The following is a 72,089-nucleotide window of genomic DNA, read 5'->3' on the forward strand; positions in this document are numbered from 1 at the left end:
TATAATTTACAACAAACATTGTACATCTAAAACAATAGTATTACAGCAAAACAAACAACCTGGGCATTATATGATACAATTAATAGTAAATGTGTGGGTGATTTTCCGACCACACTGCCAAACAGGTACCCAGCTAGAGAGCACCGGCAGAACAGATTAAGCCCGAACGACCTGTAACAGAAAGAAGAGTTTTCGGCAGTAGCTTGTCCACCTGGGGGCACTCCGACGATCAAGTCAGTACTCAATATCTCTCAAAGATAACCAATAGTGTTTAACTCACTATTCAGAATATCAAAAGCATATCTTAGACCCATAGGGGTGCCTTTCTTTTATAGCAAACTTAATCATAGTCCCAATAGAAGTCTAACTCTATTGGACTTAGGATTACTGCTAATCTTTGACTCCCAGTAGGATTAGGATAAACTCTCTAAGAGTCTCATCTTTACCCAAACTGAAGTCTTCTCCCATTCTAGGACTCTTGTCCCTTATCCGTTTATCTCGGATTCCGGTATTCTCGCAGATAACCTCGGCCTAGCCGAGATTACCTCGGCGTCATGACCAGGACACGTGGCACCTCGGCTGGCACTTCGGTGACACCTCGGCCACGTGTTGTCATTCAAAAATTATGTCCCCACAGTAAATATCCTATCCTTAACACTGTCCATTCATTTCCACTGATTTTGAGCACAAATTGTCAATATTGTCCACTGATAGGATATTTATACATATCCACAATTCTCTTAATAACCACTTCTTTAGGGTATATATCATTATTAAGGACCTATTATTTCTAGCAAGCCACAACTGGTAGACAGCTCAAGTAAACACAAGTTTAGAAATAATAGTAGCAATAGATTTATCCTTAACATATTTTGAAATATGTTCCACCAACTCATTCCACTGAAGATAGGGTTAGGATGCATTAATCATATTCTTTAACTTACTCCAAACTTTATCAAAGAAAGGACAATGCAAAAACATATGATTATGATACTCATAATGGTTATGGCAAAGAACCCAATTAACATTCTGGGATAACCCAAACAGACACAACTTGCCCCCAGTGTTGAGTCTACACTGGATAGCCATCCATTGCAAATTGAATAAGAAGTCTAACAAGTCCAATATACAGTGTAATAACAAGTCCAAGATAGAGTGTAATAACCAGCCATTGCAAAATGAATAACAAGTCCAACAAGTCCAATACAGTGTAATAACAAGTCCAATATACAGTGTAATAACAAGTCCACATTTACTTTTTTTCACATTTGGATACAAATTAATCTAATATTTTTTTTCTATGAAGTCCCTTACAAAATCCATTGCAAATAACAAGAAAAAGAAACTAAACCTCTATGTAAGCTTCCTCTCTCTGTGTGCGTAGAACCCTCACACTCTGTGTGTTTAGAATTGGAACAAAAAAAAAAGGAAAAAGAAACAGATTAGACTCTAAAAGAGAGGTTTTGAATTATATCAACAAAAAAAAAAAAAACAGATTATAGATTTATGAGAAAAAGAGGAAAAAAGAAGATAAATTAGAGGTTTTCAAACTGGAACAAAAGAAAAAAAAATGATTAGAGATTGAGGAAAAGAAGTGAAGAAGAGGAAATAAGAAGAGAAAACAGAGGTTTTTATTTTCGAATTGAAACAAAACAAAAGACAAATAAATTTTTTTTTTTTTTAAAAAAAAGAACAGATTAGATCACCGATCGCCTTTCGTTTTCGAACTGGAACAAAATAGAACAGATTGAGGAGAAGAAGAGAAGAAAAAGAAAGCAGAGGAGAAAAGGAGAAAAGAAGAAGATGAAAGAAGAAGAAGAAGAGAAGAGAATATCTCACCTCGATCGCCGATCGCCTTTCAGTGTGTCATTCGTTGTTGGTCAGATGATGAAGAAGATCGCTGTCGCTGTCGTCGTCGTCGTCGGTAGATGGGTAGGGTTTTTTGGAGAGAGAGAGAGAGAGAGAGTTTGTTGAAGAAAAGGGCTGAGAAAGAGAGAGAGTGTGTCTCTATCGCTTTTGATGGGTGTAAACAATATATTAAAAAAAAAATTGAGAGTGGCGGACGGGTCAAGTCCACTAGGTGAAATGGCGGATCAACCACAACCCGACCTGAACCCGTGAAAAGGCAGAATCCTGGCCCGCATCCGCCCGCCACGTGTCACGCATCCACCCATATATGGTCGGGTCGGGTCTGGCGAATTTGACGGGCTAGTGGATCCGCTGCACAACTCTAACATATGATGCTCTTTTAAAAGTGGAACGTTATATCTCTTCCATTAGTGGAGCCTATTAATTTAAAAGAACCATTATGCTTGTACATATAAGTGGATTTATGAGTCGGCATTAGGTTAGGTCGACCCATGAATCAAAATTATAAGCCCAAGCCATATGCAATAGACTTAGTCTGGAGAGACTGAGTTGCGTGCTTAATCAATAAATTAAGACTAAGTTATATATTTTATGAGTTATTATTTTTTTAAAAAAAAAAATTTCTCCTATTGTTTCATTTTTTCATATAATTTAGTATAAATTTTTTAAAATTTTGAAAAAAAAAATTCTAACAGAAAATTGTTAAAAATATAATTATCAAATCCTCTCTTAATAAGCAAATGTTGTCACTAGAGTAAAAATAGTAATACTAATACAAAATGAGTTACAAAATGATTATAAAAAAAAATGTATTCAAAGGCTTAAGATTTAAACTTAATTATGAAGAAATTCAAGTTGAAAATAAATCTTATCTATTATATTTTTTATGATTGATTCTAGTTTTTTTTTTTTAAAAAAAATAAAAAATTATATTCTTAAAAAAATAAAAAATAAAAAATAAAAAAGTGTAGCGAAGAGCCTATGCGTGGTACACTAGTGGTAGTGTATATGTCATGGACGTATTCTTTTAGCCCGCGTGTACAATGGTAGCCCCACCAACATGTCACGCGCTCCACTTACTCTTATTATTAATTATTAACAATAATAATTTCTCGGTTATTAATAATTTCCACCCATTTGCAAACGCCAAATCCAACAGTTTCTGCGCATGCTATCCTTGAAGATGCTTTCATAACAACCATTATTACTCTCTCTCTCTCTCTCTCTCTCTCTCTCTCTCTCCTCCCTATTTCAAAAGCCAACATCTATCTATTCTATACTTGGCTCAACTAAATTATTCAAAAAAAAAAACTAAAATAAAATACTGTCTCTCATGCATGCAAGGACAGTACTAGTGTTGTGTTTGAAGTTAGGTCTGTTGTCAATTGAGCCAAAAGTTTCACATAAAACTGGTGACTATGTCGGTAACCCAAATTTATCATAATAAGTTTATAAGCACAAAATTAATTATAAAATTAATCATATAAAACAATTTGAATTATACATATTAGATGGTAAAACTTATTATAAAAGTTATAATTTCGTTTAAATTGTTTTACTTATATTTTATAGGATAAATTACACTGATCATTTTTAAAATAAAAAATTAGTCTAAAGTCCTTATTTCATTTTTAGTAATGAAAAAGATCGATAATATTATTTTGTGATATTTAAAGTCCCTCAATCTCAACACCCATATAATACAAAAAAGTGTTGATTTACATAATGCAAGTAACTAACTATGAACTGATCCTAGTGGACGGAACGTTCGAGTTATCGAGGAAAACAAGCATGAATATGTTGATTTAGTTGCTAAGCATCATTTGACTACTGCTATTCGTCCTCAAATAATTGCATTTTTGGAAGGATTTAATGAACTAATATTTGGTGATTTGATATCTATTTTTAATGATAAGAAACAAGAACTATTAATTAATGGGCTTTCAGTAATAGACTGTGAGTTTGATTTTAATAAATTGATTATTTTTACTTTTCGTTTCTCAATCCCAGGGAAGTTAAGGGATACTTTTTTTCTAATAATATCACTGTTTTTCAGTGGACGACATGAGGGTGAATACGGAGTCCCCTGGGAGTTGAGATCTCATATGGATTTTTGGTACTAAAGATATGCCTTAATTGAGGTTAAAGAAATTGGTAAATTTTGTTATATTGAAAGTCTTTGAAATTGACTATGGCGTATCGATAGTATTTGTACTCTCTCATATCTTAACCATCCTTCTACAGATGGCTCTGATATCCGTCCTCTCTTCTTTTATTAATTATTTGAACTTCATATTTCATATATAAATATATATATATATATATATATATATGCATAATCTGTGTGTTGTTGATTTGAGTGATTCATATATATATCATCATTATAAAGTTCATGGTGATGATGATATATATGTATGTATATATATTCATATTCATCTTTTGGATTTATAAATTGGGTGTTGTGGTTGCTGATTTGGGTGTCCTTTATGCTACAACATCGATCTCTGAAATCCAGAGAATTTTTCTAGATTTCCAAATAATTTCTCTGGAAAGCCAGAAGAGAGACGAAAATGAGGGTGGTGGTGGTGGGTTTTGAAGGAGTGAGTTCCAAAGAAATTCACTTCATCTTTTTCAATCTAAGCTCTATCTAATTTTGATAATTGAAGGCAAGTAATTAATTTTTGTGTGGGGTTTGCTTCTAATCGATCTCAATTTCATAATTTTCTCTAAAATCTAGAGAACTTCTCTGGAAAGCCAGAGGAGAGAGATGAAGATGAGGGTGGTGGTAGTGGTGGTGGTGGTGGGCTTTGAAAGAGTGATTCCACAGAAATTCACTTCATCTTTTTCAATCTAAGCTCTATCTAATTTCCAAATTTCTCTAGAGAGAAATTCTTTGAGAAGTTCAGAATTTCTTTGAAGAGTGAGAAGTCTAGAGAAATTTATGAAGAGAATTTTTCTAGGAAGTCGAGAGAAATTTTTTGAATTGAATTTTCTTTAGATTGATATTGAGGGACTTTAGACATTATGAAAATATTATATATCCTTTATATTATAAAATCTTAATATCAGAGGCCCTAAAAAAAAATTCCTATTTAAAATTTAGAGAAAATACAGTAAGTTTAACAATTTTAATATAAATACACTAACTTTTTTTTTTTTTTGGTAAGGCTAAATAAATCGAAACTAATGCAAATAGTGTAAAAACAAACGAAGAAAGTAAAATATATATTGTCATATAAAAAAGATGATAATATTTTTTTTTTTTCATTCATATAACTATCAAATTATTAATGAAAATAGAACTAAATATTATGTAAATTAAGACGGGAATTCAATATATTTGCATCAAAACCGTAGAATTTATTATATTTTTTAGGTGTAATTTATCCTATTTTATATAGTTTTTCTAGTTAATTTTGTATCTAGAGACTTAATAAACTCATTTGTCGTCCTCATACACCATTTCGGTCGAATGCCTGTCTTTGCGTTGGTGTTACTATATAAAGGGCTCTAGAGTTGGCACATTTCAAGTCCCACACCCGTCAAGACGCTGCGATTCTCTCACTGCTGCTCACTTTCGTTTGTCCTTTTAGTTCTCTCTCTTTTCTCTCTCGCTCTCTCGGTGTTAATAACAACAAACTGTCTTTCTTTTCTTGATCTATCTGTGTTTGGGTTTGAACATATATTTGATATAATAATGGGTGAAGCAGTTGAGATCTTCTATTCTAATGGTTTCTGCAAAATTCAAGAAGGATCCGATCATCAACCATTCAATGGGCATCATCATCATCATCATCATCATCATCATCATCAAAACGGTTCCTGGTTTGAAGAAGAGATCGATGTTGATCTTAAATGGTCCTTCGCTATAAACAGGTTTGTTTCCCCTCCATCATGCATGCTTTGCTTTGCTTGTGATATATATAGAGAGTATGTATGTCTGTGTTCATAACTTCCATATGTACTATATTTTATGTAGTTGAGGGTTTTACATATTCTTCCATGCTCTAATATATCATATATATCTTCTTTTTAATTTTGTGGTGTGTTCATTGCACTTTTTAATCTAATTTTTATAGTAGGCTTCTATTCTGTTGTGTTGTGTATATTTGTAATCTCTGATGTTTCTATGGATCTTTTTTTTCATTTTATTTATTTAATGTTATAATCAAATTGACATTTCTGTAGCTATTCTCAAGTGGAGGACATGAAAAAGATAAATTCTTTCATCTATTTATATAGTTTTTAAACCGCACCTAATTTCATATATTATGAGAAGTTTATTCCTTTCCTTTTATATTTACAGCCCAGTGATTCTTCAAGTATAATTTATTTTTCTTCATTACCTAACAAGGCTAACTTCTCTCTCTGACTTAGTGTGCTTCATAAAGGGACAAGCGAGTACCAGGACATAGTTCTTCTGGACACAAAGCGCTTCGGGAAGGTTAGTACTGATTGTTTTTCGTTCATGGTCAACTAACTCTAACTCTTTGTTCAGATAATTAAAAAAAAAAAAAAAAAAACTATCTGTTAAAAGACTTGGTAATTAATTTGATTTATTAAATTGGTTGAATGTAACTGAAGGGACGACTGATTGCATATATATATATATATATGTATGTATATATGGGTGTATTGTAGGTGCTGGTGATTGATGGGAAGATGCAGAGTGCAGAAGTGGACGAGTTTATATACCATGAATGCTTAATTCATCCTGCTCTCTTATGTCACCCTATGTGAGTCTTTTGATTTGCATTTTATATATATTATAATTCAATTAGTCCACTCTCCAAATTAACTGGTATGCATATATACGTATGATATCTTCCTTTGACTTGTGCCATTATCCTCCCTCTCCTGAGTGTCTTCATAATTATCTTGTGGTGTTGAATGTCCTCCTCTCTCTCCTCTCAATGGCGTTACCTCCAGTGGCACACATTCTTTGTTCCCCTTCTTCAATGTGTGATAAAATTTATTTAAAAACATAAGTTTTTTTACTCTCTTTCTATAATTGAGTAATAATGCAAATATAAAAAGTTCTGAACAAAATTTTTATATAAAAATATGTGATCATTTTATTGTAATTTATAATGTTAACATTATTAATGTCGCTGTTATATTATTTTAATTATTATTTTTTTTATATATATAAAAATCACGTTTTGTAAATCATTTTTTTCTTGTGTAACTATGTATGCTTATTGAGAATGGGTGATTAATTGCAGTCCAAAAAAAGTGTTCATAATGGGAGGGGGTGAAGGTTCTGCTGCAAGGGAGGCACTCAAGCATAGAGCGGTTGAGAAAGTAGTCATGTGTGATATCGATCAGGTAATTAATTAATTAATAAAGAATGATAATAATAAAAAGAAGAAGAAGGATGATTTTTTATTTATTTTATTTTATTTTATTTTATTTTTTTGATAAATTTCATTTCCAATAATAATATGATGGGAGTAGCACGTGGTGGATGCATTTTGAGTTCTGTGGGGTCCAGATGTCTGCTATATTATGTAACCAACTTCCATAATTACTGAGATTACGAAACGAGAAAGGTTAGGTATTATGAAATTTATTTTATAAAAATAATTATAAAAGATTTATGATATTTAAATTATTTTGATTAGTGTATGATATTTTATTCTAAGTATAATTTAATGATGATAAAATTTTCATAATTATTTTCATGAAAAAATTTTCACCATTACTCTTACAAAACTATTCTTTACCGTCTTTTGATAATAATCACGGAGTTGACGTTTGATTTGACAGTAATTGTTATCCTAATTCCTAACTACCACTCAAACACTCACACTAAACGACAAAAATGTCCCCCTCCTCCTAGTTGACTTTATCTTCAGCAGAGCAGCCAAGCTTTAAGGACATATTTGCTTTGCTATTCCAAGATAATTATATTTTACTGTTTATTATATAAATATTAAGTTACTTTCATAGTTTCATTATTCGTGGAGAAGTGTGTGTTATTTTAAAATGAAGATAAAAAATAATAAATAAATAAACCTTTAAAATAGGTGAAGAAATATTGATGTCATATTGAAATTCTTTTTGATTTATAGATTTTGATCAATTAGAATAGTCACAGTTAGTATATATTGTAATTTTTTTTTTTTGTATGTTTTGTTCTTATATGATTTGTTAGGGTATTTCTAATGGTGCACCAATTTTTTTTTATTAAATTTGAATAAAAATTTCATAATTGCTCGAACGGAAAGTTTTATAATTTCATCAAACCACCGATCGACTAGGCAGAAGACCTGGCGAACGACCGGCCAATGTAATTTTTTTACAAATTTTTGCTTTGAGATGATCATCCGGGAGATATTCAGTGGTGAAAATCTAACGGCAATAAACAGTGATTTCATGAAAGGTACATTGGCCTTCGGTTTGATGAAAAAAAAAAGTGAAATCCTGAATTTCATGATGGATTTGATGAACCATTAGAGTATGGTAATGTCGATAATGCTGTTTTTTTTTTTTTTTTTTTTTTTTTTTTTTGGTTTTCATCATGAATATGTGGAAATTTTTTTTTTTTGGCTAATTCTGTAGCACAAAAATATAATTGCAGGAGGTGGTGGATTTCTGCCGTAGATATCTGACGGCAAACAAGCAGGCGTTCGGAAACAAGAAGCTTAACTTAGTGATTAATGATGCCAAGTAAGTAAGCCCAATAATATGATTAATTACCTCTGTATTCTGAAACAATTTGTTTGTATTTAGGAAAGCTTAATTAAACTAGTACATATATATATATATATATCAATATGCTTGCATTTTCATTTGACATTATAATAATTATTAAAAAGAAAACGATGATTAATGTTGGTTGGTTGGTCGGTTGGCTGGTTGGTTGGTGTGACAAAAATAAAAGGGCGGAACTGGAGGAGAGGAAGGAGAAATACGACATAATAGTGGGAGACTTAGCAGATCCAGTGGAAGGAGGGCCTTGCTATCAACTATACACCAAGTCCTTTTACGACCAAATCCTCAAGCCTAAGCTCAATCACAATGGCATCTTTGTTACTCAGGTCTACTCAAAACCCCTCCTTTCATATATATCTCTATGATTGTTTGTTGCTTTTGGGTTCCACTTACATTACATGTATACCTATATACTAATATTCCATATATTTTTTTTTTAATTTATTTTTATTTTTATTTAAACAGGCAGGGCCTGCAGGAGTTTTCACCCACAAGGAGGTCTTCTCCTCTATATACAACACTATTAAACAGGTCTTCAAGTGTAAGTTGCTGGCTCTCTCTCTCTCTCTCCTTAGACACGCATACTGCACCCTTAAAATGAAAATGAGAACAAAAAAAATTAAATTAAATTGTGGATTGTGGTGGTTGCAGATGTGCTTGCATACACAGCTCATGTGCCATCTTTTGCAGATACGTGGGGATGGGTAATGGTAAGTAAACATGGATTAATGGTTGGCTATATATATATTAATATTAGTTATTTGGGATTAATTCTGTATAAAACTGTTATAGGCGTCAGACCAACCTTTCTGTATTGATGCTGGGGAAATAGACAAGAAGATTGAGGAAAGGATAGTTGGGGAATTGCTATATCTAAATGGTGCCTCCCTCCTCTCCTCGTCCATCCTCAACAAAACTGTTTCCAAAACGTAAGTTCCAATTTTCTCCAAAATCATTTTTTTTATTTTGATCCGTCACAACAACACTAATAGATCATTGTTCCAAAGTACTGATACTAGTTTGTGTTAATGATGTTGACATTTTGTTTCAGGCTGAAGAATGAAACTCATGTTTACACGGAAGAAGATGCAAGATTCATCCATGGACATGGGGTAGCCCACCGCATTTGAGGCCTCAGGCCTTGGTTGAGGGGGAATTGCTGTACAGAAAAAGAGTGTTCGCAAACAAGAAATATGCAAGAAAATCATGGTCAAGAGTTCTAGCAGGAAACAAAATTCTGAACAATTGTTAGAAGCTTTCGGTTTTAGACAGTATATATATATATATATATATATATTAGGCTTCTTGTGATTGTTATAGGGCCCTCAACCTACATTGTTACTACTTAAGAAGCATTCCTCCATTATCATATCAATCGTGGGCGTGGGATTTGTCACATTTTTCTTTTTCCCTGTGTAATTCTTGTCTGTTTGATCTACTAGGAAAGATTCCATTTGTCCCATCTCTGCAATTGGCTCTCAAATGGGTTTAATTTCTTAACCAAGCTTGATTTCCGAAATCAAAATTTTCAGATCAATATATATTAATATATAGCTAAGAAAGTTGCATACAACATAAACTACAGAAAGCAATGAAATATGAAGAGGGAGACAGATTAGAAGAAAATTCACATAACATTCTCAGATTCTTTTTGCTCAGCTCCTCTTGACCGGGTCGAAGTTGGCAACTCCGACAACAACCCCAGCAATGACAGTAAGCACAACCCCACCAGCAGCAATGCTGAGCAAGAAGTTCTCGAGAGAGGGAGTGACACCAGGCCCAGCTGCCTCAGCCACCTCAGGTATCACCATGGAAGCTGTCAATGCAGCTGCTATTAGCCCTGTGATGGCCTTTTCCTTCAGAGGGGCTTTGACTTCAAACCGAGCCCTGGCCTTGAAATTCACAGCCACGGACTTCTTTGATGGCCTCACTGAGAGGGGCCTAAAAAAGGCTTCAGAGCTTGGCTGTTGTTGTAGCCTCTTGTGGGATGCACAAGTTAATGGCATAGCCATTGAAACAGAAGCCATTTTCTATGCCCTTTGCTCTGTTATTCTCTCTAGCTTGTCAAATTATAGGATTGTCTCTATTTCTCAAGTTCTAACTTCTAGGTGTTGGTTGGGAGAAGAAGAGTGTTAGATAGGTGATGGAGGAAATGAAAAGAATGGGATGAGAGGTGCAAATTAGAGATTTTCTGCTGATGTGTCATTCCAAGGCTGTCCTACTTGGCAGCTTTTCCACCCAGTATCAGGGGATAAGGTTATCCTGTTAGATTGATCTATGTGGTGGCAGCTTTGCATAGTTCAAAACCAAATACCCCCGTCCCTTTTGCTTTAGCCACTAATATCTTTTACATGGCCAATTATAAGCATGATGAAAGTAAAAACTGTCAACAGTAATAAAAACATATATTCAGAAGTCATGCATAGATAGATTTTGCATTAGAACAAAGAAATTTTTAAAAAAAATATATATGTATCAACCAACAAAAGAGGATGTGAAACTTTGAGCAAACTTTGCAAGATACCCAAGAAAATATGACCAATATTGCAACATAATATTTTTTATATTTTCTTAGGGTTGCAAACCAAAGACTTCACAAGTAGTTACTCAACCAAGCATTAGTATTGGTGAGCTGCACCCAAATTAGTGCAATATGATCACATCACACCCAAACAAGGCATAGCAAAATATAGTAAAAACAAGTTTACCGTGATAGGACCCTTGGTGGGTCACATGGACTGGATATAGGACCATCTAGTCCACTAAAATCCAACTAATCATGGTCCAGTAAGGTAAACCAGTTGCAGGACCACTTGACTACAGTATCAAAACAACAGGCCAATGCCCTGAGAAAATATCAAAGGGCCTAAGAGAATATCAGAGCAAGATCACCCCTTTCCTTCTTATCTCTATTTGACTCACCAAAACAAAGTCATGAATATCTTAATTACACATAGGTAACTACACAGCAAGCTTGACTGAATACTGCGTAAGCCAAATTGATCGATTTCTTTTTTACAGATGGTAACATATCTGATATGAAAATGTCACCGAGAATGTAGAAATGAAGAAATAAAAGCAGACAGCTTCAGCGTTGTCCTCAACACAACCACACTCACCTTCCTCAACGCATGGGTAAAAGAATATCCTCCCCTTCTCATAGCACCTGCCATAAACCATTCAAGAACAAAAACTAAATAAATAAAAAATGAAAAGTTTTTGTTAGAGCCTTCAACAACGATTCTGCTCAATTTTAACAAGATAAAACTGGGCAGAGTAGTGATCATATATACTTTTTCATCCTTTCTTTTTTCCTTCCTTTCTCACTGGTCATTAATCTCAAAATTTGGTTTCAATGGCCACAAGATACGAGGTCCTGAAAGTTGCTGGCAAACCAAAATACTGGACATTGGAAGCTGATTGAGACGTACAATATAATTTTTCAATCACCCATTCTATTGTTAATGGCTGCTAACCTAGGAATATATATATATATACATTTTTTTTTTTTTCTTTCCACAAATTACTATGATGATGATTGGATTGTATATGAACAGCATGAATGTCTACAAGTAACTTCAAAGTATTATGTAATAGTTAAGGCTTATATCAAGGATTTAAAAGGAAAATTTTATTGGGTTTATCCCAATAATAACAATTTCTTAGTAATTTATCTGAATCCAGTAAGTTTCCACAGAGAGCAATCAAGGTTTTTAAAAGAGGGTACTAGTACAGCAGACTTCATTCATGATGCCTTGAAACTGAAATTATACGAACTTTTAAGGATCAAATGTTCAGCAAGCAACCGTCCATACAAAATTGCCCCATCGCAATTCCTATGGTAAATGTAATGTCAGGCTTGCAAACTTCAATGCAGTGGATATCTTCCTATAGTCATGCCAAACAAGGGATTTAAAATCCCTGTGCCAGCCAGCTAAGGCTGTGTTTAGATCAAGGATTTGGGTAGGGATTTGTGGAGGGAAAGGAAAACTTGAGAAAAATGGAGAAAATTCTAACTTATATTTTATTCACCATTTTCCTTTCTGCAATTGCCTACCGAAATCCTAGATCCAAACACAGCCTAAAAAGTTTGTGTTGTTGAATAAGCAAGGAAAAAGAGAACATACTTCGCAGATAAGACTCATGAAGTCTCAAGCCAAGACAATAGTTATTTGGCAGTCCTAGTAGTCATTGCTGACTCAACAAGATGAACTTCTTGAGGCAGTAGATTATATTTGATACCCAGCTCTTCAAAAAATTTCTTCATCTCTATGACCAGTTCAGATCTCCGCCTGTTCTTCTCTCCATATTCTTGAAAGTTCATCGTATGATTAAAAAAAAGAACCATCTTTATCTTGTTGACATTCTCAATTTCCTTCACTACCACACTGTGATTAGGATGCCAGTGTTGGGAATTTTTCTCCAAATACCTGACCATGCAAGGGAAAAATAATGAGAAAAAAGAAAAAGATGATAACCAGCAGATAACATACTGATTTTAGGGACAGTGGTGTGATTGTATTAAATGGACCAGGGTTTTTTTTTTTTTTTTTTTGGATAAGCAAGTCATATTATAACCGAAAAAGAAAGATATACAATGAATTTCAATACACATCTTTTGTAGGGAGAATAAACAAAAACAAAAACAAACTACTCCCTCAAAAGAAACAAACTAAGCCTGTAGACGACAAACAAAACATACACAACAAAGGATTCAAAATTTCCCTCTAGCACTCTTCAAGTAATGAAGTTTCGCTTTGAGTTTTCTTCTGTTATCCTCCTTTGTAGTCTCCCCATTAATGGGATCACTTGTGATAGATATCACTTATATGTACACATCAAGGTTAGGTTTAGTTCAGAGAAGTTAGTTGCAATAATTTTTTAGTTTTTTGTTTTGTTTGAAACAATTTGGCAGGCTCTCCGTTTTCTTCACATGAATGCTCAAATTAAATATTGTAAAATCAGAAGCAAAGATGTTTAGAAGGTTACAGCAACACAAAATGGAATTTTAACTCAAAGAAATTCACATCAGCATGTTTGTAATGTTTAAACGGTATACCAGCATTTATCTCAAGTTGGAGCGCGCACATTTCTTGCCTTTAAACTACTTTAAATACAACTCAACAGAGTCTTGCTCCAACATAGTGAAACCTCACCATGCAGTAATTTATTAGTTCCAATAACATGGATTTTTTAGCCAAAACAAAAAGGGGTAAAAAATATATTGTAAGTTCAAAATAGAAGGTCAGTTTAAATATAGCTCTGTTTTAGCCTACACAAACCCCATGTCCATAATAGTCTTTGTGCTGCATTCTATTAGCTTGACTAACTGATATAAAAGCCGTTCTTGTAATCCCACAATCAAGTACAAAGATGAAGAATAAGGCCACAGTAAACTTACTTCTTTATGTTGTCTTTTAGAGCCCCAATCTTCTCCACTGGTGTTGTGAAATCAATAGAGAACTCCAAAGAATCACCCATGTCTGGGCTTCTGTAGAAATTGCTGATGGGTTTGGTAGCCAAAACTGAATTTGGATAGTATATCTTTTCATTATCATATCTTAAGAAGACAGTTGTTAAGATATTCATTTCTTCAACTATCATCTGTCAATTTACAATATGTCAAACAGAGTTGATCAAATAACTCTGATATAGTCAAATATAATGAGCCTGGTATAAGTTACCTGAACACCATCTACGACACAACGATCACCAACATCAAACGGATGCATCACAAATACAAATATGATAGCTTCAAATATGGTTTTGCAAATGTTTTTAAACATAAAACCTGCTAACAGAAGCTGTGATGAGAGGAAAACAAGTATTTTTGTGGTTGCAATTTCCATTAAAAGAAGCCACACAATAATCATAATCACAAGAAGGATCCCCGTTACAAGTTTGTTCAATTGCTTCACAGCTGTTTTGGTATCATTTAAAGCATGTGCAAGAGTTTTCCGGCCTTTGAAAACTTTCACCTACACAATTAACAAGAACATGAATATTCACCATTCCTATACCAATCAAAGAATTCTCTACAGAAAGCTAACTTTTATTTTATTTTATTTTATTTTCCTTCTTTGTGTCTGTGTGTCTGTGTGTTAACAGATACTAATCCAATCAGGTCCCAATTGAGACTTGAAACCTGCCCGCCCCTCTTTGGGGTATGACAGACAAAACTCAAGCTACCCAGCTGGTAGCAATAGTTAAATTCATTGTACATTTCAATGTGATCAACCATACAACAGGTTCTTTTGAATAATCCTTAAACTCGTCATCTCTTATGAAAACCAAGTTCAATTTGAAAGGTACTAATCTACGATGACTCAACTTCAACAACTTGATTGTCATAACTTTTTTAAACTACTATGCAATTATGATGTGCCATCCTTGCGCTATAGCACAAGGCTTCAGAATGTTCTTTTATTTTAAATGTTCACAGAAAATACAGTAGGGGGGGGAAGCAAATTTTTGAGTCCTTTTTTAGCTTCCCCTGCCTCATTTGTGATCAAAGCATTGTAACACATGTAAGGCAAATAAAATGCAGTTGTAAGATTTAAAACTAGTTGGTGCTTTCAATTTACAAAGAGATGCAAACAGATAACCCACTTTCAATTTAAAGATTTGCTTACCACCCATTCCGTTAAAGATTTTCTGTCAATTCGTCCCGTCTCTGATTCTTCAAACAGTGGAAACACGAGATCCACCTCTTCCTTAATCATGAATCTGCTTAGGTCCTCCACATTGATATACCTAAGAATCAATATCTATCTGTTACAGGCAAGCAACAAAAAGGAAAGGATGGGGGGATAGGAGATCACAAAAATCTTCATGAGGTAGATTTTTCTTACTCGCAATCAGTAGGAGCAACATTCTTGAAAATATGATAGGCAGCAGCAATTGCTTCCATCTCACTGGTAATCTCCTTATCTGTTTGTTCACCTCCTCCATCATAAAAACTTTCATCAAGTGCATTGGAAATGGTGGATAGCCCTGAGCTCGATATCACATCGACCAACAACTTCAAGGTCCAAGCAGAAACTTTTTCCTGCTTCATCTTATAAAGCTTATTTATATCAATCACCTCTTTCTCTTTCCCTTCCTTTCCCTTCCTTTTTATTCTGAAACTGAAATGACTAGTGCTGTTTATTCTTCCAGTCATCCGTGCCAACTCCACAACTGGGGGCCCTGAAAGGGTTTTGAGAATGTATTGATGGAAGATTGATTCTTGAATCCTGTCAAAGAATCTATCAAGGTGGAAAGATGATGCCAAAATCTTTAGCAGGAATGTCTTTAAGACCCATAAGAACGACCCAATGAGCAAAGAAACAATACTCCAAGTAACACAGTCGAAAATCCTAGTGGCCTTGGCTGATCTATCCACTGTACGATTGAACAACAAAACCCAAGTAAGGAGAACCAGACTCAACCAGATACAGACCTGAACACTCCTTTTCAAACCCTGAACAAAGTACAACACGTTCTTTCTGAATAAAAAGTATCGTTCAATCAAGAAAACAACAAAACGAATAGACCATTTGGTAACCAACATGCCGAAAAAGGTCACCAATACAAGCAGAAACCATTTCCAAACTTCCAAACCCCAAATCATGTATTGTTGTAATTTGTGGACAGTCAAGCTAGCCACGAACATTCCCAAGATGGAAAAAAACACAACCCATTCAATCAGAACCTTCATTTTCAATTTCTGATACTTCAATTTATGTTGACTACTCACTTTCTTATAGATTTGTTCATTCTCATCCTCATCATCATTCTCATTCTCATTCTCATTCTCTACTCCCACACCTCCCGGTGACGCCATGAAAAGAGTCCTGGGAGTCATCGACATTATCTTCATACTCTCCTTGAGTGTACTAGTAGTGGGTGCCATTTTGTTAGTGGGCGATTCCCGGCTAGATAAGTTTGTATTAGGCGAAAACACGGTTTGTTCACTTCTTTGTTGCATCACTGAAGTAATTTCTTGAAGCAAATTGGAATCAATTGGCACAGATTGTTCCCCAAATCTTGACTTGGGTTTTGAGAACACTGACCTCGAGAGTGATTTTCGTCGAGTTAGGGTCTCAGTGGTGGGGATTTTGGGAGGCTTGTTGGGGCTAGGACTGAACCGAGCAATCTCTGGGGAAGGCTGAGCTGAATCCACACCATTACTAGTTGTCGAAGCGTGGCCGGAGATTACAAGCACCACTTCAGCTCCGGGATGAGTTGGGCTTGACTTGTAGTTGTTCTCTGTCCTGCCAATTTCGCCACTTTTTGAAGCTTTCCCATTGGCATCCATCACAATCCTCCTGCTACATTCAATTCAACACCAAACAAACAACGTCTAAGTGGATTTCGTGTTTGGAAATTAGTCAGCTTGATTATCCAAGAATAGAATAAAATAAAATACATACTTATAATCTAGGAGCTATCGATGAGTTGGTCTCCTCTTGTACAATTAGATAGATGCTCAGCCTGCCTGAGGGACATATCTATCAGTCTTCTTTGTTTTGTTTTGTTACATATAGAGAAAATTTCCAGAGTCCGTAATGTAATGAATGAGGAAAGGGATAACTCAGTCGAAGCATTTAATTTGAAAGGCAATTATTGGTTGCGTACAGAAATACTAAACACTTTCAACTAACTAAGTCCAGCTCGCATGTTGATCAAATTCATGTCAAATTTAAATTTGATTAAAAATATATATATATATATATATTTTTAACGTTGTATTATATCTATCATTAAATTTAAAATTTTATTTTTTTTCATCAAACTTAAAATTCATCTGTCTTTCATCAAATCACTATTTATTGTCGTTAAATTTTCACCACTGAATGTCCTTCGGATCTCTCTCGAATGACCACCGCAAGACAAAAATTTATAAAAAAAATTACACTGGCCGCCCTGGTAGTTAACTCTGTCCACACTTTCAACTTACTCTTTATCAGTTTCGCGCCAAGAAAAAGGAAATGTTTTTTTTTTTTTTTTTTTTTTGGGTAAGGATTATTGGATGTAAATGTGTAATTAATTAGTGAAACAGGGGCTGCGTTTTCTGGGTTTATTTCCAAAAAACATTTAGAAACGGAAAATTTTATTTTTACACACTTAACTAGCTCGATACACATATGAGAACCTGAATATACAAATTAAGTAAATAATTAAATAATAATAATTTTACAAACACAAATATTTTGTCGGTAAATCCTAAAGTACAAATTAAATATTGTTAGAGGGTCTTTTAATTAATTTTAAACCTAAAAAATTTATGGTGGAAATCTCTAATTTAGAGGTAAGATTTATTATTTAAAAAAAGAAAAAAGAAAAAAGGGGACAAGTTAGTAAGTATATTTTGATCTGATAATAGTTGTATTTTATTTAAATTAATGATGAGAGGAAATATAATAAAATAAAAACTGGATATTAATTTAGAATCTTTTAAGTTTAGATATATATAAAGCAACCCTAGTTTTCCTAACAAAAACCCTAAACTCTCATATTATTCAACTAGCAGCCGTGAAGAGGAGATAGGAGTAGCTTTTGGTGAAAATTGAAGAATTAGTTTGGTGCTTGAATAACTCCATCTCCAAGGTAGAAACCAATATTCTGTGAATATAGTTATTTTGTATATATGTTTCTGTGCATTCATTGGAAAAAAAAGGAATGAAAGCTTAACTGATTAGGTGGCTTGAATATCTATCAAATTAATAGTTGTTGTCAAATAGTGTAATGAGTATAGTGGATGTATGAAGAACAAGTATGGCATGGGTTATATTCAATGGGCGTTTTTGCTTGTAATGGCGGATCTTGTGAGTGAAACGTGGGTCAGGTAGGAGTGCTTGGCCCCCAATATTTGTGAATATCATGTTTCTTTTATGTAGTTTGAGGAATTAAATGGGTACATATAGTTGAAGTACAATCTATGAGTATGAAATTCTGCACAGAATCGCAAACTTTAAAAATCAAGAAATCATATCAAACGAATGAATTTTGAACTGAAATTTTTCCAGTAGATTAATTACATATTGAATTGCATATCTGAATTTTCTCATAATTTTTGGGAGTCAAAATCCATATAACTGATGCGTTCAAATCTGTCTAGAAAACTGGCTTTAAACAGTAAGTTCGGAAGTGTTGTTTTCTTTGGGTATAAATCCAAAAATTATCAAATCAGCGTCATTAGAACCGATTACGAGTTTAGTTTTGTACATTCTTGGCCTTGCGTTGATTTCTCATGTATACTAAGAGAACCATTAATTTCTTTAAAGTACTGCAGAAAACAACCTGTTTAGATTTAATTAATTGTAAATAATTATTTTGATAAGCAAATCAAGTAAAACCTATTGGGTTTGAAACTTAGGATATATTAGTTGTTATCTGGAGGGTTTTAGAATTTTTCAAATGGTGTAGAGTGAATTTTTAATTTTCAGAGTTAGTGAACAGTTCGAGAAAACCTATCAAAAAATCTATTTTATCTCAAAGTCACATTTAATTAAGTTTCGATTTGAACCCATGTCTTGGGTGATTTTAGACCTTGAAGAACATGAATTCAGGTAATATTTAAGAGCAATGGTAAGTTGGGTTGAGCCGTGTTAGTGCGCCTTAATTGAGGTTACTTAGTTCTTATCCTTTAGTATTTTTAAATTATTAGTGACGTGTAGTTTTTATACTTGGTTCAGGACACTAGTTGGACTTTTATACTCTATTCGAGGATTACATTATTTCGTTTCCAGGTGAGTAGTTTCATGCTACATATTTTTATAAATGTTCCCCTACCCTGAACTGTTGAAAAATTAAATTGTTGTTTCAGGACTAAACTGTTTTGATAAATTATTATATTATCAATGAAATCAAATTATTTCTGAAACATGTGTGAACTTGGCATACTATAAACCATTTGTTTTGGTCTCATGTTTATAATGATGAACTACCATGTTTTGCGAAATTGATGTGTATTGATTATTGGAACCATCTGTGTATTTAGTCCAGGGAAATTATTCCACTGTGTGTGGTGACTCTGGCCACTAGGGAACAGATCAAGGTTGGGCCGTGATGACTCTAGTGCTCAACGATTGTAAGGAAAAGACCTAGGTTAAGCTAGGTAACCTTCAATTGGATCGTCTTTGAGAAAAGGCCCAGGTTGCCATCTTGAGGATGACTCTTAGTTCGGTATTGGATCCAACAGGGCTTATAGCCTTGAGAACTGTGTGGCATATTACTTGTTATTTTCTTGGTATCTAGAAAATTATTGGTGTTCATGTTGTAATCCGTTTTAAGTGAAAAATGTCATTTATCATGTTCTCGAGAGACTTGAGTATTTTAACCATTGAACTATGGAACCTTCTTTTTGAAACAGATTCTCTTTACCAAACTGTATGTCAATCTAGTTTCTATGATATATATCTTATTTTGGAATTGAACCATGTTTTCAAAACTATATTTACTATCCATGTTGCTACTCACTGAGCTATCAGCTGACTTAGTTGTTTATCACTTCCAGGTGTTAGAAGGACTTAGAGTGGGCTTATGGCGTAGCAGGTACTCAATTGCATGGACCTCTAGGGCATTCATTTATTTTGTTTTAGCTTGTTATGTCGGGTTTTGTGCATACATTGTGGTTGAATTTTTATTTAGAACTATTTTATTTTGTGGGTGATTTGTGTTCTATTTAGTATATATTTTTGGAAGTTGGTTGTGGTTGGTTTTATCAATTATACTTATGACTTGTCATTGGATTGGGTTTTGATTTATTTATTTATGGGCTATCATCACATTTATTCTTTGTGATTTTGGGTTCATGTTTAGGCTTATGTGTGCCTTGGGCTGAGTCCCTGTAAGCCACGGCCGGTCATGCCCGGATTTGGGGTGTGACAACATATCTTCTCAATACACACACTTATTGATTTGATTATTAATTAATTTTCTTAATCCACGCACTTAAAATTATAATTATACCATTCACTCATAACTATTGTACACACACTACTTTATCCTCCTTTACACACACTTCAGCTTTCTTCCAATTGATGATTTGCTCGAGCAAGAACAGAAACAGAATATTATCAGTAGCTATAATTCAACTCTTTTTTTTTTTTTTAATCAAACAAAGAGTTTCACACGCTGCAAATTCAAGCAACAAGTGTTTCAGTAACTTAATACCTTTGATCGGATAATGTTGGGCAAACAGAGACGAAACAACTGCATAGGCCCAGAATGCCATCTATGCTGCTATTTCCGATAAGCTTCATATGATTCGAGTAATTCACATTGGCACTAAAAATGAAGCAAAACGCAAAATCACTTACAACTCAAAAAATAGAAATACTAAGGATACCAACATGAAGTATCACAATAATATTCATCATTGAGGAAGATGAATTGCCATCCATGGAGATGAGCCCGAACAGCAATGTCCATGTCCTCAACTGTGGTTCTCTCTAACCATCCACTCGAATCCTCCAAAGCCTTTATTCTCCACACACCAGCAGTCCCATTGAAGCCAAAGAAATTAAGGAAAACCCCATTTACTTGTTGCTCAACCTCAAAATGAAAAGCTAAATTAATGTTCTGCAAGCAATAGAGATATAGAGGGTGTAATAAGCAATGTGACAACAATTGAAAAACTAGGGTTTACTTTTTTTAACTCAAAATGTGTATATTGAGATTTTTTTGTTCTTAAAAGATATTTGCAGAGAAATTTTTTCATATAATATTATGAAGGTTGCTGAATATCTATTATGGTCATTTTTATTTAGGATATAATTGTCATTGGGGGTGAGCAGCGGATATACCGATCCGCCAAAACCGATCGAACCGAACCGATCCACCGCATTTTGGACGGATGCGTGATGACGAGCGGACGGTTGCGGATTGATTTTCTCCAATCCGCTAATTTGACAGACGGATGGCGGATTTGAGGTTCCTTTGGCCGCAACCGAATTGCCAAACCGCGAGCACCCTTAGTAATTTATAAGACTTTGTGTTTTCAATTTGTTTAAATATTTTGTTTGTATTTTCAATTGAAAAAGAGTTCGAATATTTTGTTGAAATTTTTTTTTCAATTCGAATATATTTTTTGAATTCAAAAAAAATAAACGTATTATTTATCTATATTTTTTGGTTTTTAAATCTAACTCTAAAAATAATAAATAAAAAATATGATATATGCTAGTTGATTTTTATTTTCAAAAACATATATAAATATAACAATACAGAGACATACAATCTTTACTATTGCTCTGTTCATGGTTTTGGTGATTTGAATTGTTTTTATATTTTAAGAACCATAGATTGTAATACTTTATGTGGATGAGGTATGCTGTGATTGTAATATGTGGATGAGGTATGCAGTGATTGTGATAATCTAAAGTTTTAAACTTTCTTCTTTTGGATGAGGCATGCAGTAATTTTAATACTTTTTTAAGTCATTGACTGTAATACTTTTTTTTTTTTTTTGGGAAGTGCACAAGTTGAGCTATGTTGAAAATTTATAAAATTTCAAACCGCCAAACTGATTCGCATCCATCCGCTAAACCGCCAAACTACTCAATCCGCATCCGCTGGATTGGCGGACGGATACGGATTGATTTTCTCCAGTCCGCCAATCTAGCGGACAGATGGCGGATTGGAGGTTCCGTGGCCGCAACCGACCCGCGCCCACCCCTAATTGTCATTAAATTATATTTCATTAAAATGTGTGCTCTGAGCTAACTAGATGTATGGAAATAGAATTTCTCTTTAGAAACGGTGAAGATTAAAGTGATCGATTGATTGATAAAAGATATGTTGCTTCTACTACTAGTACCAATGGCACCAAGAAGGGAAGGGTTTGGAAATTTTGTAGAGAGAGAGAGAGAGAGAGAAAAAGAAGAAGAACCATGAAGAAGAAGTTGATTTGGAAAATGTTTGTGACGCCTGACCCCGCACCCCCAAAGTGATCTTGATCCTCCATGTATGTGCGGAGCCAACTCATGTATGTATGGAGCCAACTCATGTATGTGTGGGGTTCACATCATGAGTGATTCAGATTTGTGGGAATCTTGTAAGGGTAGGAGTCTCATCATTGCTCTTAAAGATTTGATGAGCAAAGTCTGATATGAAGAATTCCTTTCTTTCATCCCCACCCCCACCCCCACCCCTGTACAGCTCAGCTCGAGAAACAACCGTCAATTGGAGAAGTTATTGGTTGCTACAAGGATTGCGCCATATGAGGCTCTATATATATTGTGATTAATAGAAGGGATGAGAATTATAATTTTGTGTTAAGTAATTAAAAAATATATAACAACGTGAGAGTTTGTGATTTCTCTGAATATAATCACATCACGTGATATCAAGACTAATCAATAATTTTAGTCAATTGAGGTGGTGGTGAACAATCAAGGAACATTACGGACAAGATTCTAATCCAAACGGGCCAACTTAGCACTATAGCCTTCTTTAATCCCCTTTATTTAAATAAATTTACTTAAAATATTGTGAATTCTTTAATGCCACTTATTAATTAATTTAAAAGTTAACCGCTTTATTTCAAAGGGATAATCCAAATGATATGGTAAGGACCTCTTTATTAGACCTAGAGTTTGAATTTTAATATGATATTTAAAAAAAAATAAAAAAAAATTAACCACTTAAGATTTAACCTGCTACCACATCATTAAATACTATGAATTTAGAGATGATGTTTTAAAATTTTTAACATATGTGCATTGGTTGTTATAACATTTGTTATGATCAAGTAAAGATAATTATCTAGCGAGAACTCTATACAATTAGACCAAGAATGCAAAAAAGAAGAGACTTAATAAATTATTTCAAATCGCATAACAAATATTGCTTTTCTAACAATAGTATTTGTACCAATAAAATGGTATCTACTGTGTTACAAGCAAATTCAATTTCAAAATAAAACAAATTTAATGTAAAGATTTTTTGTCACAAAGACTAGGACTAAAAGTTGTGGCCAATGCATATTGGTTTGAATGCCTTACTAGGAGGCGAAATGTGAATTGGGATCCTCCCCTTGAGGCCCCTCCTTCATTCCCTCCTTGCAGGGGCCTTCGGGTCCACTTTGAGGCCTATTTTTGATAATCTGAACCGTTCATATTTTTAGATTTATTCAGTATATTATACCTGTAAAAAATCAAGTTGATCGGATATCAGAAAGTATGCGTTCAGAAAATTGGGACTACAAACTATTTTTTAATAAACAGTTTTCCGAACACATACTTTATGATATTCGATCAACTTGATTTTTTATAGGTATGATATACTGAATAAATTTAAAAATATGAACGGTTCGGATTATCAAAACTGGGCCTCAAAGTGGTCCCGAAGGCCCCTGTAAGGAGGGAATGAAGGAGGGGGCTCAAGGAGGAGATCTGGACTCGCGAAATGTACCCATTGAAAGTCATAGAACTGCCGGTTGGACGAGTCACCCAGTTGATTACCTTCTTAGTGGTTGGTCGACCCATTATTACAGTGCAGTGATAGGAAAAACGACTTTGAACCAATTAATGGTTGTTCTTAATTAACCAATCAACGTCCACACATTTCATTTTTTAAGCACTATTCAAATTATTTTGTTTTGAGCGCTTTTGCCTTTGTAAGGAATAATCTATTTCACAGAATTTATAAAAAATAATAATAAAAAAACTAAAATTTGATAATTGTTAAAAAATTGTTGTTTTGCTATATAAAAAGTTTTTTCTGGTCTTATTATTATTATTTTTTAAAGAAATTATCATATTCTCCTTATTTATTTAACAAAAAACAAACAAGCTTTTTTTTTTTTTTTTTTTTTTTTTTAACTTTAGATTTGTTTTAGCCAAAAGCATGTTATTTAGCTATATTTCCAAATAGGAATATGGAGAAGAAATGAAGCGATACATATATAATATATATATAGATAGAGGGTGCCAAAGCCAATCTTTTCAAACCCAACACCCAGGGCCAGGGCACGTACAATCCTTTCAAACCAAATGACAAACCACAACACGACAAAATATAATATTTGAGGGAAAAGATTTTTTCAAGAAAGTGAAGTCACATTCAAATAAAGTCACTTTAGCCTACAATGCATTACATTACTTACACAGCAAATATTTCACGCAGATATTGATAAAAAGAAAGAACACATTTACGTACATACATACATACACACTTAGCAAATGAGACTCCATGAAGTCTCTCTGATGGAGCCACACGGTGGCGGTGGTCCCAGCAACACTAGTCGTAGTCAGATTGAATAAGATGAACTTCTTGGGGGAGTAGATTATATTTGATACCCAACTCTTCAAATATTCTCTTCATCTCTATAGCCAGTTCAGATCTCCGTCTCAGCTTCTCTATATACTCTTGAAAGTTCATGGTATGATTAAAATACAGAACCATCTTTATCTTGTTCACATCCTCAATTTCCTTCATCACCACACTGTGGTTTGGATGCCAGTGCTGGGAATTATTCACCAAATAGCTGAACCAATGCCAGCCAAAATAATGAGAAAATAACATAAACGGCAGACAAATCATACCGATTTCAAGGCAGTGCTAAATCAAAATGATCATGCATTAAGTTCAGGTCAAACAATGATTTTCAAATTTCTATCACATATACACATGATAAAATTTGTTGGAATGACTGACAATTACAAGAATAATCAAATAGCATGTTCTAAAATCACAAGTAATGATGTATGGAAGGTTACTTTTACACAGTAACAAAAATAGAAATTTAATGCAAATGAACTCACAACAACATGTGGGCTATGTTTACACGATAAAAAAAACTCCAGCAGCAAGCAGGTGTTCGCCTTGTAAATTCACTGTGATGGGCTAGGTGTTGAGTCCATGACTGGATGTGATTGGTTAGGTGTTGAGTACATGACTGGAAAACATAATCCAATAACTAGACGACCTTATGATGGTAAGATCATCATGCAGCGATTTATGACATCCAACAGTAAAGATTGTTCATCCAAAGATCGCATTAAGAATTATATTGTTAGTTCAAAATAGCTCCGTTTTAACCCTATTCAAGTCCCATGTCCATGATAGTCCTCGTCCTTTAGCTGATTTTTCCAAATTCTTAACACAAAGGCTCTAATTATCTATTAGCTGGACTCAGTGATACAAAATCAGTTATTTGTATTCGCACCATCAAGTGAAACGAGGAATAACTTACTTCTTTATTTTGCCTTTTAGGGCCCCAATCTTCTCCACCGGTGTTGTGAAATCAACACAGAACTCCAAAGAATCACCCATGTTTGGGCTTCGGTAGAAATTGCTGATGGGTTTGGTAGCTAAAACTGAATTCGGATAGTATATCTTTTCAGCATCATATCTTAAGAAGACAGTCGTTAAGATATTCATCTCTTCAACTATCATCTGTCAATTTAACAATATGTCAAACAGAGTTTATCAAGCAATTGATATAAGCAAATATAATAAGTTACCTGAACACCATCTATGACACAACGATCACCTACATCATATGGATGCATCACAAATACAAATATGAGAGCTTCAAATATTGTTTTGCAAGTGTTTCCAAACACAAAAGCTGCCACCACAAGCTGTGATGAGAGGAAAAAAAGTATTTTGGTTGTTGCAATTTCCACTAAAAGAAGCCACACAATGATCATAACCACGAGAAGGATCCCCGTTATAAGTTTGTTCAATTGCTTCACAGCTGATTTGGTATCATTTAAAGCATGTGAAAGAGTTTTCCGGCCTTTGTAAACTTTCACCTGCACAAGTAAGAAGAACATGAATGGTCACCATTGCTGCAATTTAAAAACAAATCTAATAACAGCAACTTTTTTTTTTTGGGGGGGGGGGGGGGGGGGGGAGGAGAGGGTTAACAGACAGTGATCCAGGCCTAAATTGAGGAGTAAAAAAATAACCTACTTCCTAAAGATAAAAAAAAGGTCTTACCACCCACTCCATGAAAGCTTTTTTGTCAATTAATCTGGTCTCTAATGGTTCAACCAGTGAAAACACAAGATCCACCTCTTCCTTAATCATGAATCGACTCAGGTCTTCTTCATAGATGTACCTATGAATGAATTTGAAATTTTATGCCAAGTAGAAAAGGGAAATAGGAGAAACTTTTTCTACTATAGATTTTTCAGGGAGTATTGCAAAAAATCTTCAACCCATAGATTTTTCTTACATGCCATCAGTGTGAGCAACATTGTAGAAAATATGATAGGCAGCAGCAATTGCTTCCATCTCATTGGTAATCTCCTTATCCATCTGTTCATCTCGCCCATCATAAAAATCTTCATCAATTGCATTAGAAATGGTGGATAGCCCTGAGCTCGATATCACATCAACCAACACCTTCATGGTCCAAGCAGAAACTTTTTCTTGCTTCATCCTATAAAGCTTATTTATATCAATCACCTCTTTTTTTTTCCCTTCCTTTCCTTTCTGTTTTAATTGGAAACTCAAATGACTAGTGCTGCTCGCTCTCCTAATCATTTGGGCTGACTCCATAACTGGAAGCCCTGAAAGGGTTTGGAGAATGTATTGATGCAAGATTGATTCTTGAATCCTGTCGAAGAATCTATTGAGATGGAAAGATGATGCCAAAATCTTTAGTAGCGTTGTCTTTAAGAGCCACAAGAATGACCCAATGAGCAAAGAAGCAATAGTCCAAGTGACACGGTCCAAAATCCTAGTGGTCTTGGGTGATCGTTCCGCACCATGGTTGAACAACAAAACCCAAGTAAGAAGAACCAGACCCAACCAGATACAGACCTGAACACTCTTCTTCAAACCATGAACGAAGTACAACACATTCTTTCTGAACAAAAAGTTTCTTTCAATCAAGAAAACAACAAAACGGATAGACCATTTGGTAACCAACATGCCAGAAAAGGTCACCAATACAAGGAGAGACCATTTCCAAACCTCCAAACCCCAAATCATGTATTGTTGCAACTTGTGGACAGTAAGACTAGCTATGAAATTCCCCAAGATGCAAAAAAACACAATCCATTCAATCAGAACCTTCATTTTCACTCTCTTATGCTTCAATTTACGTTGACTACTCACTTTCTTATAGATCTGCTCATTCTCATCCTCTCCTCCCACGCCTTCCCCCGGGGACGCCATCAAAGGTGTCCTTGGAGTTGCCATTTTGTTAATGGGTGATGACTGGTAAGATAAGTTTGAATTGAGCAAAAATGGGTTTTGCTCAGTTCTTTCATGCATTGATGAGTTCATAATTTCTTCAGCCAGAATGCTATCAAGAGGTACAGATTGCTCCCCAAATCTTGACTTGGGTTTAGAGAGCACCGAAACTGACCTTGAGAGTGATTTTCGTCGTGCCAGAGTTTGAGCGGTGGGGATTTTGGGAGGCTTGTTGGGGCTACTAGAACTGAAGCCAGCAATCTCCGGAGAAGGACAGCAGCTCATTGGCACCTCCGAGGCCGACAAGTTCTGAGCCGAATCCACACTAATATTGCTAGCTTTTGAAACATCGCCGGATATTGAAATCACCACTTCAGTTCCAGCATCAGCTGGACTTGGTTTGTTGTTGTTCTGTGTCAGAGTCATGCTTATTTCTCCACTTTTTGAAGCTTTCCCATTTGCCTTTGCCTCCATCACAACCCCTATCACATTAAATGCCCAAGAAAGATTCTTCAAGAGATTCTTCACTCACGTAAGTACGTTTCGCTTTTGGAATTTGGTATGATAAATATAATTTCTCAAATAATAAAAAATACAAACTATAATCTGGGAACTATCTGCACCATGGCATCTACTTCTAGAATGCCAAGGAGGTCATCATGCATGGCATGTATTAGAGTCGGAAAACATTCTTCTATCCGATCCAAGTAGTACTATCTCAAAATACCTGCCAAAAATCCACAGCTCTGTTATCCGTAAATAATAGCATAGGAAAAGGAGCATCCACTTTATAAATCTCTTATTTTCCTTAGAAAATGTTATCATGAGAAATTAAGGGAAATGATTATGCTGATTGATGGTGATGTAAGTAGATGATATAAGCTTAAATACTATCATCCTTTCAATAATCGCAAGAAAAGTATTACAGATAATCATATTTGCCGTCGTTAGCTCCATCCCTAACTTTATCCTTTGGATAATGACTCATAATCTACTATTGTCATTAACCCTCCCAAGACAATCAATTGGAACTGTGATTGATGCACAAGATCGTTCATTGCATGTTTGGACATTATTTCAAAAGCAGGATACTCCATATATCCATTTATTTAATTTGACAATAATGCTTACTTTAGTACGGGGTTGGGGTCCTCTTGCTGCTGTTACTGCACAACCGGGGTGATAATCGTTTTTAAGAGTTTTACTTTAAAATTACTTCAATAATTTGAAGAGAGAGATTACAACGTGCACTTGCACAATGTAGAAAAGGTTACACTTTCTGTGAGAAAAGTCATACATTTTTTGAGATGAAAATATGAATTTTGAAATTATGATATGCACCCTAAAAGTTATGTATAATTAAAGTGATACTTTTTGTGAGAGAAGTTATACATTTTGCGAGAACCAAAAAAAAAAATTGTGACAAAAGTTATACGTTTTGGGAGAGAAATTATGTTTTTTTGCATAAGGTGCATGCCATGTGCACCCAACAAGACGTGCACAATGTAAACTTTTCCTAATTTGAATTGTTTATTTATAAAATTTATTTTTTTAAAACAATGAATTGATTAAACATTAATGACTATATAACCAATTTATTTTCATTAAATAATTTATTCTTAAAATTATATTTATTATACATATTTTTTAAGATAAATATAATCTGATTATGTAGATACTAATAATTATGTTAAAGTGATTATGAGGTGGAACCTCCCTCCTCCCAAGAGGAGAGATGAGAGAGCTCGAGTAATATTACAAATTCACCGTTATCTATGTTGAATTTATTAAGAATTATCAACTTGTGATTCAGTTTTATTCTACGCATAGACCTCACTCACATTATACAAATACAATCACAACTATACAATTTTATTCAGAATAAATTCGAGATAAAAAAGGATGGATACATAAAATTATTCCGTGGAGCCCCTGCTCCCAAATCCATTTAGCACACCACCTTTGATTGTTTCCTAAAGTGAATCTTCCGTAATGTTTCATGACACCTCATCTACAATAATTTTATAAAACAATATAAATTTAAAAAATAATTTCAAAATTATTTAAAAATAACAAAAAAAAAAAAAAAAAAAGGACTATCCATACAAATTACTACCATTGGTTTCATAGTGAAACAAGCAAGGGTTCCTTCCAAAGCTAATGACAAACAAGAAGAAGACAACAATTGAGGGTTATGATGTTTTTTTTCCTTTAAAAAAGAAAGTGAAGTCACATTCAAAAATTACTTTGGCGATCAATCACTATAGTCAAGTCGGATCCAATCACTTTCTTTTCTTTTCTTTTCTTTTCAAATTTGGCCAAATCCTCAAATTTTGATACTCTTTATTTTAGTTTTTCAATCTGTATTTTATTTATTTATTTTTGTCAATCAACTTACATAATTATATCAACCAATGTACTCTAATTCATTAATAAAATATGAGAAAAATTATGTCATACTATATCACATGTTTCCTAGTTAAAGTGAAAGCTAGTGACCACGGTCTCCATACAAACTGAACTCAAGAAACCTACAGCAAAGCGAAGAGTTTCGGCCGTTGGGCCATTCCAATACTCAAACATGGGCCTTTTCATAGCCAATTCGGTGGCCCAAAAACATATATTTGCCATTTTACCATCTTAAGATTTAAATGGGGCCCAATAGGCCTAGGGTCTAGTTTCAACTCAGTTGGGAGTGAAATTGGAGCTGTGCTATTTGTGTCTTGTGCCAATTATATTTGAACCGTACCATTCAATTTTTAGATAAAAATAAATATAAAAAATAAAAATATTATGATTATTGGATCAAATTAAATTTTTTCATGAATGATATACACTGAGAGTCTTACAAAATGAATAATTCGAATCGTCGAAATGAGACTCGTGGTGAATTTCATGAACCCCTCAAATTCTCTTAAATTGAAATGTAAACTAGGAAGAAACTCAATTCTAGATGAGTTTATAGATAGTATATCCATTGTTTTGTGACTTCAAAAACTCACTAAACCAATAGATCAACAAAAATTAATTTTGTTATATTGAAACTCTGTGCATGTTTTGTTACTAAAAATTATCTAAATTCAAGAAAAGTATATGGGCATTTGAATTTATAAACGTGTGACTATAGTAATAGACTTAGTTTAAATAATTTTTGCTTAATATGACTAGGTAAACAAGACCAAATCAATGGGAATATGATGATTATAAATGGGAATTTTGATGATTAGGAATAGGGTGAGGGAAGTATAGAAGAAGGGAAGGGTCAACGCCCTAAGTAGGTTGTCTCTTCAACTCTCTCTGCACCACCCACCTCCCCCACCCCACGAACATTATTCTTCTCATCATTGTTGGCAACTTCCCCACTCCACCTACCGTACCATATCATCAAAGGAGGAGGGAAGCTCAAAGCAAGGAATGATCCAAACAACCTTTTTAATTGATCCCACAAACCTGCATAGATATTAGTTATAATCATACACAATTAAAGAAACTTTACAAAACTACTTTAATTATATGCACAAAACTAACCATAACAAACAAGTACATTAGTTACAAATCCACTGCCGGCTTAAACAAACATACTTCTATCTTTACTTTCTTTGTTCCTAATCATTTGTTCATGTTCATCTTAGAGTTGTTTTCACCTCAAAGATTCTTTTTATTTTTATTTTTATGCGGGACTCCCCATTTCCACAGTTGCATGCTCCTCACTTGTCCCGTACTAATAATTTATATTTCTTACTTCATTATTATTATGCCTAAGACTGACCCATCTACTTTCTTTTCTTTTCTTTTCTTTTTTTTCTTCTCTTTTCTTTTTAATGCTTAATAATAAACTAGTAGGGTCAAGTTTAAGCTTGGAACCACTACCTATGGCCGGTTAAGAATCATATGTTGACTGATTATTTTTTATATGGTACATACACACTACAACATATAAGTGTTTTAGAGACCAAATTTTTTAGTTTCTAAAAGTAAAAATTTTATTGTAAAAAATATTTAGGGATCAATTTATATCGTCGTAAGGATATTCGTTAAAATGTCATCTCGAAAAGTCATAAATAAGGCTTTTAGTGACAAAATTTTGAAAATGTCACTAATAAATGTACTTTTAGGGACAAAATAATTTTGGTCTCAAAATGATTTTTTTTTAGACAAAAAATTTGGTCCCAAAAAGATAATAATTCATCACTAATGTCTAATTTTCGTTGCTAAAAATATAATAACAATACTTTTCGCAACAAAAATATTTGGTCCCTTAAAAAATAATTTTATTTCTAAATTTTAGTCTCTAAAACCTTAATATTTTGTAGTGACATACTATATATAAATTATGATTTAAAATGATATTGGTAAGACCTATTAGGATGTTTGTTTATACACCATTGTCATGAAGATATAATAATAAATTATCAAATCAAAGTTAATGCATCTTATTATGTTGTTATGTTATTTTGTAAAGTAGTATTGGTTACTATTTGTTGTAATTATTTAGTTATAAGGAAAGTGATATTCAATTATATATCAAAATAGTTTTAGTGACTGATTATTAACAAATATATGTATAGAGTAACACATATATGATTATTAACACATATATGTAATTTTGATTATTATTTTTCTAAATATAACCATTATGAATATATTTGTCAGATTCTCCATGAAGAACCCACCTAGTCCGATGTAAATTTTTCAACTCATAATTTATGAGCTCTCTGTCATCAATCCATGAAGTGACTTAAAACCTGAGAAAGAGTGTAAAAGTCATCACTCCACTTTAATTTTTTTGATAATTACAAAAATAAAAAATAAAAATAATTCAAGGTTTAAACTTTGTAATAAATTAAATTTTAATTTTTTAATTTTATCAATTTAAATGTTTTAATTTTTTATTTTTTTAAAAAAATTTTATTTGTCATTAAGTAAAATCGAAGAAAAAATTAATAGTTTAATCATTAAATTTAATAAAAATTGTATTTTAGACATTTTATATATATCTATATTGAATTTAATGATTAAAATACTATTTTTTTCGTCACTTTTATTTAACGAAAATAGACGAATTATTTAAATTGAAAATAAATCAAAAGATTAGAGTTTAAATTAACACAATTGAAAACTCAGGATTTATTTTGTCACAAGACTCAAATCCTGAATTTATTTTTGTAATTGTCTCTAAATTTTTTCACACGATTTTTTTTAACTCACAAAATATGTCTAAAAAAAAAAAAAGTCAGAATATTGTAAAATGGACAATTCAGTTGAGTTGTAGTTCTGCAGTAGTAATTTTTTTATAAAATATATATATATATATATATATATTTACAATTATTTAAACTATTTGTATTAGTAATAAAATGGTTTAAACTATTGCATAGCGTATAGTATAATAGCAATGAAGTTTTAGAATTTAATGCGAAGCTTAATAAGTAAAAAGATATTTGTAAAATTTATTAATTTGTACTCATTAAATATTTTAGTCCTTTTTATTGTAAATATTATTGTCCCTTTTTTTTTTAATTGCCCATTGAAGGCTTGTAAAACCATCTTAGTTTTTCATTTTGTTTGCTACAAACGTGTTGTTGTGTTTTAAAACAATTACATTAAAAGCATATTGAAGGTTTTCAACTTTTAATCATGATAAAGTCCATCCTTATAATTAAATTTGATGTTAATAGGAGTAGATATTGATATATGATTACTGTTTTATAGTACATCAAATAGAATAGTATTATACTATTAAATAAAATTTAAAATTTCTTCTTTCAAATTTATGTGGCTCCTATATGCTATTTTACTATCTCATTTTAATTTTTGAAGATTTATTGTAGCATGTCACATCAATTTGTAAGAAAAAATTGTAGCATGTCATTACAATTTTTCATTATGCTTTTGGTTAAGAATTAATGTAATGTTTGGATTTCAAATTTATGAAAGAGAAGTGTATGGAAAACAAGGGTTTTTTTTTTTTTTTGGTTCACTCTTCTTTCTTTCATAAATTGTCTTGAAATTCAAAATCAAATATAGCCTAAGATCCTACTTGGTAATCTCTAAATAAATAATTTTTTGTGGCTAAAAAAGTTAAAAGAGTAAAAAGTCTATATGGTTTAGCTAAAAATCCTTCTCCATAATATTTTTTTTGGAATGTCTACAAAATTGTTAAAAAACAATTTTACTTTCTGTACTTTAAAAATTTCCACCATGTCGCTTTCATTATGTTAACAAAGACTCAACAAACACCATAAGATTAATATGGCACTCCTCACAAAAAAGTTAAAATTTGAAAATGAGTAATGCTAGGGACCTAAATGTTTTGTGAGACATTTGGTGAAAATATTAATAAAACATTTGAAATCCTTAGCATTTACCTTTGAAAAGACTCACAAAACTTTCTTCATAATTAAAACAATTTTTTTAACAATTACCGAACTTATCATTTTTTCACATTTAAAAAATAAAATTAAAAAATGAAAAAAAAAATTTGCCAAACCTCATCTAAAAGTTGCTGCAAATTTCTTGAGTTGGTGATGAATAATCTTAATGGCAAGTAGGTCCTAGACTACAGGGTTTTTTTTTCTTGTTTTTAGAATGTCCATCCAACTATTTCAATCAAAGTGGTCCTCAAATTATTCGAACGGTTACTTAGTTGGATCTGCATTGCATGCTTATCATAGTATAATAGTTGTGGTTATTGCTATTACTATGATTGTATTGTATTTTATTAATTCAATCTAAAAAAAAATCATTTAAGCATAAATTCATCAAAAAAAAGTAATTAGGTGTTGAACAAATGAATTTAAATTTCAACCCCAAAACAAAAGCCTTTAAAAAGTATTATTGACTTTTAATTTTACTTATGCACACCTACTTCATTATTCCAACTGTCATTATCATAATGTTCATGTCTCAATTCATAAGTCAACAATGTTAAATCACATTTTGTTTAGGGAAAATACTAATTCAAATGACCAATGATTAATATAAGTGTGTAAAAAATATATAAAATATGAAAAAAGTGCCGATTGATTTGTTGTTGTTCAATTTTGTGTTTGGAAATTCTTGAATTGATCAATTTGTATAGAGTTATGTCATATGGGAAACTGCATGCATAGAAGGTAAATTGATTACATGATATATCACAACTTTCTTTAATTAGTTTGTCTCAATGTCATTAGTTAGGATTATATTATGTTATATGATACCCCCAAAAAAATACTAGTGCCAAAAATATTATATTCTTTTATATTTAATATATACACTTTAATACATAATTACAACATATAATGAGTGTCTAACTTTGATGCAAAACAAAAAGAATTTGACTCTAGGTAGGAAAAAGAATTGTTCCTATTCAAATCACTAATTATTGTAGAGTCCTTAGAATGCAATAAGAAATAAAATTTATGTGAACATTTTAAAGTAGGAATATTTACTAATAAGTCTCATATCATAAATAAATATTTCAATCAATCTCAAGTTTTTTCTATTGATATGTTAAGTCCTATTAGTGTAGAGTTTCTTTTCGTGTGGTTCTATTTTTAATTTTGGTAGTATTTTGGTAGACGATTATACCCTTTAATTAATGTGACAAACATGATGTGACACTCAAATTTAGAAAGTATTACTGTGACACTTCAACGTTAAGGGTATGACCTGACACTCCAAAAAAATTAAAAATTTCTTAATGTATTTTTTTCAAATGTGACAATGTAGCAGGTATGATATGACACTTCAAATCTTTTACTAAAAAAAAAAAAAAAAAACAAAAACTCGTTAGTGTATTTTTTCTAAATGTAACAACGTGACAGGTATAATGTGACACTCCAAAAATACTAAAAGTCATTAGTATACTTTTTTTAAATGTGGCAACATGTCCCAAATATGATAATGTGGCGGGTATGATATAGCACTATAAAAAAACTAAAAAGTCAGTAATGTACTTTTTCTAAATGTGACAACGTGACAAGTATAATGTGACACTGCAAAAAAATTAAAAATTCATTAGTGTATTTTTTTCAAACGTGACATGTGACACTCTAACATGGCGGGTGTGATATGACACTTTAAAAAATTAAACACTTCTTAGTGTCCTTTCTTAAATGTGACAATCCAACGTGACAGGTATAATGAGACACTAAAACTCTTTAGTGTATTTTTTTTAAATGTGACACTTCAATGTGATGGGTAAATCATTATACATCAAAAATGACTAAATGGATCACAAGAAAAAATATGAAACTATATGAATTACAAATTCAAAATACGAGATTTATTGATCAATTTCTGTTTAAAGTAGTGTCCTCGTGCCAAAAAAATAATTGTGTGAGTAAAAATCTGACCACACTGCCCGTTTAGTGATCAGCAGCTAAGCACCGGCAGAATAGATGGCTCCAGCAACCTGTAACAGAAAAGAAAAGCTCCGGCGGTGGTTCTTCCACCCGGGGGCACTCCGACGATCAAATCAGTATGATTCTCAAGGATAATCAAGTATTAAACTGAATACTCAAAGTATGAATTACATACCTTAGACCCACGGGGGTGCCTTTCTTTTATAATGTACTCAATCCAAGTCCAACTAGAAGTATGACTTCTATGAACTCCAATCTTAGTGCTTACTCTGGACTCTTTAGGAGATAGAGATAAACTCCCTAAGAGATTTATCCTTATCTTAATTAAGTCCCCTTTTTGCTCCAGGACTCTTGTCCCTTATCTTCGGATTCCGACATCTTAGGAGATGACCTCGGCCTCTCCGCGATTACCTCGGCTTAACTACCAGGACACGTGGCACCTCGGCTGACACGTCGGCGTCACCATGCCACGTGTTGGTATTCAAAAAATATGTCCCCACAACTGCCCCCTAGGTTCTATTACCTCGGCATTCTGAGGTGATGGAACCTATTCCGATTTTTTTTTTTTTTTTTTTTTTTTTTTGTTACTTCCTTTCTGAATAATGGCTCAAGAAGACTGCTTTGCCAAGATTATCTTTTTTCAGCCGACGTGTTCTCTTCGGAGAACGTGGCTTCGGTCGTACTCCCCTATGCACATGAGCTGTCATTCATGTCTAACTGTTCCTTCCACGTGTTTCGTCTTTATTGGAGCGTGTTAGTGACGCGCCTGGAAGCTGTCTGTTCGTTCGTCTGCGCCGTCTGACGCGTGCGTTACCCTAGGCGCAATAATTGCCCTATTTTTGCCGCCGTTTCAAATTTTTGACAAAACTTCTTTTGCCTCTATCTTTTCTTCACTTTTTCTTTCCATCTTCTTTACTCTTTCTCTTCCGAAAGCTCGTTCTTCCTCTTCAAATCTACCATTGCTTCAATTTCTTCTCTGGAACTGTTCTTAGTCCCGTATTTCTTGCAAAGCCTTTTTTGCTGTCGCAACTGGTTTCTGGGTTCGACGAGTATTGCCTTGGCTTCACTTCTTTTGGTAAGTCCCCTTCCTTTAATTTCTTTCATTCTCTTTATGTGCTATTGTCAGTCTGTTGCCATTACTGATCTTACTCGAGGTCTGGGATTTATTTGTATTTTGAATTTTGTGGCTATATTTTGAACCTCTATGCTTTTCCATCATTCTTTTCGCCGCTGTTCTTGATTTTTTCCTGTACCTCTATTGTTTCTGAAAATTATACCTCTGTTCTTGAATCTGAAACCTCGTTTTTGTTTTCTCTTTTTTGTATCTGCCCCAGATCTGTGCCCTCGATCTTTATCTTAATAGTTCGTAGATTTGGGATTTGTCTGTAGAACCCTTAATCTTTAGGGAAACCTGAAAAACGCCCGTCTTCTGAAACATATTCCTCTTAATTTAGGTCGACACAATGGGTATGTGGAGGCACAGGGTAAATACCCCAACAAGTCTTGAATACTTTAGGCAAGAATTCTCTATCCCAGCCGACGTTCATCTTAAGCTGGCTGGGGATAATGACACTATCGTGCCTACAGACCATACAATGCCTTTTCCAGTAGTTGCTTTTATCGAATGTGGACTTCGGCTTCCACTCGATCCCCTTTTTCGTCAAGTTCTCTATTTCTATAAGCTAAACCCCATGCAACTTACTATCAATTCCTATAGGATAATTAATGGTATTATAGCCTTAGCTAGGCAAGAAAACCTCAGAATCACCCTCGCCGACCTTCAATATTGTTATACCATGTGCCCTCTTGATCTGAAGGATAGGGGTTTTGTATATTACCTTAAGCCGAGATCCACTCAGTACAAGATTATAGCCGACCTTCCAGACTCCAACAAGGGGGCTGGAGATGACTATCTTATTGCCTCTGGAAATTGGGAATTTGGCCCAGATGAAGATGTCCACCTTTACCCTCTTCCTCGAACACTTACAGAGGGCAAGAGTAAGAGCCCTGAGTCAACACTTAGTTGTTTTCATTCAACACTTAAATACTTTTGTTGTTTCTGACGTCTGATTCTTTGCAGATCTTCATCAACCACCGAAAAATTTTCGTCAATCCTTCTTCCCAGGACCAGATCTGAGAACACTTCTTGGTCTTCCAATCCTTAAACGAAAAGCCCCAGTATTATTAAACTTTGTCCCCACACACAAATCCATTTTACCCGACGTCCCTCGAAAAAGGAAGAAGAGTCTCTCGCCACCAACAGCCACAACCTTAACTGCTTCTACATCTCGGACAGATCAAGAGTCCACATCTGACCCAGCCGATCTTCCATCAACTTCGGCCCCCTTCTTAATACCAATTCCTGAACGTAAACGCCGACGAAGGCTAGTAAAGACTGTCGAGATGGTTCGTCCGAGGCCTGTCGTCCAAGACCTTCTCGCCGATATTCCAACTGATGCCGAAGCCGCACCGGCGCAATCAACGCTCCCTCCCAAACAAAAGAGAGTAAAAAAGGCTCAGCCTAAGGCCAAGGCTACAGACGCCGAGGCTGAGGATGCTCTGCCGATTTCGAAGCTAGCTGAAAGCAAAAAATCAACCTCTACTTCAACCAAAAGGTCTGCTGAGGGCCAACCCTCAGGATCTACACAAACAAAGAGGCCAAGGTCATCGTCTGCGACGACCTCGGCTTCAAAGAAGCCTGACGTCCCATGGGCCCCTGATCTTTCTCTGGAGGACAGGCCTATCATGGCTAGTGAAAGTGCTGATGATATCAACGTTGCTGTCGCCCTTAGCACCGCTCTTCTTCTACCGAATGACTTGGAGCGAAATGCCAAGTTCAGTGAGTATGAAAATTACGCTCTGATGCTCCAACACTCTGCTCAAGTAAGTATTTCTATTTGTATTTATGTTTCTTCCTTCTTTTTCTTTCTGAGAAAATTTTCTGATACTTCTGTTTGCATTCAGGCTATCCAACATGCCCACTCATTTTCAATGCAATCCTTTGAGAATCGTCAAAGATTGGTTGATATGAAGAGGGAAGCGACCTCAATGAAGAGAGAATTAAGGGCTCTTGAAGTAAAAATGAAGAAACTAGAGGATCAAGCCGAGGCTGCGACGAAGAACCAAACCTTAGCTCTTGAGAAGGCCGAAGCTGCTGAGGCCGTTAAAAAAGTAGCTGAAGCCGAGAAAAGGGAGGCCGAGGCTCAGAAGGTCCAAGCGCAAAAAGAACTTCAACAAGCTCTGGCCACCAAGGAGGCCGAAGTCAAGGAGGCCGATGAAAAGGCCTATGCTCAAGGCATGGCCGACGTTGCAGAAGAATACAAACTTCAAGTCAGGCAGGCATGCAACAGGGGATTTTCCCTTGGTTGGATGTCTCTGATAAAGAAGCTTGATCTCCCTGCTGACTCGCCATTGCGCCAAGTTGATGCTAATCTTCTACCATTTCTTCCTCCAAGTCAAGCTGAGGATGAATCAGAGACCGAGGTAGAAGCTGAGGGTGAAGACGAAGAGAAAGATGAAGGTGAAGCCTTGGTGAGAAAACCCAAGGGCGCTACTGAGGCCAAGTCCTTTCTTCCAGCTGAGCAAATTTTAGACTTAACTCAAGATGAAGTGGGTGATGAGGCTGAGGAAGTGCCCAGGGAACCTGTTCAGGGGTGTCCATCATCTGACCTTCTTCTGACTGACAGAAGTCTTGACACAACTTTAGCAGAGATAGATGCCGAAATACGAGCGGAGAAGGTGGCCGAGGATATTCCAGCTGAATCATCCGAGGTTCCAGTTTCTGCTGCTGCTGATGTTCAAGAGTCTTGATTTTCCCTTCTTTCTTTTCTGGATTTTGGACTTTGTTCTTTCTTTTAATTCCTGAACAATGTACATTCCTTCTTATGGCCGATGTGCCTTTTTCAGTATGTAATTGCAACTGTTCTTGCAATGGATATTTTTGATCTTGTGATGTTCTGTTGCTTGCTTCTGCATAGTTCTATACTTAGAAATTTTTGCATGCTTTCTTTGTGCAATCTTCTCGGGGCTACATACCCTGGGTATAACTGCAAGGCTTTTACTTCGGCAAGATACTGACCTGCAAACCTTGTATAAATTCTGTCAAGAACTAAACATATACTACTCAATGTATACTTTTGCCATCTTTTTTTTTTAAGTTTTCAATAAGTATTTAAACAATGATTTCGTTCTAACCTACTTGTAAATTGCTACAAATTTCAACAAGTGTTTAAACAATATACTTAACCTTTGCTTCGACCCGTTAATTTTCTGTATACCTCAGCGGGTGATCATACGTCGGTTTAACATAACCTTGTAAATTGCTGCGAATTTCAACAAGTGTTAAGCATCTTCTCTAGGGTTTATACAACCCAGATATTGCTATGAGAACTTAAGCAATAACCTCGGCCTATCTTCGACTTGTAAATTGCTACAAATTTCAACAAGTGAAGATAGGGAATCAGCTTGATTCCAACTTGTAAATTGCTACAAATTTCAACAAGTGGGTCAAGGAATAACATCGGCTTAACTTCAGTTTGTAAATTGCTACAAATTTCAACAAGTGAAGATAAGGAATCAGCTTGATTCCAACTTGTAAATTGCTACAAATTTCAACAAGTGGATCAAGGAAAAACATCGGCTTAACTTCAGCTTGTAAATTGCTACAAATTTCAACAAGTGAAGATAAGGAATCAGCTTGATTCCAACTTGTAAATTGCTACAAATTTCAACAAGTGGATCAAGGAAAAACATCGGCTTAACTTCAGCTTGTAAATTGCTACAAATTTGAACAAGTGAAGATAAGGAATCAGCTTGATTCCAACTTGTAAATTGCTACAAATTTCAACAAGTGGATCAAGGAAAAACATCGGCTTAACTTCAACTTGTAAATTGCTACAAATTTCAACAAGTGAAGATAAGGAATCAGCTTGATTCCAACTTGTAAATTGCTACAAATTTCAACAAGTGGATCAAGGAAAAATATCGGCTTATCTTGCCTGAGTTTGATATGTCTTCAATAAACCATTAATCATACACGTTGAAAGAATTCTGAAAAGACTTTATTGATAATATCGGCCAAACAATGATGTTTATCTAATGATAGAAGAATTTCAAGTTACAAGTATTCCAAGGTCTGGGCAATGCTTTGCCCTCATTGTCTTCAAGCCGATATGCTCCATTGCCTAGTACTGAAGTAATTCTGTAGGGTCCTTCCCAGTTTGGGCCAAGCTTGCCCTCCCTGGGATCCTTTTTGTTTCCGACGACTTTTCTTAGGACTAAGTCGCCGACTTGAAAATCCCTTGGATTAACCTTCTTGTTGTAAGCTCTGGCAAGTTGTTGCTGGTATACTGCAAGCTGAATTGCAGCCTTCTCTCTTCGTTCTTCCAGTAAATCTAGGTCTCGGGCTAAGAGTATGTCGTTGGTTCCATTCTCTACTCCCTGGGTTCTGATCCCTGGGATGCCGATCTCTAATGGGATGACTGCTTCTGTGCCATAGGCCATGGCAAAAGGGGATTCTCCCGTTGATCTTCTCGGCGTGGTCCGATATGCCCAAAGTACGTTGGGCAGCTCGTCCACCCACTTTCCCTTTGCTGCTTGGAGCCTCTTCTTTATTCCATCCAGGATTATTTTGTTGGATGCCTCTGCTTGCCCATTACTTTGAGGAAAACTTGGAGTTGAGAAATAGTTTTTGATCTTGAATTTCGCACAGAAGTTTTTGATAAGTTTGCTGTCGAACTGTGTTCCGTTGTCGGCAACTATTGCTCTTGGAATCCCAAATCTGGTGATTATGTTTCTCCAAATAAAATTCTTGACTTCCACATCTCGGATTTTGGCAAGAGGTTCTGCCTCTATCCATTTTGTGAAGTAGTCCGTTGCTACCAGTAAATATTTTCTTTGCCCAGTTGCCTGGGGGAGTTGTCCAATCAGATCCATGCCCCATTGGGCAAACGGCCAAGGGCTGGATACTGGGTTTAGGTCAGCAGCTGGCTGATGTATCAAAGGTGCAAACCTTTGACATTGCTCACACCTCTTTACATAGGCTTCGGCATCCTTTTGCATGTAGGGCCACCAATACCCTTGGGTAATGGCCCTATGGGCTAACGATCTGCCCCCAGCATGGCTTCCACAAATGCCTTCATGAATCTCATAAAGAAAATCTTCAACCTGCAAGGGGTGTACGCACCTTAAAAGTGGTCCAGTGAAGGACCTCCTGTAGAGATGGCCTTCCGCTGTTAGGCTGAATCTGGCCGATTTCAGTCTAATTTTATGTGCTTCTTTGTGGTCTTCTGGCAGCTTCCCCTCTTTTAGGAATGCAATGATTGCATCCATCCAGCTTGGTCCAAGGCCCACGCACATTGTTTTATGTTCGGTGCTCTGTTTATCTATACTCGGGGCCGACATGTAGTCGATCATAATTGTCCTTGTTTTTCTAGTTTGAATTGAGCTGGCCAGGTTGGCTAACGCGTCGGCGTGGGTGTTGTCATCTCGGCTGACTTGGAGTAATCTGCAGTTCTGGAATAGGGCCGCCAGTCGGATGACTTCCTTTGCATATGCCGACATTCTTTCGTCTCTGGCTGCAAATTCTCCTGTCGACTGGTTAACAATTAATTGCGAATCACAAAAAACAATTACCTCGTCTGCCTCTGCTGCTGCTGCTAGCTTTAGTCCTGCAATTAACGCCTCATATTCTGCTTCATTATTGGAGGCTTTGAACCCCAGTCGGATGGACTGTTCTACAATCTCTCCATCTGGAGATATCAGCAGTACTCCTGCTCCTGCTCCCTGGCGGTTTGAACTTCCATCGACAAATAGTCTGAACGAATCGCCGATGTAGATGCTGCATGGTCTGAGTTTTTCTTTCTCTTGGTTTTTGATTTTTGACTGGGATTCTTTCTGCTTATTGGGATGGTCCTCATCTTGGCTCGACGGGGCCCGAGGTGTGATGGCTTCAGGTGTGAGTTCTGCGACGAAGTCGGCCAAAACTTGGCCCTTTATTGCTGTTCTTGGTCTAAATTCCAAGTCAAACTGACCCAGTGTCACTGCCCATCTTGCTATCCTTCCTGTTAAGTCTCCTTGATGCAATAAGGACTTCAGTGGGTGCTCCGTTAGAACCACGATCTTGTGTGCCTGAAAGTAATGGCTTAATTTCTTTGAAGCCATTACCAGGGCTAGCATTAGTTTTTCCAATGGTAGGTACCTTGTTTCTGCACTTGCCAAAGTCTTGCTTACATAATAGACAGCCTTTTGTTCTCCTTTTTCCTCTCGGATTAGCACAGCACTGACTGCGTGTTCAGAGACTGCTAAGTACAAAAATAATTCCTCTCCTGGGACTGGGTTAGAAAGGACCGGGGTTGAGGTCAGGTACTTTTTTAGGTCGGCTAAGGCAGCTTCACATTCTTCTGTCCATAGGAAGTCAGTGTTTTTTTTTACCAGGTTAAAGAAGGGTCTGCACTTGTCTGAGCTTCTGCTGATGAATCGGTTTAGGGCTGCGGCCCTTCCGGTGAGCATTTGGACTTGCTTTGCCGATGTTGGGCTCTGTAGCTCCAGGATGGCTTTGATTTGGTCTGGGCTGGCCTCTATGCCCTTTCTTGTTACGAGATAGCCTAGGAATTTACCTGACCCAACTCCGAAGGCGCACTTTGCGGCGTTGAGTCGGAGCCGATACCTTTTGAGTATGTCAAAGACCTCTTTTAGGTCGGCAAGATGACCTTTTGACTCCTTGGTCTTTACGACCATGTCGTCAATGTAAACTTCTACTGTTTTGCCGATCAGATGTTTAAACATCTTTGTTACTAACCTCTGATAGGTTGCTCCTGCGTTTTTCAGCCCAAAAGGCATTACCTTATAACAGTACAGGCCTTTCGGGGTGATGAACGCGGTCTTCTCCTCATCTGGAGGGTACATAGCAATCTGGTGGTACCCTCTGTATGCGTCTAAAAAACTCATTCTTTCGTGTCCCGAAGTGGCGTCTACCAGTTGGTCGATTTTGGGCAGAGGGAAGCTGTCCTTGGGGCAAGCTTTGTTGAGGCTGGTAAAATCCACACAAACCCTCCACTTACCATTCTTCTTTTTTACCACTACTGTGTTGGACAGCCACGTTGGGTACTGAACTTCTCGGATTGCCCTGGCTTCAAGGAGTCTGTCTACCTCTTCCTCGACCGCTTCGACGTGTAACAACGTCGGCCTTCGGGCTCGTTGAATCACTGGTTTTGCCGATCTGTCGACATTCAGACTGTGGCAAGTGACCTCGGGGTCAATGCCAGGCATTTCATAGGGTGTCCAGGCGAATGCCTCTATGTTTGCCCTTAAAAAATCTTCTAGTTCCTTTTCTTCCTCTTTAGCTAAGCCAGAGCCGAGAAGAAAAAATCGTTCTTCGTCGCCCTCCTGGACGAGGATTTTCTTTAGCGCTTCTTCGCTTTTTTCGGTCGGTTCTTTCCCGACGTCTTCCAGGACTTCCATGTCTCCCTCTTCAACTTCTGCTTTCTTTGGCTCCTGTATACTACAGGTGGACTTTATCGCTGCCATTGAGCAATTTTTGGCTTGTAGTTGATCCCCTCTGACTTCTTCAATCCCATTCTCTGTTGGGAATCGGAGTAGTTGGTGCAACGTCGAGGGAACTGCCCCCATTGTATGCAACCACGGTCTTCCAAGGATGATGTTGTATGGTGAGGGTGTGTCAATAACCAGGAATTCTGTCCTGATCTTTTTAGTGCCGGCTTGTACCTCCAAGCTTGTTGCGCCCAGTGGCCATGTTGGCGTCCCATTAAAGCCGACCATCGGGCCGCTGGATTGCTCTAGGTCATCGGGGTGAAGGCCTAGCTCTCTGTAACATCTGACGTACATGATATCACAGGAGCTGCCTTGGTCTATTAGGATGCGTTTTACTTGGCATTCCCCAACCTGGAGGGATACTACCAAGGCATCATTATGCGGATGTTGGACCAGTTCTAGGTCGGCTTCGGTAAAGGCTATCGTTGGCCCTTGGCATTCTTCTGGCCGATGTCTCTTGTCCCCAACTTGGTGGATATGCTGTAAATGTCTTACCCTCTGGGTTTCACCTCTGACCTCGTTTTCGTTGACCCTTGAGTGGATCACATTGACCACCCTTGGTTCTCTTGTCTGTGGTAGCTGTGCTGGGGGAGGGGGTGCTGCTGGTGCTTGAGGCAACCTTGCCTGTTCTTCCCTTGTTCTGGCCTCATCGACCAGGTCCCTTAGAAGGCCTTGCCTTACTAGGTCCTCCAAGTGTGCTTTTAAGGCTCTGCAACCTTGAGTTGGATGCCCTCCTTCATTGTGGTAGGCACAACGTCTGCCGATGTTTTTTCCCATGAATTCCCCTGGTGCTCTTTCCGGAGCCCTGAAGTATGGTTGATTCCGAATCCGATCCAAGATTTTATGGATTGGGATCCGGAATACCGTGGTTACCGCCTGTTTATTTCTTAATTCTATTTCTTGTCTGGTGGGTCCATTGTTGACTCGGCCTCGCTTTGGCGAGCCGTTTCCCTTTTCTTGCTTCACCTCTTTGTTTCCCGACGTATCTTCCTCGGCCCTGGCGTATTTCTCAATTCGTGCCATGAGTTCTTCCATGCTCTTTGGCAGTGTTTTTGCCAAAGACTTCCGTAGTGGGCAGTCATCTTTCAGGCCGTTCTTGAAAGACACGACTGCTACTTCCTGGTTGCATTCAGGTATTCGGTTGAACACCTCGTAGTATCTCTTCGCATAGGCCCTAAGGCCTTCTTCCTTGGTTATTCTTAGAGCCATCAAAGCATCAACCCTCAGGGGTTGCAGCTTGTTGGTCACGAACCTGGCCACAAACATCTCGGCCAGGCCTTCCCATGTCTTTATACTTCCTTTCGGTAACTTGTGGAACCAATCAGATGCAATTTCCCCAAAGGATGAGGGGAATACCTTGCAGAGCAATGGTTCGTTCCCGCTATATAGTGCCATTGAATTTAGGTATAGCCCAACATGAAAGTTTGGATCTGACTTACCATCATAGATTTGGAACCTCGGCATACTGAACCTCTTGGGTGGTTCGAATTTGTCCAGTTCTACCGAGAAGGCTGTCTTCGGTTTTACTGGGGAGTTTACCTCGGCCTCTGCATTTTGCTGCCTCCTCTTGAGGTAGTCCCTTAAGTCTTCTTTGCTCCTCCCTGGAGCTCGGCTGTCTTTTGATTTTAGTCTTTTTGGTATACTGCTCTCGGCCTCGAGGTGGGTCCGTTTGGGTCTCTCTTCATGGGTTGTGTCAAAGTGGAGTACTTGCCCCTGAACATGTCGATGTTCTTTGGGGTCTGGATTCTTCATGTGTTGCGTCCTTCGGGACTCTTCTTGCCTCGGCCTTTCTCGTCCGACTTCCCTGGAAGGCCGGTGAGAATGCCTTCCGCTCCTGGTATGTTGAGGGACCTCGGGGATTGTTTTTCCTCCACCCTTCTGGGTGTTGGTTGCTGGCATTGGCGTATCTTGCAGCGGGTATGGTGGTTGCATAACATTGTTCTGCATCATGAAGTTGACGACCGACTGGAGGTCCGCCAACTTGTTTGCTAATTCCTTTACTTCCTCGTCTCTGCGTAGGCACCTGTCCCTCCATACCTGGAGGTTGTCTTCATTGTAGTATTTTCCTTGGTTTGATCTTTTTGTTGTGTCACCTTCCTGGATATCGTCGTTCTCCCTGTGACCCTGGTCACGGGCTTCTGTATTGCGATTGTCTCCTTCGGTGTCAAGGTTAATCGGTCTGCTGCTTCCAGAAGGAGCATCGTCCCCAGCGTTTCCTTGTTGTCCGTTACTGGCCATCTATTCTTCCTTCGTTCCCACAGACGGCGCCAAATTGTGTGAGTAAAAATCTGACCACACTGCCCGTTTAGTGATCAGCAGCTAAGCACCGGCAGAATAGATGGCTCCAGCAACCTGTAACAGAAAAGAAAAGCTCCGGCGGTGGTTCTTCCACCCGGGGGCACTCCGACGATCAAATCAGTATGATTCTCAAGGATAATCAAGTATTAAACTGAATACTCAAAGTATGAATTACATACCTTAGACCCACGGGGGTGCCTTTCTTTTATAATGTACTCAATCCAAGTCCAACTAGAAGTATGACTTCTATGAACTCCAATCTTAGTGCTTACTCTGGACTCTTTAGGAGATAGAGATAAACTCCCTAAGAGATTTATCCTTATCTTAATTAAGTCCCCTTTTTGCTCCAGGACTCTTGTCCCTTATCTTCGGATTCCGACATCTTAGGAGATGACCTCGGCCTCTCCGCGATTACCTCGGCTTAACTACCAGGACACGTGGCACCTCGGCTGACACGTCGGCGTCACCATGCCACGTGTTGGTATTCAAAAAATATGTCCCCACAATAATAATAATAAATAAATAAATGTATTCTTAATTTTTTTTTCAAGTGATTTAATTTCCATATAAAAACTTTGAAAAATTCATCAATTAAGGGATTTGAAAGGTCAACAGTAGAAAAATTAAAATGTGTTACTATAATAATAAAATAATTAATTACTACCTTAAAATATATATATATACACATATATATAATTGAATTATTAAATAACATGCGTCTTTTTGTCTTTTGTAAATTTAGAATTTTCAAAAAAAATGAATTAATACTTTTGAATCTAAAAATTACACAATATTTTTGTTCTATATAATAGTATTTTTCACTCTACGTCTTATATAATGAGGTAAATTACATTTTATTTTCTTTTGTGATCGAACTTCATTTCAACCTTCCATTTTTAATGTTGTTTTATCACTTTCTCTTCCCTCTTAGAGTGGCTAATTTCATCTATACGCCTTTTCGTCAAAAGGTAAGGATTGAAGTGCCACATCTCAGTTAAAAAAATTTGGTAACCAAGCTATAGAAAGGAAAATGCATTTTACCCCCAGCTCGGGGTGACACCCAGTGAAGTGTCAGTTGGGAGTTGGTCCGAAAAAAATAATTTTTTTTTTCTTTTTTTTTTGATTTTCGACCAGTGGGGGCGCGCCACGTCACTGGGGGCGCGACCCCCACTGGGTGTATGAAGCAAAACCCCTATAGAAATATAGAAAGAAAGTTGCCATGGCTAAAGGTGCTTATAAACTAAATTTGTGTTTAGATTTTGAATTTGATTGTCCCAAAAAAAAAAAAAACAGAGAAGGAAATGTGAAAAGAAAAATAGTTTAGGTGTGTTTGGTAACGTTTACGTTTTCAGTTTATATTTACAAAAAATTTATAAACTGATTTTTGTTTATTTTTAGAAAAACATAAATTACAAACACGTTTGGTAATTGATAAAATGCTTAAAAAAATTTAAAAATATAAAAAAAGTGTGAGAAATGGCAAGTGGCAGCGGAAGACGGTGGTGGAAAGTGGTGACGGTGGGTGGTGGGTAGCTAGTGGTGGTGGTGGTGGTGGTGGCGGGTGGCGAATGGTGGTGGCAGGTAGGTAGCGGATGGCGGGTGGTGGTGGCAGGTGGGTGGTGGATAGCGGGTGGTGGTGGCAGGTGGGTGGCGAATAGCAGGTAGTGGGTGGTAGCGAGTGGGTGATGGTGGTGTTGGCGGGTAGTAGTGGCAGGTAGGTGGCAGATGTCGGGTGATGGTGGGTGGTGGCGGGTAGATGGTGGGTGGTGATGGTGGGTGGGTGGGTGATGGTAGCGGGTGGTGGGTGGTAACAAGTGGGTGGTAGTGGCGGGTGGTGGGTAGTAGTGGCAGGTAAGTGGCGGATGGCGGGTGGTGGTGAGTGGTTGGTGATGATGGTGGGTAGGTTAGTGACGGTGGCGGGTAGTGGGTGGCGGTGGCAGGTGGGTGGCATATGGCGAGTGGTGGTGGTAGGTGGCAGGTGGTGGTAGTGGTGGTGGTGGTGGTAGTGGGTGGGTGACGATGGCGGGTGGTAGGTGGTAGCGAGTGGGTGGTGGTTGCAGATGGGTAGCGGGTAGGTTGTAGCGGTGGGTGGTAGCGGTGGGTGGTGGGTGGTGGTAGCGGGTGGGTGGTGGTGGCAGGTGGTGGATGATGGTGGCAGATGGATGGTGAGTGGTGGTAGCAAGTAAGTGGCGGGTGGTGGTAGCGGGCAGTGGATGGTAGTAGCGGGTGGCAAGCTGGTGGGTGGTGGTGGTGGTGGTGGCGAGGGGTGGGTGGTGGTGGCGGCGAGTGGGTGGCAGGTGAGTAGTGGCTAGTGACTGGTGGTGGCAAGTAGATGGTGAGTAGTGGTGGTGGAAGACGGTGGTGGAAAATGGTGACGGGTTGTGACTAGTGTTGGGTGGTAAAAAAAAAAAAAAAAAAAAAACTTAAAACTCAAAACAGAAACACATATTTTGTGTTTTTATTTTTTGGCCAAATTTATAAACTGAGATCACTGATTTATAAATCAAAAATTTTATCAAACAAGTTTTTATTTGAATTTTTAAAATTTTTATAAATATAAATAAAAAACTAAAAACGTAAGTATTACCAAACAGCACTTTTATATTTCAATTTTTTTTTAATTTTTTTATCTTCACAAGGTCTTACTTGAAATTTAAGATTCCAGAAAATATGAACATTTGAGAAGGATAAATACCCAAAGAATTGTCTCTTTTCTTGGTCTTAGCGATTTGGATCCTAACACTCCACATGCTGAAGGAAGACAAAAATATTCTTCCCAATTCTAATTCTGAAGAAAGATATATACACATAGTACGTAAAGAAAGCTAAAGCTCTCACTTCACTTTTCCTATTCCCATGGGCTGAGATCTCTTCCCTTTCCCTTTACCCAGCTCAACACCTCACATTCTCTCCTTTTCTTTTGCTTCTCATTTCGATCTCGAATCTTCATTTTCCTTTCTCTTTCTCTTTCTTTTTCCCCCCTCTTATCTTTCTTTCCTCTGTTTTATCAAAAACTGTCACTCTCTCTTACCCAACTTGGGATCAACCCCAACCCCATCCCCCCCCCCCCCTACCCTACCCACACACTATACATTCTTTTTCAGCATCTTGTCTTCTCTTCACTTTTTCTCTCAAACTCCCATAATTCACTTACAAAATCAAAATCAAAATCACCACAGAAAAATTAACAATGATCATAATAACCCATCACAAATTTGATTTAATTAAAAGCGTATCTATATATTCAAAGAAAATGATATTGTCAAAAAAGATAACAATTATGAAACTAACGAATCAAGCCACTAGCAATGGCACGATTCGTATCAAGAAAGGTAGTTTCGTAAACTGGAAGTTCCTCACAAAATCTACGATTGTTATTCCCAATAAATGCCAAGTGATCAAGCTCGAACAAATCCGAGCTTGAATCACTAGCCGCATCGTCATAGTCGACTTCATTACCACTAAGCACCATAGCATTCTTTGCATACCCTTTCAAAATCTCTCTCGCCGCTGCGGCCTCTTCAATTTTCCGACTCTTTTCCACAAGAACTTGCCGGCGCTTTACCTCTTCCATCCCATACTTGCTGGAATTGTTTTCATATATGCATTTGTGGCCGCAAGGACGACAATCTTCGTCGACGATCACACTCACTGGATAGAATGTTACAGTTCTTTTCACACCACTGTTGGGTTTTTCCTTCGAATTCAGTGAGGACTTAGATAAACATGATCTGGAATATGAAGATGCCGATGAACACGTAGATGCTTGAGTGGACTTTGCTTTTCTCTCCACACACACATCCTCGTAACCTCCAGTTGATGATGAGCTTGAGTTCTTCTTCTTCGAATTTCCATTACTGAACAGAGAGTTTAAAAAGCTCGCGAGCTTACCCCCAGGCGAGATTGGCTGTTTCACCTTCTTTAAATTGCTGTAAATCTTTAAAGCTCTCAATTTTGATTTTATCAAACCATCTTCATTCTTCAAATCTTCATGGTTTTTCCGATGAGGATAATCATCGAACAAGTAGTACTCACTCTGTTCATAGTATTCAGCCTTTCCCAATTTCTCCGAAACGTTAGTCTTCACTGGCTTTGGCCTCTTTGCAGTGAAACAAGAAGTCCTCGATTTCCCCAAAAACTCAGTGTCGGAGGATGAGATTGAGAGTGCACCGGAACTAGAATCAGAAGAACTTGAAGAGGAACTGAAGAACAGAGCATCAGTGTTGCGGTGCTGCAATTTTCTCTCCTCTGATTCGGGTACCGATTGGCGTCGTCGACCCGAAACCTTGTCGTGAACTTTCTTTTCCATCCACTTCTCGAGAAGACATGCTCGGCGGAGGCTCGCCATGTCTTCATCCTGGACACTACTGCCATGACTCTGTTTCTTGACGACTCTATCCTTATAAAACTTCAATTCTTGGCATTTCTCGTTCCCGCCATCGATGGAACGGTAGATTTCGTCAAGAAGACTGGAAGAGAATGATGGATTTCGAGGATTTCTTTTTAATCTGTCTTCTCTGGATGATTTCTGACTACTGTACATTTCTTCTCTATACATATATATATTTTTGTGCATGTTATTTTGTAGAGAGAGAAAGTTTGTAGAGAGAGAGAGAGGGAGAGAGAGAGAGGGGGGGGGGGAGAAGAAGAAGATGTCACGATTTGAAGTTAGGAAGATGAAGAGAATTGTGGAGGGAGAGAGTGGGTTTATAAAGGGAAAGGAATTGGGGGGGCGTCATGCGCGTGCATGGTCGTCGTCCGAGATTGAAGCCACAATGCCAGTTTGGCAATTTCTGACGTGGCGAAATCACCGGTTCTTATTCCGGAAATACCCTTGCTTTTAGGAGGAAATGACGTGACACTGCCTTGATTCTTGTTTCTGTGTCCCACCCTCCAAATTCGAATTTGAACCCACTGGACTGGATGTATGTTGTTAATGGAGTAAAGGAGTTAGATGGGGTAATTATACTCTAGATTATTACTCACATCACAGTTGAGTTGAGATATGTACACCACCCAACTCAATAACACAATCAATCTCATTCCAGTTCATACATATAAATTATAATACACCAGTGCAGATGGGCCCACCGGGTTGTTGTAACATAAAGATTCGGAGGAGGGCCTTTGAGAAAATGCAATTTTAGTGGGTACCAATCACTGGATCACTACTAAACATTATTGTATTCTTAACATTCTTTTCGCAAAAAAAAGTTTGATGAGACTTTGAACACAAGAGTGATTATGAGTGTGAACAGTTGAACTGAATTTCTTATTCCTAAAGGTTGGCTTTATTACAATATTCTGTTTCAGGAGTGGTTTGGCATGTGCTAAATAAGTGTATTTTTTAACTTTTTATAAAAAGATGTGTAGAAAAGTAGAGAGGGGATATTGATTGATGTAACCCAAAAAAGATAAAAAGATAGACTAAAATAAGTTATGTCAAGTAAGGCTTTAATAAATCTCAGCATCGTATATGATTTTTATAGAATAATATACATATATGGGATATAAGGTGAGCCTTATATATGATAAACTTCATATGCAAATTTTATTTATTTCATATTTTTGCCTCATTTTGTAAATTGCTTTATTTTATTTATTTTATTTATCCTAACTGAGCATGATTCCATGCATTTGACCTTTACAATCTCCAATCTATGCCTTCTCTCATTGCAATTATGATTGACGACTCTCCATAATCCAGTTGGGTTGATCTTGTGGGGGAGATTTGATGGTCTATACATGAATTTATAAGATTATATATATATATATGTGTGAAGGTTGATGATGAGAGAATGTATCTATACTAGAACCACATTTATGTATTCCCACACCCTTCTTCTATTTTAAAGGTTTTACTTCTTTTGTTTTTTTGTTGTTGTTTTCATTTATTTTGTTTTTTGTTTGGGTTAGTTGATTGGAAGGTTATTCACTTATTCCATCATTCAAAATAATAATTAAGGAAGGTTCAATTCTGTCTGGCCAACAAAAGGAAAAATAATAATTGGGTAAATTACAAATATATGGTTAGATTAAAATACGAATCATTCTTATGGTTTTGAAAATTACATTTCACCTCTTGAGATTTTTAATTTCATAATAAATCACCACTTTTATTAATAAATTATCAAGTCATCAACAGTTTTTAATGATATTAGAAATATATTTCAATTAATAATTTATATAATTTTACTATTGTATAGAAGAGCAATTGTGAATTTCATTTTTTTAGTTAATTCTGTTAAATAGAAAATTCTCATAAGGGATATTTGTAATTTTTTAAATCACATGAGGTAATCTATATTTTAAGTAAGGGTTGGTTTGGGATGTCCTAAAAAGTGCACTTTTTGACTTATTGGTGGGTTTGGGTTGGGTTTGATGTGATGTGTTAGAGATGTGATGTGATTTAAATAAGATGATGTGACTTAAATAAGATAGTGACTTTTTGACTTTTTGGCTTATTTAGTACATGCCAAACAAGCCCTTAAATCTCAAGGGATGTACTTCTAATTTATCCAAAATAGAATTTTATAAACGGATAAAATTTCTAAAGAATAGCAGTGACATTTTTACAAGTTTGATGAAATATATCACGTAAAATTATTGTTGTATAAGAAATTATTTGTGAATTGTTTGGCTTCAGTTTTTGGGATTCATTTTTTAGAAAATTAAATTTTTTTATTTTTTGTATTTTTTTTGTTTTCACTGAATTTTTTAATTATTTTAAGTAATTTTTTTAATTTTTAAATACACCTAACATAAATACACTTAAAAAGTATAATATTTGTGAATTTTTTTAAAAAAATTTTACTAAATACCAAAAATACAAAAAAAAAAAAAAAAATTCAGTAAATTTTCATATTCTTGTGTATTTATTAATTTTTTAAAAATATTTTACTTTTTAGATACATCTTAGTAAGGTACATCTAAAAAAGTAAAAAAATTGTTTAAATTTTTAAAAATATTCACTAAAAAAAAATATGAAAAAATAAAAAATTTAATTTTCAGAAAATTAAAACATAGTGGCCACAAAATTCAACATTCAGCTCGCACAACCATATTTATGAACTAGAACAACCATGTGGTAGGTAAAGATAAGAAGAATATTAGATGTACATATACTACATGGCAGAGGAAAAGCAAATAAGAATTATTTTCTTGTTTTTCTCTTCTTTGGAAAGAAAATTTGCTTTTATATATAGTTTGGTAGTAGCTGATTTTTGGCGATTGTTTTATTTTTCTTATTTGTAATTATTTTGTCTTCTACCTTTTTTGTTTTTTTTTTTTTTTTTTTGGTACTCTGGAATGAAATCTTCTATCTATTTATACCGTAAGATGTGGACACAAAAGAAAGTATATGATGAGTACATAATTTCACAGATGTATGTATAGAAAGTGTATTAACATGAATTTGTCAATTGGAACAAAAGAAAAACATGAATTAGTGAATATAAACATGTTGAAGTATTCTTTTTTATAAAAAATTTTAAAAAATAAAAATAAATAAATAAATAAGGGAAAATCACTCTTCAGTGGTGATAATGAAAAATTATTACGAATTCATGGTGACGTTTATAATTGTTATTAATATTTATAATGTTTATCATCTATTTATAATTATGTTTTACTGATACCACTGTGGTGTCATTCCCAAACCCCCCCCCCCAACCCAAACCCCACTTCCCAAAAAAATAAAATGTTCAAGCATTTCTTTGTTAGCTGTAGAGATGTTGTGCCTCAAAATAGTACAATTTTGAGTATTTAAGTTAAAAAAAAAAAAAAAAAAAACAACAACAACAACAACAACAACAACAATTTTTTATACAACTCAAATTCAAAACTCGAAATTGAAACATTTTGTGGCACAACATCCCTACTTATTCACCCAAAACAAAAACATCCCTACTTACCATGTATCTAATTGTTTATATCTCATTTACGTTAGCTTTTTTTTTAAGATAGTTTTATGTCAACTTAGAGCATCCCCACCGGAAGCCCTAAACCCCCTCCTTACCTATTTTAAGAAATAGATAACTCCCTATACATCTGCATTAGTTTTCTTAAATAATGTCTTAAATTAATTTTTGCTACAGTGGCTCCCTATTTGTAGGGAGTCACTGTAGCTCCCTTATAATTTTTTTTTCTTGCTTTTTTTTTTTTTTGGCTTTATTTTGTTTAGGGACTGCAGTACACATTTATAATTTTTATTTTTTAAAATTTATAATTAAAAATTATATTTTAATAAAATAAAATAAAAATAGGGAATTTGTTAATAGAATATAGAAAGAATAAAAAGTCTATCTGGAAAAATAAATGAAAAAGTGATTTCTAAAATAGGGAATGAATTTTTTAATAATATTTTAGGATAAAATTTAGGTAAACTGGTGGGGATGTTCTTACAATCAAAAAACTAACTAGTGAGCAAGAAAGAAAAATAAATAAATAAATAAACGAAACAAGTGAGAAAAAAAAGGAGGGGAAAAAGTATTGTAATATAGATATATACATGCATAAATAAAGAAGAATTTTCAAAATTTGTGAAAAAGTTTGGACAATTTAGATAATTTCCTCTAACTTGAGAGAGAGAGAGAGAGAGAGAGAGAGAGGGAGAGAGGGCCTTGGATCATGGTAATATGATGGAAGGAGCCAGTGTGTTGGCTTTTAATTATGGAAGAGAAAGGAAGGAGCCTTTTGAAGAAGTTTTTAGTGTTTTTGAATACAAAGCTAGACTGACATTCCAGGGTACACAAAGTGGGTGTTTGGGAAGTTGTTATTTTAATATGTTATTTTAATTTTTGGCTATTTTAAGAGACTAAAATTTTTGTGTTTGGAAATATAGTTAGATTTTTTTGTAGTTAGATGTGATGTTGTGAGAGAAAAAGTGAAATGATTATAAATTTAATGTGACATTTTGTCTTTTTAGCCTATTTTGTCTTTTAGTGCTATTTTAGCCCCAAAAAAAAAAACTAAAAACACTAAAAAAAACTCTTTTCAAACACCCCCTAATGAAGAAGTTTTTAAATTCCACATAGTAAATAAGATCATGAAAGATGGGTTTTTAATCATGATTTTACTGATGGGATGAGCCTAAATAATTGTTTTAATCATGAAAATTGGATGGAGCGTTTTATAACTGCATGACCGAGGAAGGGACTGATGTTTCAAAAAACAAAAAACAAAAGAGGATAAAATGAGATGGTAAGCTAACAGTAGGATAGTGGTAAAATTAGATTTCATGGGGAATTAAGGTAATTTTTTTTGTTCACATATATATGCCAATAAGATATGTCAACAAAATATACCATTTAATTAGTTAAAACCGTATGATGTGTCCCATCTCATGGAATTTAAATTTGTTGACACACTCTCAAGTGTGTGAATAAAACACAAAATTTAATTGATCTAAAATTGTAAACCCTACATCCAAAAAATGTGCTATCCTGTTTAAAATTGTAAATTTCGTTATTTTTAGCCAACCAAAACTTGTTTGTGAATAAAATTAGATCCATTTAATAATTTCATTTGAAGTGGAAAATGTCATCTTTTAACTAATCAAATAAGGATCCTGTTAACAAGTATCATGGTGCACAAGAAAAAAATTAAAAAAAAATACATAAATTTCGACACGCTCATCACTAAATTCAAAATAATTCTTTCGCATTTCAAAATATTTTTTTTAACTTTTTTACTCTTTTCCGAGTTAGTTTTTATCATATTCTCATAATTAACTTGTTAGCTTTTGCCTGAGATTGAACACCTGACAATTAGACTTTCAAGTGATCATTATTTTTTATTTATTTGTAATTTTTACATATATCAAAATATTTGAGAACCTTATTTTTTAAACAAAATTTGAGAACTCATGACGATAGCTTTATTCACCTTGTTAGCATTTGCTTGAGATTGGACTCAAAATTAACACCCCCACAGTTAGATTTTCAGGTGATCATTACCTTTTATTTATTTATAATTTTTACACATCTCAAAATATTTGGGAACCTTTTTTTTTAAACAAAAATTTGAGACCTCATAACGGTAGCTTTACTTGCCTGAGATTGGACTCAAAATTAACACCCGGCAATTGAACTTTCCAGTGATCATTACCTTTTATTTATTTATAATTTTTATTTACATATCTCAAAATATCTGGAACCCAATTTTTAAAACAAAATTCAAAGAACTCATGACGGTAGCTTTACTAGCATTCCCTCAAGCCAACCTATTCATTAATTGTAATTACTTTAATAATATATCAATAATATTATAAATTCAAATTTAACTATCTAAAAGTTATTTAGAATTATCATATTGTGATTCAAATTTATTTTATATATATATAGATCTCACACAACACAAATTTAGGGGTTGTTTTTGGGGTGTCCTAAATAAGTGCACTTTTTGTCTTTTTAGACTAAAAAATTGAGCAAAAAAATATGAATATTTGAATTAATTTTTTGACTTTTTATGGAAAAATGTGTATTAAAAATTGTATAAATTAGTGTGTAGGGAAAAAATAGGATTGAGAGTTGTGCAGCCGTAATTTTTGACTTTTGATGAATAGTGATAACTTTTTAACTTTTTGAGTAACTTTTTGACTTTTTTTCAACTTGCCAAGCTTGACATTAATTTCCATCACACAATCACCAATTCAAAAAAAATCTGAATGGATAAGTCTAAAATCCCAGGCTTATTCAAGATGCATTATTTTTTCATCCATAATTACTAATACAACATCACTTTAGGTTTTAACTAGCATCATAATCATATACTATTTCAAGTCACACAAACATAACACCGTTTTTTGTTTTTTAAAGTCATAATCTGCATGAATGGATGGTCTGTGGAATATAAAAACAATTGACATCCAAGACGAAGACTGAAAAGGATGTATTTGTTCTAAAACTCACTCCCTATACACATCAAACACACACACACGCACCCCCACCACCATGACTAAAAACATGCGCATTGAAAGAACGAGGGAAATATATGTTTCCATAATCCTAGCCAAGGCCACGTGCTTTCCTCTTTTGGTTTGTTCATGTTTTGTTTTCTTAGGACATCACCTAACATGACCTCCTCATTCTTCCTATATATCTGCATCCCACCCCTTTCTTCTATGCCCCTTCACCCAAACCTCCCAACCTATATTAGATTAAAGAAATGGGAATACACATCCCTCATTAATATTTGATTGATCTCATTTTAACCATAAAAATTTTAGAATTGTGTTAACGAGTAGTGTTCTTATAATGAGTAATTATTTAGTAGTCTCAGAATATCATGTAATATTATCTAATTTGTGCTTCAAAATAATTATGTAAAGAAAATTTTTATGATAAATATCAAAAGTAAAATAGCAATATTAAATTCATCATGTCAAGTGTTCTATCTTAATAAAAAAATTTACAATCTACCTATAATAGCTTAATATCGGATATCTATCTCCTTATAAAATGAAGAAGTGATAATAAAAAGTTTTTTTAGTGGCTGTAATATAAAAAATATAACTAAAATAAATGATCTGGGAGACATAAAGAATATTAATATTTTTAACTTATTTCCTTTTAAGCATTTTGTCCTTCAAAATCGACATTCTAATGACACATCATCAACATGATTTTAATAAAAACGCACTTGGTCATCCACAATTAAGGGGTACGGTACAATTTTAAAAACCTAGTAATGGACCATATTTTATTTTTTTTTCGAGGACCACCATAATAATCCTAAATAAGGGAAAACTAGGAGATTAATAAGTAGACTAGAAGAGTTAGCTGATGCTGAAAAAATGTAGAATTTAGCTGTCTCAGTGCGTGCACGCTCGAGGAGGAGGCGAGTTCAGATTTTGAGATCCCGATCCACCGTACTGACCATGTTCTTGGCTGGCTCTACTCCAGCAACTATCAATAAATAATTATTTTTCCTTTAGCGAAATTTTATTAATAAGTTTTTTTTTTCTGAAATTTTAAAATTTTTTATGCATTGTTTAACTCTATTGGCAAGAGGTTAAAAGTCAACTTTTTGATTTTTAACCTCTTTTGAGTCACATTGAAGTGTTTTGAGAATATAGTTAAAAGTTAATTTTTTGATTTTTTTTTACTATTTTTGTGAGAAAGGAAATGGGTTAAAAGTTAGGAAATGACTTTTAACTCACTTTCTAAAATAGGCTATTATATCTCTATTTTTTTATACCATTTTTCAAAAAAAGTCAAAAAAAATTAAAAATTTAATTTGTAACCTAATTTTCAAAATATACATAGACGTTTGATATATACCGCTTAATTATTTTATTTATTTATTTATTTATTTTATATATGGTTCTAATGTGGCATTAAAAGTTACACTCTGTTTTTCAAAAGAGAAGTATTAAGAATTAGGGAAATGATTTAGAGCCCTAAAAATATCCCCTTAATCCCCCTAATTTCCAATTTGGGCAACTTTTCCCACTTTTTTTTTTTTTTTTTACTTGATATGGAAATTAGGGGGATTAAGGGGGGTATTTTTAGGGGATGTAGCAAGACCCTAAGAATTACTGCATTTATTTTATCATTTTAGTTCACCTCCCATATATATATTTGAGGCCTCGTTTGAATGTGGGTTGGGTTGACTGTTTGATTAAATTAGTTATAAAATAAAAAAATAATTTTAAAAATCAATAAAACAAAATATCGCATTCAAATTATAATTATTTCACTTTTTACACCAGAAAAAATCAAAAAAACCAATCCAAACAAACTTTTTAGTTGGATCTAAAATAACCAAAAAGTTAAAAAAGCCGACCCACATGCCAAATGACATCTTATGTAATCCATTTCTTGTATATATGTGTAGTTAACCATATTTTAAGTATGATCATGTAAATGACTATGGGATGGTCATTAGTTAAGAATAGGTTTATGTTTGGCATGAATGGTTGACGCTAAAATAGTTATAAAAAGATAAAATAGGTTAAAAAATTAATAAGATAAAATGTCACATTCTAATAATAATCATTTTATTTTTTCTTCTTTCACAAAAATAAAAAAAAAAAACCAAAAAACTCATCTCAAATGAGACTTTTTAGCCCCAAGCTAAAGGGAATGGCTTCTGTCTAGTCTTAATTGGACTGGACCGTGCTGTTGGGCCCGTGGAGGCCTACCACAAGTCCCGTTTTGATAATCTGAACCGTTCAATATGTAAAATTCGTCGAGTACTATATGCCTGTAAAAAATTACATTGATCGGATATCGATAGCTATGTGATCAAAATAGATTTTTGTCAACCGTTAATTTATTCACCGTCCACTTTTTTTTATAAAAAACCAATTTGATCACATACCTATCAATATCCGATTAACGTGATTTTTTACATGCATATAGTACTCAACGAGTTCTACACATTTAACGGTTCAGATTATCAAAAGGGATCCGTAGTGAGCCTCCACGGATCCAATAGCACGGTCCAGTCCGATTAAGGACTGGACAGAAGCCATGCCCCAAGCTAAAACAGTCAAAAATTCAAAATCCAATAAGTCAAACCATATCCCAAATGAAGCCACAATATCAAAAAAGTTATAATTTAAATATAAATTTCATAAATCTTAATATTTTTTTACATATTTCAATATAATTTTACACGTACAAACATTAATGACTGCTCATTTAGCAACAATTAATATTTCTCTTTAACAAATAGCAGAATCCATCATATCACATACAAAATATAAAGTTTTAGTAAAATATTTAAGTGATATATAACTAACCTTATTTTTAGTTGACTTTTGTATTTAAGACACTTGTTAATAATGTTCAAAAAGCTGGAGGTGATGTTTGGCCCTTATGGGTTCATTATGGACCCACTTCGACGACCGGAATCGGTCATATTTTAAGAGTTTTTGAAAAAATCATTCTTATAAAAAAGAGAAAAGTCAAGAATTTTGAAATTTTTTATATGAAAATGATCATGAAAGATTTACGATTCTTAAATTATTTTGATTAGTCTGTAGTGTTTTATTATAAGTATAATTTAAGGGTTACAAAGTTTTCATAATTATTTTCATGTAAGGTTTTTCATGATACCTAACATTGTTATATAAAAAATCATATTGAATAATCAACTGTAAATACATTGTTAAATTACATTTATTTTCCAAATAATGAATATTCTATTTTCAAAATTACAAATTCTATTCATTGTTTTCCGAACAAAAGTGATCTAATTACATATTTACAATTGTTTAAATAATTTAATTTTTTAAAGATAATCTTCTCTATAATTTTTTGTTTGTGAAAATACCAGAAAAATTATATTTTGTTGATAAATAATGCAAAAAAAATAAGATACAAATAGATCAGGCTGAGACACGAATATTTCATTTTCTTTAAGGAGATCAAGCTCACTGCGATAGGAAGAACCCAAATACCGATGCAGCAGTTTCAAAACTATGACTTGTCCCCTCCAAAATACAACAGCCCGATCACTTGTCGTATGATTCAGGCTAACTCTGCACAAGATGGTGAATCCAAAGCTTCACCAAGAAAAAACACCCTTCTTTGGCTAGTAATTTCTCAAATATAAAAAATAGTTGGTGTAGAAAAAAGTAGATGAGAGGAACTATGTATAGGCCACTAGAATCTTACAAATTACACCAAAAAATAATAATGACCATCAAACTAGAGAAAATGGAGTCTCCAAATATTAACTCACCACCAAGTTCATGAACTCTAATTAATCTCCATTCATGAATAGAACAAAAGAAAATTCATGAACAAAATATATAAATAAATAAATAAATAAAAGATATTAAAATGGTCCAACAATCCCCCACTCATTTTAATATCAACAAAAACAAGAGAGATTACCAAACAAAGATAGAGCAGTATGCATCATCAAGGTGTGCTCTGTATTGAACCTTCATTAGTGAAACAGCAACCTCTACTCCAGAGTCAGTAGTGGTCTCAGACTTGAACTATGACTACTTAGAGAAAATAAAATATTACTGCTCACACATAATAATCCAGGTGTTGACATAAACTTTTAATAGCCAGCACATTACGGCCTTGTGTCTATCCCAATTTTCATGAGCATATTTGAGAGTAAGCCTTGTTCTCATAGAAAGCGGTCTCACTTTCATGCTCACATAGGTGAAATCTATCAAGGATGTTCCTGTAATTTACACACCCCACTCAACAAGAGCTACAGAATTTCATTAAGAGTATAAAAACTCAACCCTCTAACATTATAGGACAAATTCCCTTACACCGTAGGGATGGATAACAAAATATTAAGGAGTGCATTTTTTTATAACCACCATATGATTCGTTCTTTCCATTGAACCTGGTTACAGGATCTCCGGTCTCCAAGTTGGGTGTCCTCATACATGGTTTATGACTTTACAGGCTTAACCCATCTCCCTCAATGTATTCCAAACCCTATCTCTCACCAAGGCCTTGGTTAACGGATTCGCAAGATTATCACAACATTTTACATAATTCATAGTTATGATGCCATTACTCAAATAGGATCCCACATTACTGTATTTCCTTCGAATAGATCTAGATTTACCATTATAAAAATAATTGTTCACTCTACCAATAGCAGCAGTGCTATCACAACGAATTAACACAAGATGAATTGGTTTTTGCCAAAAAGGGATTTCATGTAACAAATCTCTCAACTAATTCGCTTCCTCACATGCTGAAGCTAACGTTATAAGCTCAGCTTCCATCGTAGAATTAGTAATTATAATCTGTTTTTTAGACTTCCAACATATAACACCACCACCTAAGGTACAAATAAAACCCGAGGTAGAGAGAGTATCACCTGACAAAGTGTTCCAATCGACATCACTATATCCCTCAAATACCGCTGGATACTTGTTATAAAACAAACCATAATTTTTGGTACCAAATAAATATCTCATAATTCTTCATATGGCTAGCCAATAATCTCGACTTGGATTGCTGGTAAACCTGCTAAGTACTCCATCAACATATGCAATGTCAGGTCTAGCACAATCAGTAGCATATCTCAAACTACCAATCATGCTAGCATATTCCTTTTGATTAATCACTTCTTTTTCATTTGTTACAACAGATAAATGTATGTTTGCATTAAAAGGAGTAGCAACATGTTTACAGTCTAGAAAGTTATATTTCTTTAAAATTTTCTCAACATAATGTGATTGATCAAGAAAACACCATCATTAGTCTTGGTAATTTTACTTCCCAAAATAAAATTGGTTTCATCAAGATCTTTCGTATCAAAGTGACTATTAATCATATTTTTAGTCTCATTTATAATATGTAAATTAGAGCCAAAGATAAGTAGATCATCCACATAGAGGCTAATAATCACATGTGCATTCTCACAAGTTTTATAATATATGCACTTATCACATTTATTAATCTTATAGCCATTGTCAAGCATGCATGAATCAAATTTCTCATGGCACTGTTTAGGAGCTTGTTTTAAACCACAAAGGGATTTAGTTAGCTTACACACCTTGTTTTCTTGGCTAGGCTCCACAAAGCCCTCGGGTTGGTCCATGTAAATCTCCTTATCTAGATCTTCATTTAAAAATGTTGTTTTCACATCCATTTGATGAATTTTTAAATAATGAATTGCAGCCATTGCTATCAACAGTCTAATGGATGTAACTCTAGTAACCGGAGAAAAAGTATCAAAGAAATCAAGATCAACTTGTTGCTTAAAACCTTTAACAACAAATCTCGCTTTGTATTTATTTATAGTTCCATCCAGTTTAAATTTTTTACAAAGAACCCATTTACACCCAATAGTTTTACAACCTGGAAGTAAATCCATTAGCTTCCATGCTTTATTTGAAAGTAGTGAATCTATCTCATCATTTACAGCCTCTCTTCAAAAAATAGCATCAGGTGATGATAAAGTTTCTTGCACTGTAAGAGGAATTTCTTCCACTTTGTAAAGATAATAGTCAGGGCCAAAATCTTTTTTAACTCTAGCTCGTTTACTCCTCCTTGGTTGGATTTGAGAATTTCTTGTTCTTGAAAAACTTAGGATGGAGTAGAAGAGCTAGGCATGGATAAAATATTTTCAAAAATTATTTGACCCCCACTATTTCCAGATTTGAAAGGAAATTTATTTTCATGAAAAATAGCATCACCTGATTGAAAAATAATATTATTTTCCATATCAAAAAATCTATAAGCTGTACTATGCAAAGCATACCCAAGAAAAGCACAAGTGATAGCTCGTTCACCCAATTTAGGTCGTTTAGGATCTGTAAACCTCACAAAAGCTAAACAACCCCAAACCATCAAATAACCTAGATTTGGTTTATGCTCCCGCCACAACTCATAAGGTACAATTTTAGTATTTTTGTGTGGCACTCTATTTATCACATGGCAAGCTATCAAAATAGCCTCGCCCCAAATATTTGAGAGAGCCCATGAATCAATAAGCATAGCGTTCGTCAAGTCAATTAATGTTTTATTTTTTCTTTCAGCTACGCCATTAGATGAAGGTGAATATGGTGGAGTAGTCTCATGAATAATTCCCAATGACTAAACAAAAAAGTTGAATCTAAGAGATTCATACTCCAGGCCTCTCTCACTTCTAATTCTCTTAATCTTTTTGCCGAATTGATTTTCCACTTCATGAAGGAATTCTTTAAATTTCTCAAAAGCATTACTTTTATTTTTTAATAAATATACGTTTGTGTATTTTAAAAAATTATCAATAAAAGTGGTAAAACATTGGTTACCACCACGAGTTAAAATTCCTTCAAACTCACACAAATCAGTATAAAATAATTCTAGCAATTTGGTATTTTTTTCAACACTTTTATGAAGCCTCTTGGTAATTTTTGCTTTACTGCAAATTTCACATTTCTCAAAATTTTTTGTCACTTTAGGAATTAATCCTAAACTACTTATGATTCCCACATATTTACTGTTAATACAACACAAGCGAGCATGCCAAAAATTAATGAAAGACAAAGTGTAAGTGGTGTCATAATAATAATCATAAAGTTAATCAGTAAGGAAATTTAAGAGATGACAATGGCATTTATACTCATCTGTATTGTAGAAAATCACTTTTGTTTCGTGTGCCTCGTAGTCTTCATCATTCATCTCCTCAGTTGAGATTTGTTTGGGTTCTTCTCGGTAAGAACATAAGCAACTTTCAAAAAGCTGAGGTACAAAAAACTTTTCCTTTCCACCTCTTAAAATGAACTCTCTTGAATTTGAAAGGTTTGTCGAGATCTCCAATTCTATCATTGGTTTTTTCTGGTCCTTGTTCCATGTTTGATCTCCTTAAAATTGTTGATAAAAATACCAGAAAATTTATATTTTATTGATATATAATGCAAAGAAAATGATATCCAAATAGATCAGACTAAGACACGGATATCTCGTTTTCTTTAAGGAGATCAAGCTCATTGCGGTAGAAAGAACCCAAATACTGATGTAGCAGTCACAAAACTATGATTTGTCCCCTCCAGGATACAACAACCTGACTACTTGTCGTATGGTTCAGGTCAACTTCGCACAAGATGGTGAATCCAAAACTCCATCAAGAAAAAATATCTTTCTTTGGCTAGTAATCTCTCAAATATAAAAAATAGTTGGTGTAGAAAAGAGTAGATGAGAGGAACTATGTATAGGCCACTAGAATCTTACAAATTACACCAAAAAATAATAATGACCATCAAACTAGAGAAAATGGAGAGTCTCCAAATATTAACTCTCCACCAAGTTCATGAACTCTAATTAATCTCCATTCATGAATGTAACAACCCTCATACTGTTTACCGATTAATGACTGATAATTGGACTGGTTAAAGTACTGGACTGACTGACCGAAAACTGGAACTGAGTCAACTGAGTGTGTATGTTAATTTGTATTCTATCTGTTTGATTGATTATTTGATCTGTTCGTGTTTTACGTTTAAACTGCTAATTGAAGGCCTTATCGGCGGCCGAACCAGGAATTGGTTAGTGTTCTATGATCCTTGGAATTAATGTGATTTTATGGTATAATTATCTGAAAACTGGTAGGTATGATTAAATTAGATTAAATATTGATCAATTGCATAGTTTGATTTATCTACCATCTTGCCATTGCTAGTGGGCCCCTTAGTATATCATACTAGAGCCTTGTGCTCATTGAAACAAACATTTTCCTCAGCCTTTTTTCTTGCTCTAGCCGACCAAGAGAGGGAGAGAGTGAGAGAACTTGTCTTCCATCTTGAGTTTTACTTGCTAATTGAAGAACTTGAAGGTTGAGTGCATAATTGAACCTCTAGATTTGCATTCAAGGAACCTAGGTATGAATCTCATCTTTTTGAGTTTGTGTTTGAACGAATTCTTGCATGGTCCATGTTAAATTGTAGAGCTAAGCCATGTTTTAGTTCATACATGTTGATATAGAGCTCATTTCATGCTTGCATGTTTGAATTAATGAGTTTCGAGTTGAATTCATGGTAAAATGGTGCATGCATGTTCATAGTTTTGTAGTGGTCCGTGTTTTCAACTTGTTCTTGGATCAATTGGCTCCTTAGAGCATCAAATTGGAACTTTAAAATGATTTGAATCCATGCATGTTTGCATGCTCATATGGTTCATGAAATTGGTTTGAAATTGAGTTTGAATTAAACACCCTTGGGCTTTGATTTATCAAATTGAGCTTTGAATCATGTTATTCCATGTGTTTATAAGTGTTTTTCTAGAAATTAGCCCAAGAGGATCGGTTTTGATGTTTTTAAACGTGGCTTTGAGCTTGGAGGTGCAATCTGGAATTCCCAGATTTTGCACTTCCGCTCGAGCGGGGAAATAGCCGCTCGAGCGTGGAATCCGAGCATCCAGTACCTCTGCACTGTTTTACAGTCCGCTCGAGCGGAATCACGTGTCTCAGGCTCGAGCGTCCGTCGAGCGGAAATTTCACCCATCCAGCACTTTTGACTGTCTTTGCAGAATGCTCGAGCGGGTAATTATACGCTCGAGCGTGTACCTTTGTCTGCATGTCCGCTCGAGCGGAGTTACCTACGCTCGAGCGGGACTCAGTTTTCTGAAAAATCTGAAATTGCTTTTAAAAGTGCATCTTTGCATCCTCATCCCATTTTAGGCATTCTTAGACCTAGTTTAAGACATCTTGTTGAGGATATAGATGTAGAACACACCAAGGTAAATTAGAGATTAATTTATGATATTTCCCAACTGTGTAGCTTAGTGTGTGTTCAACCTGTGAACTGTGTAGGGTTGGCGACTGGAGAGACACGCTCTAGCATACTGTAGCCCAAACTCTGTGAGTAACAACTGTGTAAAGATATGTTCAAAATGATTATCTTCTGAACAACCGAACTGTACTGCTTTCTGAACTGTTACTGTTAATTGAACGAATGTATGTCCTATATTTTGAACTGTACTGTGGCATCCTTAGCAACTACTGTTTACTGTTACTGTTACAGAGATCTCTGTCGGTTCCCTTGTTGGAACCACTACTGTTTACTGACTGATGGCCATCATTACTGTTCGGTCTTCTAGACCTACTGTTTACTGTTATGCTAATGGATGTACCACATATGACTGTTTACTGTACAGAACGATTGAAATACTGATTGAAATGAACTATTTTCATACTGTAAGGACATTTCATTCTCAACCTCTTTACGCATTATGTTATTCACTGGGTTTTAGCTCACTGTTTATATATATATGTAGGTGCTCAGCCACCAGATCGGAGCTAGGAGCGTGGGTTAGACTCCAGTTTTGTCAAGCCAACCTTTGTGCCTCACTGCGAGGTTCCAAGCCTATTTTGCCAAGGCTTAGGGGTGTTTTAGATTCCCCTTTCTGTACCGTCTTACTGTTCTGTATAGACTGAATGTTTACCGTACTGTTACGCAGGGATTAAGTCCCTAGTTTGAATGATTGTAAATATTTTGCATACTGTTCTGTACCGTTTATGTATGAATGCATGAAAAATCTTTTTGGCATACAGACTGTCACAGCTCAATGGACATTATTTATTTACTGTATTGGCTTCCGCCAGACCCTGTACTCTATTTTACTGTATTACTGTTCTGCAGGCCTTCGGTAATCTCGGATTACTGGCCGGTTACGGTGCTAAACCCATAGGGCCGGGTTTGGGTCGTGACAATGAACATGGCAAAAGGTCATCAAAACAATGTGATGTTAGACAAGATTTTAAGAATTTTTATCTTTTTAGTTTTAATATTTTTGATATATTATTTTATTAGGATTTTTCTAATTTCACTACTACAAAAATAGTTAAAGATCATACTTTGACAAAAAAAAAATATCTTATTTTTATTAGAAGTGTGATAAAAAAAAATTAGATTGATATTTTAATCACACTTAATTTGATTGAGTGTGATAATATTCATTTTTTATGTCACTTTTCAATTAAGTGTGATTATATATATATATTTTTTTAATCATACATTCTAATTAAAGTGCGATTATATATACACTACTACTTTTTAATCACACTTTTTAAATAAGCGTGATTATATATTTTTTATGTCACTTTTCAATTAAGTGTGATTATATATATATATATATATATATTTTTTTTAATCACACATTCTAATTAAAGTGTGATTATATATACACTACTACTTTTTAATCACACTTTTTAAATAAGTGTGATTATATATATATTTTTTTGAATCACATTCTAATTAAAGTGTGATTATATATACGCTACTACTTTTTAATCACACTTTTTAAATAAGTGACATTATATATATATATATATATATTTTAATCACACATTCTAATTAAAGTGTGATTATATATACATTACTACTTTTTAATCACACTCCATTACAAGAAAAAGCATATTTGGCGACTAAAAAAGCACCTTTGGTCGCTGAAAGTATAGGTTTTGGCGACTAAAAAAGTATTACTAGCCAAAAGTAAAGATTTTTGGCAACTAAAAAAATTTAATAGCCAAAAGTATAGGTTTTGACAACTAAAAATCTGTTTGGTTGTCCGTATATGACTTTTACCGACTAAAAAAATTTTAGTAGTCAAAAGTAAGGCTTTTTGACTACTAAAAAAAATTTAGTAGCCAAAAGTGAAACATTGGGCGACTAAAAAGATGTTTGGTCGCCAAAAGTGAGGCTTTTACCGACCAAAAAAATTTTAGTAGCCAAAAGTGTGGTTTTTTGGTAATTAAAAAAAATTTAGTAGTCAAAATTGAGGCATTAGGTGACTAAAAAGATGTTTAGTAGTCAAAAGTGAGGCTTTTTTGCGACTAAAAAGAAGTTTAGTCACCAAGAGTGGTAATTTTAGCCCAGGAATTAAATTTTTTAACGACTAAAAAATAATTAGTAGCCAAAAGTATAGAATTGGCGACAAAAATTATGTTTAGTCGCCAAAAGTGGTCTCTTTTTTTTCTAGTAAATAATTTATTTTCACATAAATTATGTTCAATAAAAAAATAATTATCATTATATATACTATTATATTAATACGGGTCTATGTACTATATAAATAATATATGTTGCATATATAATCATATGGTATTATAGAGATGTAGTGGAAAGAGTGGGTTGTATAAGGTTTATGGTGTGAGGGGTTGTGATGATTTGAATCTCTACAAGAGTAAATGAGAAGCTAGTAAGTGTAATATTTTTTTTTTTCACGAATGAGCTTTTGACGACTAAAAGGTTTGATCTTAATGTCATTAATCACACTTAAAAGGTGTGATCTAAATATTATTAATCGCATTTAAAAAGTGTGATCTAAATATTTTTAATTACACTTAAAATGTGTGATCTAAATGTTATTAATCACACTGAAAATGTGTGATTAAAAATGACCTCTTTTAATCACACTCCCAAAGATCACACTTTAATAAAACTTAAAAGGTATGATTAAATAATATACATCACACAAAAAAGTGTGATCTTTATTTGTTTTTGTAATAGGGTTTAGCAAAAATATTTTAAAATTATTAGGTTTCTTAATTTTATTATTTTGAAAATAGACTTTGAGTAGGATTTTAAATAGTTTAGAATTTTAGTTTCCTATTCTCTTATGTTTCCTAATTTGTGTTGATTTAGGTTTTCTAGTTTATTTTAGAATTACTTTTCCTACAAGTATTAGGTTTAGTTTATTATAAATAGCTATGTAAGCCTCATGACAAAGACAACTTTTATTTATTCATCAATAATATTAAGATATGTTCTATTCTTTATGGATTCAATTAAGGTTCTATTTTTCTCGTGGATTCGAGAGTCCCTTTCGTTTGCTAGAACGATATCTAGTTCCCGTGAATTCCGCTGCGTCAAGCGGTATCAGAGCAAGGTTTCTCCAAGCTCGATGCCATTCATCAAAAGAGAAAGAACAAGCTCTATTTACAATGATCGTAAAGAAAGATCTAATAGGATTCGAGTCAAGGGACTTGCCCAAGGCCAACCTGTTAGTCACAACGTTAATAGGAACCGCGCTAGGGGATTTGCCCAAGGCCAACCTATTAACCACAACATCTTGAGATGATCTTATTGTTATCAATACGATAGTGAGGACGAATATGAAGATGAGTTATTCGAGGATTATGGTGAATATCAGTCGGTAAGGCGACAACGAAAATTTAGTGATGTGTTCAATAGCAATAATTGCATCAATCATGACTTTGCAAATTATCAAGTACTATCAGAAATTCCCTATTTTAATGCTTCTTGTCATGTTGAGGATTTTATTTATTGGTTTTGCAAAGTTGACAAATTCCTTGAGAGTATGGAAATCTATGAAGAAAAGCAAGCTAAATATGTCGCACGTAAGTTACAAGGTTATGTTTCTACATGGTGGAAACAATTGCAATATGATCGAAGGCGACAATACAAACAAGCCATTAGAACGTGGCGTAAGATGAAAAAGTTAATGAGTTCTAGATTCCTTCAATCAAATCATGGGCAAATATTGTATTAATAATACTAAAGAAAGCTTGAATCGAAACAATTGTTCTAAGGTAATTCTGATTCACAATATTTTTCGCAATTCAATAATCATTATGCAATTGTGGATATAGATTATTCGAGAAACATGACTATGGTTCTGCCAAGTTTGGGTCAATCAGGTCTTATAGGTCAACAAATTTGCCACGCTCCACTACGCATTGAAGAAGAAAAGATTTTGAGTACCTTAATGTTTCAAAATTTTGAAGATCCAAACAGATATTCAATTGAAGTAGAAAATCAAGTTGATTTCAACAACAACGAGAACGTTGAAATTGATGAAAAAGAGGTCACTGAAATTACTTTGATCAAGAAGTCTGAAGAAGACGATGAAGAGGTGAAACAAGAGAAAAACGTTGAAATTAGCCAAGAGTTTCTAATAACAGAACTATCATCTCATGATGGTTATGAGATCGCAAAAGGAAATCAATTTGAACTCAATGAAAAATAAGAAATAAAAGATGAGATAATAAAATTGACATGTGCACCAAAGAAGTTGATTGAGGATGCAATTGATATTCCAAGATTGATAATTGAATGTCCAACTGATTCTAAGACAGAGCAGAGTCCAACAAGTATCCAACATCAACATAAAATACACTTCGTTGATTTTCTTGGTGTAAAGCAATTTAATTTGATTTTCAATGCTTGTCTAATTGATCTTGTCCACCAGTTAAAGCATATAAAGAATAACTTTCAGAAAGTAGACTTCTCTGCATATAATGTTCGGAAGAGGGACAAACAACTGAAGTATTCCAAGTATCTTTTATTTGGGGTGGAAGATGGCAAATCTCTAATATGAACTCGATGGCGAGTTCTTTCAAAGAAGAGGAGCTTGATGTAGGATAAGATTTTAAGAATTTTTATCTTTTTAGTTTTAATATTTTTGATATATTATTTTATTAGGATTTTTTCTAATTTAGTATAAATTTTTTAAAATTATTAGGTTTCTTAATTTTATTATTTTGGAATTAGACTTTGATTGGATTTTTAAATAGTTTAGAATTTTAGTTTCCTATCATCTTAGGTTTCCTAATTTGTGTTGATTTAAGTTTCTTAGTTTATTTTAGAATTACTTTTCCTACAAGTGTTAGGTTTAGTTTATTATAAATACCTCATGGCAAAAACAACTTTTAGTCATTCATCAATAATATTAAGATATTTTCTCTTTCTTGTGGATTCAAGGTTTTATTTTTCTCGTAGATTCGAGAGTCCCT

General features: G+C 34.7%; 5 protein-coding genes across 10 annotated transcripts; 1 reads left to right on the plus strand and 4 right to left on the minus strand.

Annotated features, from left to right (window-relative positions):
- The first annotated feature begins 5,234 nt into the window (after window positions 1-5,234).
- ACL5 (S-adenosyl-L-methionine-dependent methyltransferases superfamily protein) lies at window positions 5,235-10,048 on the plus strand. The gene is made up of 10 exons (XM_028206222.2): window positions 5,235-5,745; window positions 6,247-6,313; window positions 6,511-6,605; window positions 7,095-7,197; window positions 8,453-8,541; window positions 8,756-8,912; window positions 9,052-9,127; window positions 9,238-9,296; window positions 9,379-9,515; window positions 9,638-10,048. The coding sequence occupies exons 1-10, from the start codon at window positions 5,567-5,569 to the stop codon at window positions 9,714-9,716; spliced, it is 1,041 nt and encodes a 346-aa protein (XP_028062023.2). The 5' UTR covers window positions 5,235-5,566; the 3' UTR covers window positions 9,717-10,048.
- Window positions 10,049-10,096: 48 nt separating this feature from the next.
- LOC114265397 (uncharacterized) lies at window positions 10,097-10,738 on the minus strand. The gene has a single exon (XM_028206223.2). The coding sequence runs from the start codon at window positions 10,611-10,613 to the stop codon at window positions 10,242-10,244; it is 372 nt and encodes a 123-aa protein (XP_028062024.1). The 5' UTR covers window positions 10,614-10,738; the 3' UTR covers window positions 10,097-10,241.
- Window positions 10,097-17,243, minus strand: LOC114265395 (mechanosensitive ion channel protein 10-like). Of its 6 annotated transcripts, none has more exons than XR_014348080.1 (8): window positions 17,001-17,243; window positions 15,438-16,898; window positions 15,219-15,339; window positions 14,271-14,564; window positions 13,988-14,190; window positions 12,714-13,016; window positions 11,706-11,752; window positions 10,097-10,969 (listed from the first exon to the last, which is right to left on the minus strand). XR_014348080.1 is itself a non-coding variant. In XM_028206220.2 (7 exons), exons 2-6 carry the CDS (start codon window positions 16,883-16,885, stop codon window positions 12,755-12,757), a joined length of 2,328 nt encoding a protein of 775 aa, XP_028062021.2. In that variant the 5' UTR covers window positions 16,886-16,898; window positions 17,001-17,243; the 3' UTR covers window positions 11,464-11,752; window positions 12,714-12,754. The 6 variants fall into 6 exon arrangements, 4 of the variants coding, with proteins under 4 accessions (XP_028062021.2, XP_082757264.1, XP_082757265.1 ...); XR_014348081.1 differs by having other exon boundaries at window positions 15,438-16,895; window positions 17,001-17,203; XM_028206220.2 differs by lacking the exon at window positions 10,097-10,969 and having other exon boundaries at window positions 11,464-11,752.
- A 7,220-nt stretch (window positions 17,244-24,463) lies between these two features.
- On the minus strand, window positions 24,464-28,808 carry LOC114265394 (mechanosensitive ion channel protein 10). Its single transcript, XM_028206219.2, has 5 exons — window positions 26,759-28,808; window positions 26,521-26,641; window positions 26,040-26,333; window positions 25,769-25,971; window positions 24,464-25,060 (listed from the first exon to the last, which is right to left on the minus strand). Exons 1-5 carry the CDS (start codon window positions 28,195-28,197, stop codon window positions 24,814-24,816), a joined length of 2,304 nt encoding a protein of 767 aa, XP_028062020.1. The 5' UTR covers window positions 28,198-28,808; the 3' UTR covers window positions 24,464-24,813.
- Window positions 28,809-50,138: 21,330 nt separating this feature from the next.
- Window positions 50,139-51,841, minus strand: LOC114265451 (protein BIG GRAIN 1-like B). The gene has a single exon (XM_028206270.2). It carries the CDS (start codon window positions 51,493-51,495, stop codon window positions 50,206-50,208), a length of 1,290 nt encoding a protein of 429 aa, XP_028062071.1. The 5' UTR covers window positions 51,496-51,841; the 3' UTR covers window positions 50,139-50,205.
- Between the last annotated feature and the right edge of the window lie 20,248 nt (window positions 51,842-72,089).

The sequence above is a fragment of the Camellia sinensis genome, chromosome 13, assembly GCF_055761805.1.
Source record: "Camellia sinensis isolate YWXY chromosome 13, ASM5576180v1, whole genome shotgun sequence".
In the NCBI taxonomy this organism is placed as follows: Eukaryota; Viridiplantae; Streptophyta; class Magnoliopsida; order Ericales; family Theaceae; genus Camellia; species Camellia sinensis.

What these genes read in the sequence shown, in the direction of transcription:
- ACL5 (XM_028206222.2), top strand. Translation starts at nt 5,567, where the DNA reads ATGGGTGAAGCAGTTGAGATCTTCTATTCTAATGGTTTCTGCAAAATT. An exon ending in GCTCTCTTATGTCACCCTAT is followed by an intron (nt 6,606 to 7,094) that starts GTGAGTCTTTTG and finishes GATTAATTGCAG; the next exon opens with TCCAAAAAAAGTGTTCATAA. An exon ending in AACAAAACTGTTTCCAAAAC is followed by an intron (nt 9,516 to 9,637) that starts GTAAGTTCCAAT and finishes ATTTTGTTTCAG; the next exon opens with GCTGAAGAATGAAACTCATG.
- LOC114265397 (XM_028206223.2), bottom strand. Translation starts at nt 10,613, where the DNA reads ATGGCTTCTGTTTCAATGGCTATGCCATTAACTTGTGCATCCCACAAG.
- LOC114265395 (XM_028206220.2), bottom strand. Translation starts at nt 16,885, where the DNA reads ATGGATGCCAATGGGAAAGCTTCAAAAAGTGGCGAAATTGGCAGGACA. An exon ending in AATCTTTAACGGAATGGGTG is followed by an intron (nt 14,565 to 15,218) that starts GTAAGCAAATCT and finishes TTAATTGTGTAG; the next exon opens with GTGAAAGTTTTCAAAGGCCG. An exon ending in GTGTCGTAGATGGTGTTCAG is followed by an intron (nt 14,191 to 14,270) that starts GTAACTTATACC and finishes GTAAATTGACAG; the next exon opens with ATGATAGTTGAAGAAATGAA.
- LOC114265394 (XM_028206219.2), bottom strand. Translation starts at nt 28,197, where the DNA reads ATGGAGGCAAAGGCAAATGGGAAAGCTTCAAAAAGTGGAGAAATAAGC. An exon ending in GTGTCATAGATGGTGTTCAG is followed by an intron (nt 25,972 to 26,039) that starts GTAACTTATTAT and finishes TTAAATTGACAG; the next exon opens with ATGATAGTTGAAGAGATGAA. An exon ending in CTAAAAGGCAAAATAAAGAA is followed by an intron (nt 25,061 to 25,768) that starts GTAAGTTATTCC and finishes GCATTGGTTCAG; the next exon opens with CTATTTGGTGAATAATTCCC.
- LOC114265451 (XM_028206270.2), bottom strand. Translation starts at nt 51,495, where the DNA reads ATGCACAAAAATATATATATGTATAGAGAAGAAATGTACAGTAGTCAG.